This window comes from Citrus sinensis, chromosome 8 (genome assembly GCF_022201045.2).
Source record: "Citrus sinensis cultivar Valencia sweet orange chromosome 8, DVS_A1.0, whole genome shotgun sequence".
In the NCBI taxonomy this organism is placed as follows: Eukaryota; Viridiplantae; Streptophyta; class Magnoliopsida; order Sapindales; family Rutaceae; genus Citrus; species Citrus sinensis.
The window spans coordinates 8,972,851-9,033,798 of NC_068563.1; the positions used below are offsets into that span (position 1 = coordinate 8,972,851).

Genomic DNA, 60,948 nt, shown 5'->3' on the forward strand with positions numbered 1-60,948 from the left:
AATGTGCCAAAAGGGCAAGTGAAAGTAATTTTCTCCTGATCTTTTGGTGCTATGGGGATCTGATTGTATCCTGAGTAGCCATCTAAAAAGCAATAAAATTCATGACCTGCTAATCTATCAAGCATTTGATCAATAAATGGTAAAGGAAAATGGTCTTTACGTGTGACAGAATTCAACTTCCTATAATCAATGCATACACGCCATCCTGTAGTCACTCTAGTGGGTATCAATTCATTATCGGCATTGGTAACTACAGTGACTCCTGACTTTTTGGGGACAACTTGCACAGGACTGACCCATGAACTATCAGAAATTGGGTAAATGATACCTGCGTCTAATAGCTTAAGGACTTCTGTTCTAACAACTTCTTTTATATTAGGATTTAACTGACGTTGCATTTCCCTAGTAGATTTAGCATTTTCATCAAGGTGAATGTAATGCATGCAGTCTACTGGGTTTATACCTTTTATGTCAGCTATGGTCCATCCTAATGCTCCTTTGTGCTCTTTTAAAACATCCAACAACTTACCTTTTTGTTCGTCATTTAGGGATGATGAGATGATTACCGGTAGAGTACTTTCTTCTCCCAAAAATGCATATTCCAATGTGTTAGGCAATGGTTTGAGCTCAAGTTTCGGTGGTGATTCTGATGATGGGATGAGTTTCTTTTCTAATGGTGTTAGTTGTTCAACTCTTGACTTCCATTTATTAGTGTCCATGGATGGTGCTGAGTCAAGCAGGGCGTTGACCTCATCAACCGATCTGTCAATATCAAAATCAAAATCAAAGTGAGTTAAACATGTTTGTAAAGGATCATCACTAAGGTTTGAAAGAAAAGTGTTATCAATTATTGTTTCTATTAAATCCACATCAACAATTCCATCATCTGCACTGTGAGGTTGTTTGGCAATGTTGAAAATGTTTAGCTCCATAGTCATGTTGCCGAAAGACAACTGCATATTTCCAGTCCTACATTGAATGTGAGCATTCGCAGTTGCCAAGAAAGGTCGGCCTAGGATAATGGGGATGTGCTTCCTTGAATCCTGTATTGGTTGAGTGTCAATTACAATGAAATCAACAGAAAAATAAAACTTGTCTACCTGGATAAGCACGTCCTCCACAATACCACGAGGTATTTTCGTGGACCGATCTGCAAGCTGTAACACCACTGGAGTTGGGTGTAATTCTCCCAGTCCAAGTTTCATGAATACTGAATAAGGCAACAGATTTACACTAGCTCCTAAATCCAACAAAGCATTTTTAATTGTGTGGTTCCCTATACTACATGAGATAGTGGGGGAGCCTAGGTCTTTGCATTTTAAAGGAATTTTATGTTGGAGTATAGAACTAACGTTTTCTGTTAAAAATGTCTTCTTTTGAACATGCATATTTCTCTTTTTAGTACAAAGGTCTTTAAGAAACTTGGCATAAGATGGAACTTGTTTAATAGCATCTAGTAAAGGGATGTTAACACTTACCTGTTTGAAGATTTCAAGAATCTCACCTGTGGATTTTCCCTTCTTTCCTTTCGCTAACCTCTGAGGAAATTGAGCTTTAGGAACATATTCTCGTGGGTTGGTTTCTTCTTTTTCCTCCGGTGGTGAGTCCTCAGCATTTACAGGTACGATTTGATTTTCTTTTGTCACCGGCATCTCCACTTTGTTATCGACTTCTTTTCCTTTTCGCAAGGTCATGACTGCTTTGACCTCTCCATGCTGTTGTGGTGAACTGGTACTTGCTTCATGTACTCCTTTAGGATTAGGCACTGGTTGACTTGGAAATTTGCCTTTCTCAATAGTCATTGCCAAGGTCTGAACTGAAGAAGCAAGTTGTCCCACCATCTTCTCGAGGCTTGAAACTGATTGAGCTTGTGAGTTGAAGCCTGCTCTCAACTCATTTCGTAGTCCATCAATGGTGCGGTTCTGTTGCTCAATCGTGGAGTGAGTAACATTCCTGAAATTCTGGAATGCATCCTCCCATGGTCTAGGTTGAGAGTGGTTCTGGTTCTGATTGTATGGTCTAAATGGTGGCTGAGAGGCTTGAGGATTTTATGGAATTGGTGGAGCTGGAGCTGCTGGTCCATTTTGTTGGAATCCTTGAGACCATGAAAAATTGGGGTGGTCTCTCCATCCAGGGTTATATGTGTTGGAGTATGGGTTGTAGTTTGAAGGCTTTCTCATTACACCTATGGCATTGGCTTGATCTGGATATGAGTCAGGGTCATGTGGCTCTGTTGATTTAGCAGTCGATAACGATGCTATTTGTCGAGAGAGACCTTCAATTATTGTTTTGACTTCTTTAATTTCTGAACTAGATTCGCCAATGTGAACCTCATTCACTCCCTTAATTCTTCTAGTATTCCTGAGTGATCGACTCCGTTGTTGGGAATTATCTGCTTGTCGCTGGAAGAATTCCCAAATCTCTGATGCACTTTTTGACATTAGCTCTCCTCCACTTGTTGCCATTAGCCATTCTTGCACATTCGGCAATAATCCCTCCAAAAAGTATTGGCATTGGTGCCATTTCTCGTACCCATGATGTGGACACTTCAAGAGTAGCCCATTAAATCGCTCCCATGTTTCGAAAAACTGCTCGTCCTCTCTCTGGGTAAACTCTGAAATTTACCTGCGAATAGCATTGGTTTTATGTACTGGGAAATATTTATTCAAAAATTTAGTTACCATTTGTTCCCATGATGAAATGCTATTAGCAGGTAAAGTATTTAACCATGAACGAGCTCTATCTTTTAAAGAAAATGGGAATAGTCTAAGTTTAACATCATCGTCTGAAAAATTTTCATATTTAAAAGTTTGACAAATGGCATGAAAATCATTCAGATGATTATATGGATCCTCATTTTCTATGCCATAAAATGTTGGGAGACAATTTAGCACACTGGGTTTTAATTCAAAACTACTAGCAGCTACATTTGGGTATCTTATGCATGATGTGCTCTAATTAGCTAAGGGACTAAAATAATCTTTAAATGGCCTCTCCTGTGGTGCTTGTAAATCCATTTCAAATTTATTTTTAATGTGCTTTTGTGTGCGAAGTGTTTTTTCTAATTCAAGGTCTATAGGTTCAAGATTAGGTAATAATGACCTACGACCATGCATGCAAAACAAATAAAATAAAAATAAAGATGGGAATAAAACAAATAAAGATGGGAATAAAACAAATAAAAATAAAGAAAAGGAAGAAATTACGATACTAACCTTATTGCGCTATTACAACCTTACTATAAAAATACACAAAAACAAATACGTGAAATAAATCAACTAAAAATAAATTAATAAGATAAACAAACAAAAAAAATTACAAAGAAAAATAAATTGAAAATGAAATTACAGAATTTTAAAGAAGAGAAAAAGAAAAAAAAATACTAACCTTTAAATGTAGATTCACTTTTTTTTTCTTTTTTTTAATAAAAATAAAAAATACAAGAAAACAAATAAAAGAAATTATTCAAAAAAAATTAATTCTATGAATTAAAATTACTTACCTCCCCGGCAACGGTGCCAAAAACTTGTTGTGTAAATTTTAATGTACTCGCAAGCGCACGAATCTATTGTAGTATAGACTAATGGTGACGAGTGTCGATCCCACGAGAAGGTGGATTTTAATTATGTGTATAGAATTAATTTTGTAAATGGGTTGTTGGATTTATGGTGGAAATGATTTGGAATATGCTAAGACTTAAATTAAAATGGCGAGAATAAATTCTAAAATTGGAATTGCAATGGAGAGAATAAATTGAAGAGAAAATCTATTAAATTGACGTACTTGGGTATCTGGATCCGTATCAACATGCATCATGGGCTAAATATTCCTTATTAATACCAATTAAATCATGAGGGGGGAATCCACACCTCATGAAACCACGCTCTAATCAATATGGTGCTAAGGGCTTATCGTGCCAAATAATAATAACCTTGTACTAGAGGGCCGGTGAAACCAAGGCGGTACTAGACAAGATTAGTATTAGTTGTCGACGAGAAGTCAAAACATCCACAAAAACTAGAGGGGAAGAGAAAATAAATTTACCAAATAAAGCCCATGACACATGTTGAGACTTCACCTTCAACTCAAGCTTGAAAGAAAATTAGCCACTCATAATTGAACTATGGGCAAAATGGGAATTTATTAAAATACGAAGAAAATACAAGATGGAGAGGGAATTACAGAAAACAGAGTCCAAAAATGGATTCAGAGATATCAAATTAGGGGGGGGAGGCCCCCTTTTTATAGATACATTGAGTAAATCATGGTCATCGGATTAAAAACAGTTTGGACGCTCAGGATTGCGCCACGTCATCAGTCAACAGTCCACGGTTTGACCACGCGGATGAACAGTAACACGGTTTGACTCGGATGAATAGTAACGCGGTTTGGTTGAAAATAATCCTGTGTGATGCATGTACCGTACGCGAGATTTTTCATCCACTGATATGCTGCCACGTCACCATCAACAGTACATAAGAATTTTAGCCCAACAGGATCGTGACACCTCATCAGTCAATGCCACATCATCAGTCAATGCCACGTCATCGATCCGTCTATGTGAACAGTGTTGTGAACAGTAACGTAGTTAGTACCGTACACGTGAATAGTACCGTTTTTCCTTTTATGCTCCTCCTAAGGTTTTCGACCGTCCTGAGTTCAAAAGTGATGTCCGTTTTGGCGTCTGATCTCTCCTTTATTGTGAAATGACTATAATGCCCCTAAAATACATAAAATACTTAATTAAAATAAAACACATGTAATTAAATCACAAGAAGGTTAAATACATAAAAGTAAGGGTTGTTAGTAAGATTTGAAATGTAAAATGACGGTTTTCTCCTTTATAAATATGCATTTTCTAACACTCAACAGGCACCACCATCACTGATTATTGCTCGAGGGAATCCAAAGCGTGAAACAATGTTGCTTTTCAAAAATCCTATCACCACCTTGTGATCATTGGTTCTACACGAAATTGCTTCTACCCATTTCGATACATAGTCAACAACAACCAATATGTATTGATGGCCAAAAGAAGGGGGAAAGGGTCCCATGAAGTCGATACCCCATACGTCAAAAATCTCAACCGCTAAAATTGGATTTAGTGGCATCATGTTCCTTCGTGTAATGCGCCCCATTCGTTGACACCTATCACATGAAGAACAGAAAGTGTAAGCGTCTCGAAATATAGTTGGCCAATAGAAACCACATTGTAAAACTTTAGTCGCTGTTTTCTTAGCACTAAAATGGCCTCCACAAGTTTCTTCATGGCAGAATGAAAGAATATTCTGAATTTCATTTTCTGGGACACATCGTCTAACAATTTGATCAGCACAATACTTGAACAAATACGGGTCTTCCCAAAAGAAATTCTTTATCTCTGCAAAGAATTTAGCCTTGTCTTGCTTGGTCCAATGCTCTGATAGTTTACCTGTAACAAGATAATTAACTATATCAGCATACCAAGGCAATACTTCCGCACTCATTAATTGTTCATCTGGAAATGACTCATTCAATATTAATGGCTCTGTAATTATGTCAAAATGGAGACGAGAGAGATGGTCTGCCCCAACATTTTCTGTTCCTTTCTTATCTTTGAATTCCAAGTCAAATTCCTACAACAGTAACACCCAACGAATTAGTCTAGCTTTTGCATCTTTCTTTGTGAGAAGATATTTTAGAGCAGCATGATCTGTGAATATAATTATTTTACAACCAATGAGATAAGATCAAAATTTTTCCAATGCAAACACTACTGCTAGCATTTCTTTCTCAGTAGTTGAATAGTTCAACTGTGCATCATTCAATGTTATACTAGCATAGTAAATAACATGAGGAATTCGATCAACCCTTTGTCCTAATACTGCTCCTACTGCATAATCAGATGCATCACACATGAGCTCAAATGGTAAGCTCCAGTTTGGGGCCTGAATGATGGGTGATGATGTCAACAAATGCTTTAATTTTTCAAACGCAACAAGACACGAATCATCAAAGACAAAAGGTACATCCTTAGCAAGTAGATTGCATAAGGGTCTAGAAACTTTGCTAAAATCTTTAATGAAACGTCTATAAAAACCAGTATGCCCAAGGAAAGATCTTACTTCTCTGACTGTTTTAGGTGGAGGAAGATTAGAAATGGGGTCCACCTTGGCTTTGTCAACCTCAATACCTTTGCTCGAAATGATGTGACCGAGAACAATACCTTGTTTTACCATAAAATGGCACTTCTCCCAATTCAAGACCAAGTTCTTCTCGATACATCTCTGCAGAACTAGTGTTAGATGATGTAAACATTGATCAAATGAGTCTCCAAAGACAGAAAAATCATCCATACAGACTTCAAGGAATCGTTCAACCATATCAGAAAAAATGCTCAACATGCATCGTTGAAATGTAGCAGGTGCATTACATAATCCAAATGGCATTCTCCTATATGCAAATGTGCCAAAAGGGCAAGTGAAAGTAGTTTTCTCTTGATCTTTTGGTGCTATGGGAATCTGATTATATCCTGAGTAGCCATCTAGAAAGCAATAAAATTCATGGCCTGCTAATCTATCAAGCATTTGATCCATAAATGGTAAAGGAAAATGGTCTTTACGTGTGATAGAATTCAACTTCCTATAATCAATACATACACGCCATCCTGTATTTACTCTAGTGGGTATCAATTCATTAACAGCATTTGTAACTACTGTGACTCCTGACTTTTTGGGGACAACTTGTACAGGACTGACCCATGAACTATCAGAAATGGGGTAAATGATACCAGCATCTAATAGCTTAAGGACTTCTGTTCTAACAACTTCTTTCATATTAGGATTTAACCGACGTTGCATTTCCCTAGTAGATTTAGCATTTTCATCAAGGTGAATGTAATGCATGCAGTCTACTGGGTTTATACCTTTTATGTCTGCTATGGTCCATCCTAATTCCCCTTTATGCTCTTTTAAAATATCCAACAACTTACCTTTTTGTTCGTCATTTAGGGATGATGATATGATTACCGGTAGAGTACTTTCTTCTCCCAAAAATGCATATTCCAATGTGTTAGGCAATGGTTTGAGCTCAAGTTTCGGTGGTGATTCTGATGATGGGATGAGTTTCTTCTCTGATGGTGCTAGTTGTTCAACTCTTGACTTCCATTGATTGGTGTCCATAGATGGTGCTGAGTCAAGTAAGGCGTTGACCTCTTCGACCGATCTGTCAATATCAAAATCAAAACCAAAGTGAGTTAAGCATGTCTGTAAAGGATCATCACTAAGGTTTGAAATAAAAGAGTCATCAACTAATGCTTCTATTAAATCCACATCAACAATTCCATCATATGCATTGTGAGATTGTTTGGCAATGTTGAAAATGTTCAGCTCCATAGTCATGTTGCCGAAGGACAACTGCATATTTCCAGTCCTGCATTGAATGTGAGCATCCGTAGTTGCCAAGAAAGGTCGGCCTAGAATAATGGGGATGTGCTTCCTTGAATCCTGTATTGGTTGAGTGTTAATTACAATGAAATCAACAGGAAAATAAAACTTGTCTACCTGGATAAGCACGTCCTCCACAAAACCACGAGGTATTTTTATGGACCAATCTGCAAGTTGTAACACTACTGGAGCTGGGTGTAATTCTCCAAGTCCAAGTTTCACAAACACTGAATAAGGTAACAGATTTACACTAGCTCCTAAATACAACAAAGCATTCTCAATTGTGTGGTTCCCTATACTACATGAGATAGTGGGGGAGCCTGAGTCTTTGCATTTTAAAGGAATTTTATGTTGGAGTATAGAACTAACGTTTTCTGTTAAAAATGCCTTCTTTTGAACATGCATATTTCTCTTTTTAGTACAAAGGTCTTTAAGAAACTTGGCATAAGATGGAACTTGTTTAATAGCATCAAGTAAAGGGATGTTAACACTTACCTGTTTGAAGATTTCAAGAATCTCACCTGTGGATTTTCCCTTCTTGCCTTTAGCTAACCTCTGGGGGAATGGAGCTTTGGGAACGTATGCTCGTGGGTTGGTTTCTTCTTTCTCCTCCGGTGATGATTCCTCAACATTCACAGGTACAATTTGATTTTCTTTTGTTACCGGCATCTCCACTTTGTTGTCGACTTCTTTTCCTTTTCGCAAGGTCATTACTGCTTTGACTTCTCCATGCTGCTGTGGTGAACTGGTACTTGCTTCATGCACTCCTTTAGGGTTAGGCACTGGTTGACTTGGAAACTTACCTTTCTCAACGGTCATTACCAAGGTCTGAACTGAAGAAGCAAGTTGTCCCACCATCTTCTCGAGGCTTGAAATTGATTGGGCTTGTGAGTTGAAGCCTGCTCTCAATTCATTTCATAGTCCATCAATGGTGTGGTTCTGTTGCTCAATCGTAGAGTGAGTAAGATTCTTGAGATTTTGGAATGAATCCTCCCATGGTCTGGGTTGAGAGTAGTTCTGGTTCTGATTGTATGGTCTAAATGGGGGCTGAGAGGCTTGAGAAATTTGAGGAATTGGTTGCATTGGTGGAGCTGGAGCTGCTAGTCCATTCTGTTGGAGTCCTTGAGACCATGAAAAATTGGGGTGATGTCTCCATCCAGGGTTATATGTGTTGGAGTATGGGTTGTAATTTGATGGCTTTCTCATTACACCTATGGCATTGGCTTGATCTGAGTATGAGTCATGGTCATGTGGTTCTGTTGATTTAGCAGTCGATAACGATGCTATTTGTCGAGCAAGACCTTCAACCATCTCCTTGACTTCTTTGATTCCCGAAGTTGACTCGCCAATGTGAACCTCATTTACTCCCTTAATTCTTCTAGTATTCCTGAGTGATCGACTTCGTTGTTGGGAATTATCCGCTTGTCGCGGCTGGAAAAACTCCCAAATTTCTGATGCACTTTTTGACATTAGCTCTCCTCCACTTGTTGCCATTAGTCATTCTTGCACATTCGGTAGTAATCCCTCCAAAAAGTATTGGCATTGGAGCCATTTCTCGTACCCATGATGTGGACACTTCAAGAGTAGCCCATTGAATCGCTCCCACGTTTCGAAAAACTGCTCGTCCTCTCTCTGGGTAAACTCCGAGATTTCCCTGCGAATAGCGTTGGTTTTATGCATTGGGAAATATTTATTCAAAAATTTTGTTACCATTTGTTCCCATGATGAAATGCTATTGGCAGGCAATGTATTTAATCATGAACGAGCTCTATCGTTTAAAGAAAATGGGAATAATCTGAGTTTAATATCATCATCTGAAAAATTTTCATATTTAAAAGTTTGACAAATTGCATGAAAATCATTCAGATGATTATACGGGTCCTCATTTTCTAGGCCATAAAATGTGGGGAGACAATTTAGTGTTGAGTGTTAGAAAATGCATATTTATAAAGGAGAAAACCGTCATTTTACATTTTAAGTCTTACTAACAACCCTTACTTTTATGTATTTAACCTTCTTGTGATTTAATTACATGTGTTTTATTTTAATTAAGTATTTTATGTATTTTAGGGGCATTATAGTCATTTCACAATAAAGGAGAGATCAGACGGCAAAACGGACATCACTTTTGAACTCAGGATGGTCGAAAACCTTAGGAGGAGCATAAAAGGAAAAATGACACTATTCATATATACGGTACTATTCACGTGTACGGTACTAACTACGTTACTGTTCACAACACTGTTCACATAGACGGATCAATGCCGTGGCATTGACCGATGATGTGGCATTGACTGATGAGGTGTCATGATCCTGTTGGGCTAAAATTCTTATGTACTGTTGATGGTGACGTGGCAGCATATCAGTGGATGAAAAATATCGCATACGGTACATGCATCACACAGGATTATTTTCAACCAAACCGCGTTACTGTTCATCCGAGTCAAACCGTGTTACTGTTCATCCGAGTCAAACCGTATTACTGTTCATCCGCGTGGTCAAACCGTGGACTGTTGACTGATGACATGACGCAATCCTGAGCGTCCAAATTGTTTTTAATCCGATGGCCATGATTTACTCCATATATTTATAAAAAGGGGGCCTCCCCCCCCTAATTTGATAGCTCTGAATCCATTTTTGGACTCCATTTTCTGTAATTCCCTCTCCATCTTGTATTTTCTTTATATTTTAATAAATTCCCATTTTGCCCCTAGTTCAATTATGAGTGGCTAGTTTTCTTTCAAGCTTGGGTTGAAGGTGAAGTCTCAACATGTGTCATGGGCTTAATTTGGTAAATTTATTTTCTCTTCCCCTCTAGTTTTTGTGGATGTTTTGACTTCTCGTCGACAAATAATAATATTCTTGTCTAGTACCGCCTTGGTTTCACCGGCCCTCTAGTACAAGGTTATTATTATTTGGCACGATAAGCCCTTAGTACCATATTGATTAGAGCGTGGTTTCATGAGGTGTGAAATCCCCCCTCATGATTTAATTGGCATTAATACGGATTATTTAGCCCATGATGCATGTTGATACGGATCCAGATACCCAAGTACGTCAATTTAATAGATTTTCTCTTCAATTTATTCTCTCAATTGCAATTGCAATTTTAGAATTTATTCTCGCCATTTTAATTTAATTATTAGCATATTTCAAATCATTTCCACCATAAATCCAACTACCCATTTACAAAATTAATTCTATATATAATTAAAATCCACCTCCTCGTGGGATCGACACTCGTCACCATTAGTCTATACTACAATAGATTCGTGCGCTTGCGAGTACATTAAAATTTGCACAACAAGTTTTTGTGAATAATTTCTTTTATTTGTTTTCTTGTATTTTTTTTTATTATTAAAAAAAAAAGAGAAAAAAAAGTGAATCTACATTTAAAGGTTAGTATTTCTTTCCTTTTTCTCTTCTTTAAAATTCTGTAATTTAATTTTCAATTTATTTTTCTTTGTAATTTTATTTTATTTTATTAATTTAATTTTTAGTTAATTTATTTCACGTATTTGTTTTTGTGTATTTTTATAGAAAGGTTTTAATAGCGCAATAAGGTTAGTATCGTAATTTCTCCCTCTTATTTATTTTTATTTGTTTTGTTCCCATCTTTATTTTCATTTTATTTGTTTTGCATGCATGGTCGTAGGTCATTATTACCTAATCTTGAACCTATAGACCTTGATCTAGAAAAAACACTTCGCACACACAAACAAATTAAAAATAAAATGGATTTGCAACCACAGGAGAGGCCATTTAAGGACTACTTCAGTCCTTTAGCTAATTTGAGCACATCATGCATAAGATACCCAAATGTAGCTGCTAGGAGCTTTGAACTAAAACCTAGTGTGCTAAATTGTCTCCCCACATTTTATGGCCTAGAAAATGAGGACCCATATAATCATCTGAATGATTTTCATGCTATTTGTCAAACTTTTAAATACGAGAATTTTTCAGACGATGATGTTAAACTTAGATTATTCCCATTTTCTTTAAAGGATAGAGCTCGTTCATGGTTAAATACTTTACCTGCTAATAGCATCACATCATGGGAACAAATGGTAACTAAATTTTTGAATAAATATTTCCCAGTGCATAAAACCAATGCTATTCGCAGGGAAATCTCGGAGTTTACCCAGAGAGAGGACGAGCAATTTTTCGAAACATGGGAGCGATTCAATGGGCTACTCTTGAAGTGTCCACATCATGGGTACGAGAAATGGCACCAATGTCAATACTTTTTGGAGGGATTACTATCGAATGTGCAAGAATGGCTAATGGCAACAAGTGGAGGAGAGCTAATGTCAAAAAGTGCATCAGAAATTTGGGAATTCTTCCAGCGACAAGCGGATAATTCCCAACAACGGAGTCGATCACTCAGGAATACTAGAAGAATTAAGGGAGTAAATGAGGTTCAAATTGGCGAGTCAACTTCGGGAATCAAAGAAGTCAAGGAGATGGTTGAAGGTCTTGCTCGACAAATAGCATCGTTATCGACTGCTAAATCAACAGAACCACATGACCATGACTCATATTCAGATCAAGCCAATGCCATTGGTGTAATGAGAAAACCATCAAATTACAACCCATACTCCAACACATATAACCCTGGATGAAGAGACCACCCCAATTTTTCATGGTCTCAAGGATTCCAACAGAATGGACCAGCAGCTCCAGCTCCACCAATTCCTCAAAATCCTCAAGCCTCTCAGCTCCCATTTAGACCATACAATCAGAACCAGAATTACTCTCAACCCAGACCATGGGAGGATTCATTCCAAAATCTCAAGAATCTTACTCACTCTACGATTGAGCAACAGAACCGCACCATTGATGGACTACGAAATGAATTGAGAGCGGGCTTCAACTCACAAGCCCAATCAGTTTCAAGCCTCGAGAAGATGGTGGGACAACTTGCTTCTTCAGTTCAGACCTTGGTAATGACCGTTGAGAAAGGTAAGTTTCCAAGTCAACCAGTGCCTAACCCTAAAGGAGTGCATGAAGCAAGTACCAGTTCACCACAGCAGCATGGAGAAGTCAAAGCAGTAATGACCTTGCGAAAAGGAAAAGAAGTCGACAACAAAGTGGAGATGCCGGTAACAAAAGAAAATCAAATTGTACCTGTGAATGTTGAGGAATCATCACCGGAGGAGAAAGAAGAAACCAACCCACGAGAATACGTTCCGAAAGCTCCATTTCCTCAGAGGTTAGCTAAAGGAAAAAAGGGAAAATCCACAGGTGAGATTCTCTAAATCTTCAAACAGGTAAGTGTTAACATCCCTTTACTTGATGCTATTAAACAAGTTTCATCTTATGCCAAGTTTCTTAAAGACCTTTGTACTAAAAAGAGAAATATGCATGTTCAAAAGAAGGCATTTTTAACAGAAAACGTTAGTTCTATACTCCAACATAAAATTCCTTTAAAATGCAAAGACCCAGGCTCCCCCACTATCTCATGTAGTATAGGGAACCACACAATTGAGAATGCTTTGTTGGATTTAGGAGCTAGTGTAAATTTGTTGCCTTACTCTGTATTTGTGAAACTTGGATTGGGTGAATTACACCCAACTCCAGTGGTGTTACAGCTTGCAGATCGGTCCACGAAAATACCTCGTGGTATTGTGGAGGACGTGCTTATCCAGGTAGACAAGTTTTATTTTCCTGTTGATTTCATTGTAATTGACACTCAACCAATACAGGATTCAAGGAAGCACATCCCCATTATTCTAGGCCGACCTTTCTTGGCAACTGCGGATGCTCACATTCAATGCAGGACTGGAAATATGCAGTTATCCTTCGGCAACATGACTATGGAGTTGAACATCTTCAACATTGCCAAACAACCTCACAATGCAGATGATGGAATTGTTGATGTGGATTTAATAGAAACAATAGTTGATAACACTTTTCTTTCAAACCTTATTGATGATCCTTTACAAACATGTTTAACTCACTTTGGTTTTGATTTTGATATTGACAGATCGGTTGATAAGGTCAACACCCTGCTTGACTCAGCACATATATGGACACTAATAAATGGAAGTCAAGAGTTGAACAACTAACACCATCAGAGAAGAAACTCATCCCATCATCAGAATCACCACCGAAACTCGAGCTCAAACCATTACCCAACACATTGGAATATGCATTTTTGGGAGAAGAAAGTACTCTACCGGTAATCATCTCATCATCCCTAAATGACGAACAAAAAGGTAAGTTGTTGGATGTTTTAAAAGATCACAAAGGAGCATTAGGATGGACCATAGCGGACATAAAAGGTATAAACCCAGTAGACTGCATGCATTACATTCACCTTGATGAAAATGCTAAATCTACTAGGGAAATGCAACGTCGGTTAAATCTTAATATGAAAGAAGTTGTTAGAACAGAAGTCCTTAAGCTATTAGACGCAGGTATCATTTACCCAATTTCTGATAGTTCATGGGTCAGTCTTGTGCAAGTTGTCCCCAAAAAGTCAGGAGTCACAGTAGTTACCAATGCTGATAATGAATTGATACCCACTAGAGTAACTACAGGATGGCGTGTATGCATTGATTATAGAAAGTTGAATTCTGTCACACGTAAAGACCATTTTCCTTTACCATTTATTGATCAAATGCTTGATAGATTAGCAGGCCATGAATTTTATTGCTTTCTAGATGGCTACTCAGGATATAATCAGATTCCCATAACAACAAAAGATCAAGAGAAAACTACTTTCACTTGCCCTTTTGGCACATTTGCATATAGGAGAATGCCATTTGGATTATGTAATGCATCTGCTATATTTCAACGATGCATGTTGAGCATTTTTTCTGATATGGTTGAACGATTCCTTGAAGTCTTTATGGATGACTTTTCTGTCTTTGGTGACTCGTTTGATCAATGTTTACATCATCTAACACTAGTTTTGCAGAGATGTATCGAGAAGAACTTGGTATTAAATTGGGAGAAATGCCATTTTATGGTAAAACAAGGTATTGTTCTCGGTCACATCATTTCGAGGAAAGGTATTGAGGTTGACAAAGCCAAGGTGGATCTCATTTTTAATCTTCCTCCACCCAAAACAGTCAGAGAAGTAAGATCTTTCCTTGGGCATGCTGGTTTCTATAGACGTTTCATTAAAGATTTTAGCAAAGTTTCTAGACCCTTATGCAATTTACTTGCTAAGGATGTACCTTTTGTCTTTGATGATTCATGTCTTGTGGCATTTGGAAAATTAAAGCAGTTGTTGACATCATCACCCATCATTCAGCCCCCAAACTGGAGCTTACCATTTGAGCTAATGTGTGATGCATCTGATTATGTAGTAGGAGCAGTATTAGGACAAAGAGTTGATCGAATTCCTCATGTTATTTACTATGCTAGTATGACATTGAATGATGCACAGTTGAACTATTCAACTACTGAAAAAAAAATGCTAGCAGTAGTGTTTGCATTGGAGAAATTTCGATCTTATCTCATTGGTTGTAAAATAATCGTGTTCACAGATCATGCTGCTCTTAAATATCTTCTCACAAAGAAAGATGCAAAAGCTAGACTAATTCGTTGGGTGTTACTCTTGTAGGAATTTGACTTGGAATTCAAAGATAAGAAAGGGACAGAAAATGTTGTGGCAGACCACCTCTCTCGTCTCCATTTTGACACAATTACAGAGCCATTAATATTGAATGAGTCATTTCCAGATGAACAATTAATGAGTGTGGAAGTATTACCTTGGTATGCTGACATCGTGAATTATCTTGTTACAGGTCAACTTCCAGAGCATTGGACCAAGCAAGATAAGGCTAAATTCTTTGCAGAGATAAAGAATTTCTTTTAGGATGACCCATATTTGTTCAAGTATTGTTCTGATCAAATTGTTAGACGATGTGTCCCAGAAAATGAAATTCAGAATATTCTTTCATTCTGCCATGAACAAGCTTGTGGAGGCCATTTCAGTGCTAAGAAAACAGCAACTAAAGTATTATATTGTGGTTTTTATTGGCCAACTATATTTCGAGATGCTTACACTTTTTGTTCTTCATGTGATAGGTGTCAACGAATGGGGAGCATTACGCGAAGGAATATGATGCCACTAAATCCAATTTTAGTGGTTGAGATTTTTTATGTATGGGGTATCGACTTCATGGGACCCTTTCCCCCGTCTTTTGGCCATCAATACATATTGGTTGCTGTTGACTACGTATCGAAATGGGTAGAAGCAATTCCATGTAGAACCAATGATCACAAGGTGGTGATAGGATTTTTGAAAAGCAATATTGTCTCACGCTTTGGATTCCCTCGAGCAATAATCAGTGATGGTGGTGCCCACTTTTGTAACAAAGCATTCAAAGCTCTTTTGACAAAGTATTCAATCACACACAAAGTGGCGACCCCGTATCATCCGCAAACCAGTGGCCAAGTTGAGATCTCCAATCGAGAAATAAAGCACATATTAGAAAAGACGGTGAGGCCAGACAGAAAAGATTGGTCATTAAGACTTGATGATGCCTTATGGGCATATAGAACGGCTTTCAAGACCCCGATTGGGATGTCACCCTACAGGCTAGTGTATGGAAAAGCTTGCCACCTACCTGTGAAATTCGAGCATCGTGCATATTGGGCCATCAAGAAATTCAATTTTGACATGCAGCAAGCCAGCTCAGAAAGAAGATTACAGCTAGCAGAACTTGAAGAAATTCGTAATGATGCATACGAAAATGCCAAGATTTACAAGCAACGAATGAAAGTCTTCCATGATAAGCAAATTATGAGAAAATCATTCACTCCAGGTCAGAAAGTGCTTTTATTCAATTCTCGCTTGCACCTATTCCCAGGTAAGTTACGCTCTCGTTGGTCTGGCCCATTTATTGTTCATACTGTTTTTCCACATGGGGCAATTGAAATTAAGGACCCAAAGAACGGTGTCACGTTTAAAGTTAATGGTCAAATATTAAAGCCATATCTAGAATACCAACCACATGGAGAAGACACCGAAATAAATTTGAGTGACCCATCAGATTTGAATTGATTTTTTTTTCTTTTCGTTGATTTGATTTTTTTTTCTTTATATTATTCTTCTGCTAATTGAAATTATTTTTGCATAAGTGTGTTTGTTTAACTATTAAGTTTTCTTTTATCGTTTTTAATCATGAGTACCTTACTTAGACCGTTCCTCCTGAACATTCTTAAACCACTTCAACGTGTCAAAACTCATCTCAAAAGGCAGATTCAATTTTGTAAAACACATCGCATTTGGGCTCTACAACCACCAGAGTTAGTAGCCTATGTTGAGGGTTTAGAAAGCCAACTCAGAGACATTGAGAGAAGTGTTTACGAGATCCAGTTGGAGCTTGAGGTAAATTCAATAAGAGGACGATTTTAATTTTCTTTGTGTGTTTTAATTTGTTTTTCTGTTTGTGTGCTTTAGTTTGTTACCCCGGTGAAGTGGCGGATAACGGTACTCCGTGACAATCAAGTCGGTTACTTCAGTTTCCCATAATAACTGATATTCTGAGGTGAAGGTTTGGACAGAAACGAGATTCTAGCGAAACTTCACAAGCGATTCCCTTCACTTCCTCAGAATGCCCTACTTACGATCTATAAAGCTCGGTCCGAACGCATGCGATTACTCATGAGGAATAACATACCTGCTGACATCCGTTGGTTAATCGAGGCTAAAGTACGATCGGCAGGTGAGTTACCTCCAAAATTTATTGCATACATGCCTGGTTGTGGTAAAGGAAATTATGCAAGAAAACGACGAGCTCGAAGAATTTCTGTTGCTTGTCATAAGTGTGCCAGAATGAGTTGCAATAAAAACCCATGTTCTTTAGGAATGGTGTCTGATAACAGGGAAGATAAGATTCAATTCATTAGGGATGGCTTGAATAAAGAGTCATTGGATGATATCCTTTTGTCTCTTGAAACGCATCCCAGTGGATATGCGCAAGGAGCGATTCTCCAGTTATGGCCATTATTCCAGAAAGAGCATGCACGATATAGTCTCGGGAATCTGACTATAAACGACCCTGTTTGCCAGTTTATAAGAAAACTGGATAGGAAGCCTATCCTCGACCCATAGAGGGCGTTCAAGCCGTTTCTGGACGTAAAACCAGAGGAAGATGTGAGCCACAGTCGCAACTACCTGTAAATATCCTTTCACTTTACTGTTATTTTATTTCACTATTGTTTTATTGTGTGTATTATTGTCCTTAATAATTTTATTATTGTTTGCTTTTTTTCTTATTACTGTTTACTTTTTCCTTTTTACTGTTTCCTTTTTGACTCGCGAGCCACGTGCTTTACGCGTTATTTGACACTGACATGTTACCTCATACACAACTGTGACCCACTGTCACCAAGACTCTTAAATGTGATTTTTTTTTTGTCAAGCACTCACAAATTGTTTTTCGAGAAGTATCACAATGGCAGCTACTCCAAATAGACAATTCAAGAACATTTGTGTGCTTTCTGGATTTACTTATGGCAAACATAAAGAGTTCGTTGAGGCAGCCATCGATCTTGGTCGAAGTATAGCAGAGAGAAAATTACACTTGGTGTATGGAGGAGGTAACCGAGGGTTATCAAAAATGGTCTCTGAAGCAGCTTTTGTCAGAGGAAGTCAAGTGTTAGGCATCATCCCAAGAGTCCTAAAACCGTTGGGCAGTTCGTCTGACTTATCAACTGGAGAAGAGTTAGTTGTCTCAGGTATGCAAGAAAGAATAACTTAAATGCTTAATCATGCTGATGCTTTTATTTTCCTTCCAGGAGATCTTGCAACACTAGAGGCACTTATCACACTAGCATCTTGGGCCCATCTACACATTCACCAGAAACCCATCGGTTTGTTAAATGTCAATAAATTTTATGATGGCTTTATCGCATTTCTTAACCATGCAATAAAAAACTATTTTATTCCTTCTAATGTGAAAAAACTCTTTATTTGTGCTCACACTGCTAATGAGCTACTTGATATGTTACAAGCTTATAAACCGGAGCCAGACCCCTGGACCTTTGTGTTGGAGCGACCAAATAATGATGGTAACAGTAGCCGCAGTAAGAAGTACAAATTAGATTTAACTCTCCGCTTGTAAATATTGTTTTCTGTGTTGCACCACCCAGGTGATGTCTTCTAAACTCTATTTCTTTTATTTCAAACATTGAGGACAATGTTTCGTTCTGGTTGGGGGGAGGGAATAATCGACAATTGTGGAATTTTGGTTAAGTTTTTACTAATTTTTTGTTGTAGAAACTAATTGTTGCTAACTTTTTGTGTTGAAGATGACTGAATATGGAGTGTAGTGACTCTAGAAACGCATCTTCATCGTTTTAAATAAAAATTAAAAAAAAAAACTTAAAAAAAAAATTCAGACATTTTCTTTTTCTTTATTATGTGTTTATGTTTATTTTTCTTCTTTTTAATTTCTCCTCTATACATATACATTTTCCAACTTTTGAGTCGAAGATGGCTGAATATGGAGTGTAGTTCCTCTAGAAACCCATCTTCTTAAAAAAAAAAAAATCATTTTCGTTTTCTATCATTTTACGTGTAACTTTTCTAATTAGTTTTTATGCATCATTTTCACATTTCTGCATGCATATTTTCCTTTCATGTTTAGAATAGGTTGGGGGGTAGAATGTTGTTAAAAAAAAAATTTGTGATTTGTTTTAACATTGGATGACATGATTAATTTCAAATTTTAATATTTGTATTATCTTTGGTCTTAAGTGATGTTACGCTATGTTTGCTACTTTACATGTTGATGTCGGAGACAAATGTGAGTTGCTTGAAGGAATGAATATGTCATAATAAGTACCAAGTGAGTTTTTGAGCCTATTATTTTTCTTGGAGAATAACCCTTTTGCCCACTCTTTATACAGCTTAGCAGTTTATTATTTTACACTCAATCTCTAAATTGCTTTTGAGTTAACCCTTAAAAAAAATTGTAAAATAAAAAAAAAGAAAAAAAAGAAAAAAGAGTGTGTTGCTACATTTGGAGGCCCATCTAACTAGTAGATATGGAAGATTATTTAGAGCCCTAAAAGACGATGGAAAGGCCATCTTTGATCCGTTTGAGCCTTTCTAGCCATCCCTTTTATCAAATATCCATAGTTAACCCTTTTGAGCCTTTTAAAAAAAAAAAAACCTTTTTCTTTGTCAACTTATCATCTTCACCCACTCCGATTTGGAGTATTACCCAATGTCTTATAAGTTCCATCACCTATTTATGTTTGAGAAAATGTAAATAATTATGTTGTTCAGTAAAGTTATGCCAAAAATAAAAAAATAAAAACAAAAGTTGTTGTTTCAAAAGAAAAAAAATAAAAGGTGAAATCCACCTTGCAACTTTCAAAAAAAAAAAAAATTCTCTGCATTTTTCTCAAACATACACTTTGTTTTCCTTATTTTCCTTCTTTGTTAGCCATGTCCCTAGCCTACGTTACGTCCTAATAAAAGTCCTTCTTGATTTTAGGGAACTATAATTTGAAGTAGAAGCTAGTTATATGGGCTAAAAAGATGTAGTGATGCATAAAAAAAAAAAAAGATAAATAAAGTGGGTTGACTAGCATTTTTGTTTGACTTGAGTTCGTATTATTTCTAAGCTGAAGGCATATTTATTTCATCTTGGTGAGAGCATGTGATATCACTTCTTTATTATTTTCTCTCTCAATTACCATTCATTGGAGTGACTATTTTTATTGGTTTTAATTTCTTTGTGAGAGTGTCAATACTTCCAGTGAGATTTTGGGGTTTGACATGTCATTCTTGAAAGTAGCTATAACAAAGTCTACTGGGCTGATTCATGTGGATGGTTGATGTGGGTGTGATGTTGCTTTAGACTGGAGATAATGCTTATACTTTTATTTGATTGCTATCATTAATCTGATTTAATAAATATGAGTGTTTCTATTAAAAAAAAATTATTTTGAATTTGAATTTTGTTTTCGCTTTATTTGCTAGGGACTAGCAAAAAGCTGGTTGGGGGGTGTGTTGAGTGTTAGAAAATGCATATTTATAAAGGAGAAAACCGTCATTTTACATTTTAAGTCTTACTAACAACCCTTACTTTTATGTATTTAACCTTCTTGTGATTTAATTACATGTGTTTTATTTTAATTAAGTATTTTATGTATTTTAGGGGCATTATAGTCATTTCACAATAAAGGAGAGATCAGACGGCAAAACGGACATCACTTTTGAACTCAGGATGGTCGAAAACCTTAGGAGGAGCATAAAAGGAAAATGGCACTATTCATATGTACGGTACTATTCACGTGTACGGTACTAACTACGTTACTGTTCACAACACTGTTCACAACACTGTTCACATAGATGGATCGATGACGTGGCATTGACCGATGATGTGGCATTGACTGATGAGGTGTCATGATCCTGTTGGGCTAAAATTCTTATGTACTGTTGATGGTGACGTGGCAGCATATCAGTGGATGAAAAATATCGCATACGATACATGCATCACACAGGATTATTTTCAACCAAACCGCGTTACTGTTCATCCGAGTCAAACCGCGTTATTGTTCATCCGCGTGGTCAAACCGTGGACTGTTGACTGATGACGTGGCGCAATCCTGAGCGTCCAAACTGTTTTTAATCCGATGGCCATGATTTACTTCATGTATCTATAAAAAGGGGGCCTCCCCCCCCTAATTTGATAGCTCTGAATCCATTTTTGGACTCCATTTTCTGTAATTTTCTCTCCATCTTGTATTTTGTTTGTATTTTAATAAATTCCCATTTTGCCCCTAGTTCAATTATGAGTGGCTAGTTTTCTTTCAAGCTTGGGTTGAAGGTGAAGTCTCAACATGTGTCATGGGCTTAATTTGGTAAATTTATTTTCTCTTCCCCTCTAGTTTTTGTGGATGTTTTGACTTCTCGTCGACAAATAATAATATTCTTGTCTAGTACCGCCTTGGTTTCACCGGCCCTCTAGTACAAGGTTATTATTATTTGGCACGATAAGCCCTTAGCACCATATTGATTAGAGCGTGGTTTCATGAGGTGTGGAATCCCCCCTCATGATTTAATTGGCATTAATACGGATTATTTAGCCCATGATGCATGTTGATACGGATCCAGATACCCAAGTACGTCAATTTAATAGATTTTCTCTTCAATTTATTCTCTCAATTGCAATTGCAATTTTAGAATTTATTCTCGCCATTTTAATTTAATTATTAGCATATTTCAAATCATTTCCACCATAAATCCAACTACCCATTTACAAAATTAATTCAATATATAATTAAAATCCACCTCCTCGTGGGATCGACACTCGTCACCATTAGTGTATACTACAATAGATTCGTGCGCTTGCGAGTACATTAAAATTTGCACAACAAGTTTTTGGCGCCGTTGCCGGGGAGGTAAGTAATTTTAATTCATAGAATTAATTTTTGTGAATAATTTCTTTTATTTGTTTTCTTGTATTTTTTTTATTATTAAAAAAAAAGAGAAAAAAAAGTGAATCTACATTTAAAGGTTAGTATTTCTTTCCTTTTTCTCTTCTTTAAAATTCTGTAATTTAATTTTCAATTTATTTTTCTTTGTAATTTTATTTTATTTTATTAATTTAATTTTTAGTTAATTTATTTCACGTATTTGTTTTTGTTTATTTTTACTGTAACAGGAAAAATTGTTACTGCAGCCCCCCCTTTGCTCATTCCAATAACGGGTACAGACTCTATACCAAAGCATCTGACACGTGATTGTTGTCCTCTAAGTTCTGTCACCAGATACTTGCACTTGTCAATCTGAAATTCAATTGTAACCTTTATTTCAAACTAAAATTAAGTCTAAAATTATGAAAATAAATAGATTAAATGACATCGAAAATAAGGGATTCAATACTGTAAAATTAAAAATAAAAAAATGGCAAAACACGATTAACGAAAATAGTAAAGAAGAATAGCTGTCCATAAAACTAAAGGATATCAAAATTGGTTTATAGTGGCTGGTTCCTCAATGGGCTGCCTCCCATGAAGCGCTTGATTTAAGGTCCTTTAGTCTGACCTTCTGTCTTTGCTCAATAACTGGGTTCTTGAAGGAGTAACACCTCATTTGAACCTTCTGCTGCTGGATGTATGTAATGCTTAACCCTGTGCCCATTAACCTTGAATTGGTGGCCTGTTTGTTCATCCAAAAGATCAACAGCTCCATGAGGGTAAGATTTTAACAGCTTAAATGGGCCATACCATCGTGACTTGAGCTTTCCCAGAAACAATCTTAGTCTTGTATTGTGGAGGAGCACTAATTGACCAGGGGTGAACTTTCTGTGTTGAATATGCTTGTCATGCCAGTGTTTTGTTCTCTCTTTATAAATTATGGCATTTTCATACGAAAATAACCTTAATTCATCATGCTCACAAAGTTGAAGCTTCCTTTGTTCTGCTACAGCATGCATGTCCCAATTTAGTTTCTTCAGTGCCCAGTGTGCTTTATGCTCGAGCTCTAGGGCAAATGACAAGCCTTGCCATAAACAATTCGGTAGGGAGACATGCCGGGTGGAGTTTTGTATGCTATTCTGTAGGCCCATAAAGAGTCATGCAAATGTAAAGACCAATCTTTCCTGGTTGGGTTCACCACTTTTTCTAAGATCTTCTTAATTTCTCTGTTAGACACTTCAGCCTGACCATTTGATTGTGGGTGATATGCTGTTGCTACCTTGAATCTTACTCCATATTTCATCATTGCGGCAGCAAATATTTTGTTGTAAAAATGTGCACCTTCATCACTAATAATTGCTCTAGGAGTGCCAAACTTGGAGAAAACATTTTTTTAAAGAAATGTTACCACGGTTTTAGCATCATTGGTAGGTAATGTTGTAGCTTCCACCCACTTGGAGACATAATCTACAGCAACCAGGATATATAAGTTCCCAAAGGATGGGGGAAAGGGTCCCATGAAATCTATTCCCCAAACATCAAAAACTTCCACTTCCAGTATGTTGGTCAATGGCATCTCATGTCTGCTAGTTATGTTCCTTGTTCTTTGACATCTGTCACAACATTTAACAAAGTCATAAGCATCTTTAAAAATAGTGGGCCAAAAATAACCTGATTGCATAATTTTGGCAGCTGTTCTGTGACCCCCAAAATGTCCTCCGTATGCTGCAGCATGGCATGACTCCAGTATATGAGGTATTTCTTCTGCTGCAACACATCTTCTAATTACTTGATCTCAACATAGCTTATACAGATGTGGGTTATCCCACTGGTAGCTCTTAACATCATGAAGAAACTTCTTTTTCTCTTGAAATTTCAGCTCAGGTGGTAGCAACCCACTTACTAGATAATTAGCAAAGTCTGCATACCAAGGAGATTCTGACTGCTGCAGCATCTGTGCTTGCTGTACTACCAACAACTGTTCATCAGGAAAAGTTTCAGTGATGCCCTTTCTTGTCAATGTACTAGTGTCTGCTTCCAACCGTGACCAGTGGTCTGCCACTTGATTCTCAGTCCCCTTTCTATCTTTAATTTCCAGATCAAATTCTTGAAGCAATAGGATCCATCTGATTAGTCTTGGTTTGGCATCCTTCTTTGAAATTAAATATTTAATGGTTGCATGGTCTGTGTAAACAGTTACTTTAGTACCTATCAGGTAAGCTCTGAATTTGTCAAAAGCAAAAACTATTGCCAACAACTCTTTCTCTGTAGTGGTGTAATTGATCTGTGTTGGAGTGAAAGTTTTGCTTGCATAGTATATGGAATGAAAAACCTTATCCTTCCTTTGCCCTAATACTGCTCCCGCAGAATGATCACTAGCATTACACATCAATTCAAATCGTAAATTCCAATCTGGAGATATAATTACTGGAGCAGTAATGAGGGCTTTCTTTAATTCTCTAAATGCTTGAAGGCATTCTTTGTCAAAGTGAAATGGTTTGTCATGCTCCAGCAATGAACACGGAGGCTTGGCTACTTTGGAAAAATCCTTAATGAATCTTCTGTAGAATCCAGCATGACCCAGAAAACTCCTAATCCCCTTTACTGAAGTTGAGGGTGGTAGTTTATCGATTACCTCTATCTTGGCTTTATCTACCTCAATATCATCCTTGGATATCTTGTGACCCAGCACTACTCCTTCTTGCACCATGAAATGGCACTTCTCCCAATTAAGTACTAAGTTGGTCATTTCACATCTTTTAAGAACTTCTTCCAAGTTATGTAAACAGTTGCTGTATGTTTCTCCAAAAACTGAGAAATCATCCATGAAAACTTCCAAAGTCTGCTCTACCATATCAGAAAATATAGACATCATACATCTCTGAAAAGTTGCTGGAGCATTGCATAACCCAAATGGCATTCTTCTAAAGGCAAATGTTTCGTAAGGACAAGTAAATGTAGTATTCTCTTGATCCTCTAGTGCTATAGCAATCTAGTTGCAGCCTGAATATCCATCTAAGAAACAATAGTATTGTTTTCCAGCAAGTCTGTCCAGCATCTGATCTATGAATGGAAGTAGGAAATGGTCTTTCCTTGTGGCTTTGTTGAGCTTCCTGTATTCCATACACACTCTCCATCCAGTCACCGTCCTTGTAAGAATAAGTTCATTCTTCGCATTAGCCATTACTGTTATCCCTCATTTCTTTGGAACATACTGAACTAGGTTTACCCATGAACTGTCTGATATTGGGTATATAATTCCAGTATCTAACCATTTGATGATTTCCTTCTTTACCACTTCTTTCATAATAGGATTCAGCCTTCTCTGGTGGTCCACCGAATTGCTAGAATAGTCTTTTAAAATGATCTTATGCATACATATTGATGGGCTGATACCCTTAATATCTGCCATGGTCTATCCAATTGCTCTTCTGTATTTTCCTAGCAAATCCACTAGGCTTTGTTCTTGACCTGCATCCAAAGTAGACGAAATGATTACAGGGAGTGTGTTGTTTTGACCAATATAAGCATAATTTAAATGTGAAGGTAACAGTTTTAATTCAAGACTAAGGGGTGATTCAATAGATGGTAGAGTTGGTTTTACTTTCCTGTCTGAAAGATTCAGGTGTTCAATGACTTTGTTGTGCCTATTAGATTGTTGTTTATCCATCCAACCTGTTTGAATTTCTGCAACATCTTCCTCTTCAACCTCCTCAAAGGTGGTGACTTTGTTAAATACATTACTGCAGCATCTGTCCATTCTGTCTGCTACAACAAGATCTACTACACTTAAGAAATTGCAGTCTTCTAGTTCATCAAGGTTTCTCATAGCCTCTAGTACATTGAATGTGACTTGCTGATCATTCACTCTTATGGTCAGCTCTCCTTTTTGCACATCTATCAGAGTTTTTCCAGTTGCTAGAAAAGGTCTGCCAAGTATAATGGGTACCTCTTTGTCAGCTTCAAAGTCCAGCACAATGAAATCCACTGGAAAAATGAATTTTTCAACCTTCACCAGTACATCCTCTATCTTTCCTTCAGGATATGCATGAGATCTGTCAGCCAATTGTAGAGTGACAGTTGTTGGTCTGCACTCCCCCACTCCAAGTTGCTTAAACACAGATAATGGCATCAAATTAATACTAGCTCCCAGATCACAAAGTACTCTACCAGCATACTTATTCCCTATAGAGTAGGGTATTGTAAAACTCCCTAGATCTTTCAATTTTTTGGGAATTTTACTCTGAAGCATATGGCTGCTTTCCTGTGTTAGAGCAACGGTTTTAAATTCTCTCAGCCTTCTCTTTCGTGCCAAGATATCTTTTAGAAATTTCACATAATTTGGCATTTGCGCCAAAGCTTCCACAAAAGGTATGTTTATGTGCAATTGCTTTAGCACTTCCAAAAATTTGCTGAACTGCTTGTCTTGTTTTTGCTTCTGAAACCTTTGAGGGAAGGGTGGTGGATGTCTAAACTGCTGGCTAGACTCAGGAGGTACCAAACTTTGTTTGTTTAAGTTGGTGCAGGTTGTGGCTACTGGTGTTGTAACTTCTTTTTCAGCAAGATCTGGTTGAATTTCTTTTGCAGTTGCTGTAACTGGATCCCTTGCATCAGTGTCTTGATGGGGAGTCTACTGTAACAAGCCTCCCTTTTGAGTTGGTTTTTTAGCTGAATTGCATTCCATCCCATTTTTAGTTACCTCAACTGGGATATCAAATGCTTTCCAGATCTCAGACTAATCACTTTGTAGTGTTCTTTGCTCTCTCTCCTAGGATCTTCTGTGTTGCTAGGTAAGCTTCCTTGAGTTCTGCTGCTCATTGCTGTAGTTAATTGTCCCATTTGATTTTCAAGGTTTCTCAAGGACACAGCTTGACTCTGCACAATTGCTTCATTCGTTGTAATGTACTCCTTGATTAATACTTCCAATGAAGTGATTGGATCCTGACTGATATGCTTTTGCCCTTGACTTTGTTGATGAAAACCATGTGGTTGGGGCTGTGTGTTTCTACTAAGCCATTCGATGCTGGAGCATTTCAATTCTGATTGCTCCATGAGAAATTTCGGTGTTGTTTCCAGCCTGGGTTGTAAGTATTTGAATATGGGTTGTTCTGAGGTTGTTGATTGAAGTTACCCACATAATTTACTGAGGCTGAATTTCCAGGACAATTATCAAAATCATGATCTTCACCACAATAGACACAAGAAAGTTCAGTAACTTGCTTTACTATTGCTGGAGCAGCTGTCATAGCTTTTACCATGTTAGTCAATTAAGTTACTTGAGCTGATAGGGCTGTAATTGCATTAATATTGTGTACCCTTACTGATCCTCTGGCTACTGGTTGCCTAGCTGAAGGCCATTGGTAATTATTATTGGCAATTCTCTCCAAAATTTCATAAGCTTCAGTGTAGGATTTGGATAACAGAGCCCCATTTGCTGAAGCAACCACCATTAACCTTGTGCTCGGGTTTAACCCATTGTAGAAAGTTTCCAATTGAATGCAACAGGGAATACCATGATGAGGACACCTTCTGAGCAATTCCTTGAACCTTTCCCAAGCCTCGTACAAACTCTCATCTTCAATTTAATGGAAAGAGGTAATTTCATTTCGTAATTTCGCATTCTTTGTTGGTGGGAAATATTTCATTAAAAATCTATCAGCCAATTCATTCCATGTAGTAATGCAATCAGATGGTAATGAATTTAACCATGCTCTCACTCGATCCCTTAAGGAATAAGGAAAGAGCCTCAACCTTAAGGCATCTTGCGTTGCTCCAGCAATCTTGAAAGCATCACTTACTTCCAAGAACAATTTAAGATGGAGATGAGGATCTTTATTTGGCATTCCATTGAATTGCCCAATTGTTTGCAACATTTGAAACATCACTGGTTTTAACTCAAAGTTGGCAGCATCTACTTCAGGTCTGATGATGCCAGGATGGATAACTTGAGGAGTTAGTACAGCATAATCTCGTATAGCTCTGTCTCTGTCATCAGCCATGTAAATAATATTTTGTTGCCTGGCTGTCTCCTGTTAGCATGTTCATTCTGCTCTTCTTGAATGTTGGCTGGTTGTAAAGGCTCGTTAGGGTTCAAATTTCCCTCAACTTGCAAATTATTCATATCTAAAACAGTCTTTGAATTTCTTTGTTCTCTTCGCAATCACTTGATAGTCCGTTCAATCTCAGGATCGAATTGGAATATCACGATCCGTCCTTCCGCATGCACGTACTGATCTGCCAATCAATAATATGAATCAAGATTAGTTTAGTGCTATCACGATTCACTTCACACTTTAAAAATAAATAATCAATCCCCGGTAACGGCGCCAAAAACTTGTTGGTTAATTTATATAATATATTATTACCAATGCCAAAGTGCAAGTATACACAACAAGTAATAAAGTAATGAGTATTCAAGATCGTCTCCACTGGGATTGATGTTACTCAAAGTGCTAAAGCAATCACAATAATGCAACCAACTAAAGATCGAAACAAACACTTGTCAAATTATTCTTCCGTAACCAATAATTATAAGAGATAGAAGTAAACTAATACTTGTACGAAATAAACTAAGTTAATTGTGTTTAAGATCCAATTGAGAAGGTAGTAGTTGAATGATCAAACTCTCCTAATGGGGTGACTGTTGATTACCAAATTAGCACCAGTTGTTATAATAAGTGCTGCAGCACTGGGTAGAACAAATCTGCTTCCGCAGCTATCGCATGTTGGAAATCTCATACTTTTAAATCTACTAACAATGACTAGTTGCTCATAAATTTAATGTATGGGTTTATGAACTTTAATCTCTCTACCCTGCAAGGTGAACACCTATGTCCAGGATATCACAAATCTTAATTCAAGTATTGCCCTTATGGGATTTAAGATGACCTAATCCAGGAAACTCAACTTAAGATCAAGTAATACTCCAATAATGTCCGCTAAGACATGCCCTTTTGCTGCTTTATCTTAACTGAAACCATTAAATGGGTGGTCAACCAAAATAACAATTATGTTCATAAAAACTATTAGAGTATAATGCTACAACATTATCATAACAACATATAAGAACAGTCAAGAACCCATTGGATTATTTGTCACTCAACTACACTTAAATTTAGTTCATATTCTGAATGGGAAAAGTAAACATAATGATATTGATCACAGAATACATTCAATCAATCAAAGGACGAAAGATAATATGAATTAAGCACGATGAAAGTCTAAGGATCCTTCTCGATTCTTCGATGATGCCGAACAACACTCCTTAATCTTCTTCTTCTTCTCGCCTTTGTAATTGTCTTTTGATGATAATAATTCTTCGCCGCTTGCTATGTGGTGCATGCCTCCTTTATATATTGCAAATTAGGTTAAAGCCGAAACCCATGAGCGTGCATGTGTTTAAATTAAGAAACATGCAGATCGTGATTTAATTGCTGACCGCGCCTATATTTTCTCCCGCGTTACTCCCAAATTACTGCAGCACTGGTTGCTCTAACATCCTCAACAGCACTTGTATTCTTTCCGATTGTGCTTTCTTTCTTTTGTGACAATCTTCTTTCCTCTTCTTTCCCATCTACTGTCATCGCATCCTTTCATGAATTTAAAACCTACAAATTAAAACCTGTTTTTAGCATAAATTACTATTATTCAAGCTAAACTTGTTAAAACTCAACTAAAATGAATGTTTATGCAAAAGGTCACCAAAATGTAATCAAAACACATTATTTGCTCTCTAAATGACCTTTATTCAAGTCTAAAACAGATGTAATAACTCTCATTTCCTAGAGTTATCAACCCCACACCCGATTTTGACCTTGTTGAGCACCCTTATAAATTGTGAGAGAGAGAGAGAGAGAGAGAGAGAGAAAAGAGAATAGAAGAGAGAGAGGAACTGAGTCAACCCGACTCGCGAGCATGACCCGACCGAATCTCTTATTTCCAGCCACCGCTCCGGTATAGCAAGGTACCGATCGGAAGCTCTTGAACCGTTGGTCATCTCCATGCTATCATTGCCACTGGAAAACGTCCGGGAAGCCATCAATTGAACCCGCAAAAGTCGCGGCAATCGCCACCTCGATTGGCCATGATTTCGCCGGTTTCCGGTGACGCTGCCACTTGGGGTTTGTTCCCCACCATGCCCTTTGCATTTTTTGACCATCCACTGCCGTCGGGGATGTCGTTTTGCTGCCAATCGACCACTTAAGCATTCGTAGTTTCCGAGCTAGATTTTGGAGCCATCGCCACGTGTGGGAGGTTGCCACCGCCACCGTTGGACTCAACGTGGCCAAAACTTTCAGCTCTGAGCTTCCTATCGCCGTTGGTTGAATTCCGATGACTGTTGACCGGCAAGGGTATTTCGGTAATTTCGCACTCTGAGGACAATTTTGTAATTTCAGATTTATGGGTATTTTAGTAATTGTTGAAATTGAGGATAAGTTGGTAATTTATGATTTTGAGGTTAATTTGGTAAATTAAGATTTTGAGGGTATTTTGATAATTTTAAATTCAAGGGTATTTTGGTAATTTTGACATATTTGAGGGTAATTTTGTACTTTTAGAAATTATGAGTATTTTGGTGATTTATGATTTAAATTGAGATTATTTGAGGTTAAGTAGGAATGTGATTATATTGAGGAATTTGAGCATATTGGAGTTTATGATTATAATTTAATTTTATCTTATGGGAGTATTTTTATTTATTTTTAGGCCGATGATATTGATATGCATTTGTTGCTCGAGGATGTCAAGAGGTAAGTAAACTAGATTTACAAACGAATCACAATAAACAATATATATGTGTGGCATGTTTGAAAAGCCTATTTTGATATATATACGGATATGAATTGATATGTTGTGCCCATGTGTTTATGTGATGTGTTGATATGATGTGTTGTTATGTGTTATGTCTGTTTATGGACATGGGCATACGTTTGTGTGGAATTTCATTGGCATGAGCACGAAATGCATTATGTTTTCTGTAAAATGATAAAATGGATTTTAGCCAAACGGAATTTGGAGAAAGAAACTTTGTTTTACAATTTTGGGTTGGATGCTTGAATTCGTTATTGGCTTAGGGGAGAACACTCTGGATGTTATGGTTATGAGATAAGTGGGCGAGGAACGTGTTGGCGAGAAGCCCAAAGTGTATGAAAGTTATGAAAATTACTGGAGTGTCCTACTAAGTGGTAATTGAAGGAAAATAGCTCAAGTGAGTGATTTGAAATAGAATGCGAAAGTTTGAGAATGACAGAATGAGATTTCGATGATTTGTTTTACAATGTTTTCGAATACCATGGCACGTCATCAATTTCCATTGTATATATGTATACATGTATATATATATTTTGGTATATGAAAAATTGGTTTGCTTACTACGTTTCGTACTTATTATAGTTTATTGTGATTCAGTTTCTGTAAATCAAGATTGATTCATGATAAGCGACGAGGAGAACTTGAATGGAGAAAATAGATGGTTTGGCATGAATTTTAAATTCTTCCGCTACAGTTTGCGTTATATATTTGTATTTGGAGACTATAATTCTTTTATGGATTGTAAAAGGATTATTATTATTTATTATTATTATTAAGTATAGATATTCAAGCTCCATTAAGATTCGCCCTGTGGAGGTCGAGGGGGGTCGTTACAAAATTATGCCTTTAAATATGTAATTTATTTTGTTACATGATTATCTTTTATGAATTTGTTCATAAATATTATAATGGAGTTTATTTTGCAAACCTAAATCATTGTTGATTTTTGTGAATTCGACATAAATATTTGATCACATTTAGGGGCTACCACTCGAGGGCCAGAGTGTCGCGAAGTGCCACATATAGTACAAAGTGCCACATGCAAGTCGTTGCATATGGAAAATGAATTTAAATATTTCTGCTCATCGTCCGTAGTTATTCTGATTTTGATTTTGATTATATTATATGATATATATATATATATATATATATATATGTTCTGGACTAGTATTGTGTTTTCATTTTGAGTGTGCACATTATATTCATATTCTAATTTTGTTTCCAGCAACTAGGAGTATAGGTGACATTATATGACATGAACTAACCTCTTGTTTTTTGCATTTATACTATACAATTTGCTTCCATGATTGATTATGTTTTTGGATATTCTGAATTACTATGAATTTATATAATCTTGTTATAATATGCCATTTTATGAGATAGATGACTTGTAAAATATGTTTTAATAAAATGAAAGCTTGCAATATCTTTGGTACCCGATAAACCTATGAAATACTAACTAAGCAACTAAAGAGAGGGGTGAATTGAGATTCTAAAAATTAAGCTAAGTAAACCACACAACAATTTAATCTAATGTCTTCATGAAATCAAAAATAATATTTAACAATACTCAAAAATAAAAGAGTAAGGGAAGAGAGAGCAAACACAAAGATTTTTACGTGGTTCGGCAATCCCCTCCTACATCCATGCTTCCAAGCAAACCAAACTTGAGGATTTTACTATCCAAACCTCCCAAGGCTTCAAATGCTTATAATTGACTTCCAAGGTGTCAATGAACCTTTACAATAAGAGATTATCCCCAATCTCTTCACTCAAGTGTTTCCCACATTTACACACTCACAAATTTTACAATGAATTCAAGAATTGCAATAAATACTCTTCACTCAAGTGTTTCCCACACTTACACACTCACAAATTTTACAATGAATTCAAGAATTACAACAAATACTCTCTTTTAGATTGGATATACAAATAATAGCTCAATGAAAATTTAATCTATGATGATTTGCGAATTGGAAGCTCAAAATATGTTGTTTACACTTGTTTATGCTTGCAAAAGTCTCTAAAAATGAGTTTGATTTGAATTTATATAGTTTTGACACAAAAACTAACCACTATGGATTTTTTGGTGATAACCGGCTGGCCATTTTGGTGAATCTGGTTAGCCCCTTGATGTTACTGTTATATTCAAGGATTTAAATTTTTGCACATCCGGTTTGTCACTTTTCATTTTCCGATTAGTCATTTTTACTCCACAGAGCTTCTGTTTGATAACTGGTTTGCCGCTTTGGTGAATCCGGTTAGCGGCCTGCTACAGTGAAACAATAATTTTTTTAAATTATAGTTTTTCCCCAAAAATTTATAAAATTAATCTATGGCCTAGATATTTATAAAGCTTTGCAAATAGGTCCATATTTAGAATTTAAAACAATACTTGTTGATTTTATAGTTCTCAAAACTTTTCAATTTAAACCATGAGCTTGGAAACAACCAATTTCATAAAATCATTTTCTTGTTTCAAAATCATAATGTGTAATTCTTTGTTTATCCAAACCATGTGGTTTGTTATCATCACAATCAACAATATGGATACATATATGTTAGCAACCTAATGTACCGATAATGGTTTTACTTACCGAGTTGACTACTCACCCCTTGTCGTTACTTTTTGCAGATTAAGTACCTTGTTGAGAGGTGTGCTTGTCTTTGCAGCTAGAGATTAGCTTATTTTTTGTAGTCGTACTACATCAATAAATTCATATATGATTAAGACAAATCATTCAATGAATTTACTACAGTTTAAACATAAATAGAGCGCCCAACTCTATTTATCAACTGCGAACTAAATTTATTTAATCATAAGATAACTTGTATTTATGTCTTCTGTGAATCCATATGATGATCACATAAATACATATAATATAATTAAATGGACATTTTTCAATATATATTTATGCAATTGAAAATATCTCAAATATTTTATTAATCAAAAAATAAATTAATATGCTTTAAATGAGCATATAATCCCAACACAACATAACATCCATCTAATGGTTGGTACTAAATTTATAATTAATGGTTAATTGAAAGATGAAAGTTATATACTTCAACAATCACTTTGATTTCTTATTTATTTTCTCCTCTTATCTCTAGATCTTAATTTGCATTGTGCAATGCTGCAAGTTAAATCTTTCTAATAGTTGATGATGGGAAAAATTGAAAAAAATTTAAAGGGAAGGAAAGAGAAGAAAAAAGTAGATGAGAAAAGGAGTTCGGTTCATGGTAAAAATAGAGATAGAGGAAACAATGAAGAAAATGACGAAAAAGAAGAATGTTGGTGGAGACGAGATCGGATGAAAGACAAATTAAATGATATAGCAGAATGTGTTAAAATTAATGTGTTATATCATCTAACTCACTAGATCTCAGCTATTAATTAGTTTTATTCTAAATTTATGTTAATTTATTTTATACTAAATTTATGTGTATGTTAGTTATTTTAAGAAAGAAAATAAAAGGATAGGCAAAAGTACGTATCAATTTTTTAACCCCTATCTCTTTAAATTTTCAAATTATGGTCACCAAACAAATAAAATTGCTTGAAAAATCACTCAATCAGACTCTTGGAGACACATATATTAGAATATGTAGGAGTGCTCACGTATAAATATTTCTTATCATTTACCTCATCCTATCTCATATTTCCTTCGATTTTGAAACCCATGACCTTTTTGTTACTTCCATAGTAAAAGTCCAACCGAGTGAGCTATATATCCTGTCGCACTACTACAAAATACAACACAATGACCCATATGTTGTGAAGGCTTTTCTTAACAACTGTCGTTAAAAGTATTTGATGACCGATATTATATGAACCGTCCTAATATATAATAGTCATTCAATGTGAAGCTAAAATATAGTATTACTTTTAATGACGGTTTTGTATAATAACTGTATAAAATAATTAAAAATTTACAATCGCGGTTCTATTATAACGTTCATTAAATGTCAAGTTAAGATATAGTCTTATTTTTATTGACGATTCTGCATAAAAATGGTTATTGAAAGTAATCTAACATTTATAATGACGGTTCTATCATATAATGATTATTAAATATCAAGGTAAAATACATTCTTATTTTTAATGATGGTTTTGTGTAGAAACAATCATTGAAAGTAATTTAACATTTACAATGACAGTATATAGTTATTAAATATCAAGTTAAAATATAGTCTAACTTTTAATGAAGATTATATATAAAAATGGTCATTGAAAGTAATCTAATATTTTCAATGACTGTTCTATTATATTATAGTCACTAAATGTTAAGATTAAATGCCGTCTTTCTTTTAATGACGATTATATATATAAATGATTATTGAAAATTATCTAACATTTATGATGATAGTTCATTATATGACGGTCATTAAATGTAAAATATAAAAAAAATGATCTTTAACATTAATTTACAAAATGCTAAACTACACTGTTATGAAAGACAACACTTAAAAACAGTCATGTTTACAAATTATAACATTATAAATTTAAATTTAAATTAAAAAATTTTAATATGCAAAAACAGTTATATTTTGCATATAAAAAGAAAGTATGGGTGGGCAAAGTCGTTCTGTTTTTCTTAAAAAATTTTAAGAAATCAGTTTTTACCTATTAATTTTTTTGACGAAATCTATTTTTACATATTAAACTTTTTAATTTAAGTAAATCATATTTACAAGTAAAAATTTATATTAAAAAAATAAAGTGAAATCAGTTTTTTCATATAAAAAATTAAAAATTAAAAAAATATATAAATTCATCCACCTCATTACCAAATCTCCCCCGCATCCCCCCGCCCCCCGTGGAACCCCCACCAAGAAAACTCTAATCTCTCCTCTCCTCATGTTTCTCATCGCAACACTCTCACAACTCTCCGATCTCTCCCAACTGATACGCTGCCAGAGCCTAGCGGCGCCACGCAGTCCGACCCTAGCTGCGCCACACCGCCAACCCGCCACCGGTCAAACGTCGCTGGAAAACCCCTCAATCTCCAAACTTTTGCCTTCAAACTCCTCGGTAATTAACTTTTCACATCGACGGTTCCTTTCTCAGATCTAAATCAATTTCTCTTTGTAAATATATATTCTTGGTCTGGTTTGGATATTCGTTAGGTGAATATGTGGATTCAAACATGATTCTGGGACTGTACAGTTAAATGGGTTTTTGGAATTAAGTTTTTAGTGATCAAAATCTAAAAATTGTTGAGTTTTGAGCTTTCGCGGTTGATTTGTGAAGTGGGATTTTGCTTATGTTGAGTTCTTAATGCATATTGAACACATAGTTCTAATTTGAGTAATAGAAATTGTTGTATTATAGTTTTTGGTAGAAGTTACAGTAATGAAAGTTTAATTGAGGAGTCAGGTATTGTAAGTTCTTTTGGGATTTGGTTTGCTTTTTGATTCAGTCCGTTACTCCCTTTCTTGTTATAGGTTGGATTAATGGAGAGCTTTTGCTTATGAGTGTTGATGCTGAAATCGGCTCGCCCTTTGCCCGACCAGATTTTTACACCAACGTTCACGTTATCAATAATGAAGATATCAATTCTTTCTTGCTTCAACGATTGCTCCAGCCGCTGAAGTTGGAATTGTCCCTCTTTTTCTCACTAAGCCTGCGTTCACAAAAGTAGACCAGAGACGCCGGTGGTTTTGCCAGCGTAAACCCTCCGATGTCTAAGTTAGCACAAGGTGTCTACGGGAAAACGGTGCAATTAAGGTTCAAATAATTGCTTAGAATTGGCTCACTCTCGGTATTGAAAAGTGTCTGGATACAATTTGGCAGAGTTTTCCCTTCTCTCCATTTTTTTCTATCCCTTCTTCATCGATTTCTTCTTCTTTTATAGCCGCTGTCCCACGTTCCCGTTTAGCCTTCATCCCTCCTTTTTCGGGTGGTGGCAGCCCCTCATGGGACTCTAAATGCTACATTATGAGCAAACGTGGGATCTCGCATCTCCCGCAACGATTCTGGGAAAAGCGCAACTACCGTGATTCTGTGGGATCGTGTTCCCGCTTTTTCGGGGGATGGGTATCGGCTCGGTATATACCTCTGGTCGGTATACTCCCCTGGTTGGTACTCGTCTCTGGTCGGCTCATATTTGTCCCCGTGTTCTGCTCGTACCATTTGGCTGAGGTGATCCATGCCGGGGCAGAAATAGTAGCATGGCCGACCTAGTGCTTTTATTTACTTAACACCAGTCCCCCAGTTTTTGGTCTTGCGAGTGAAATGAGTTAAGAGTAGAAACTAATAGTCAAATCTTACCAACCCAGGGGCTTCTCATCTAGTCTTCTATTTACCGGGACGGACCTGAGGTACCATTTTTCTTCTGGAGAGGTTCCGACCTGAGCATGGGCCTTAATGAGCATGTCCATTGCATATCTGGGTTTGCATCTAGCCTGGCCTCTTGTAATGGTTAGTGACGTGGCATCTCCAGACTCTTCGTATTTGAAATTTGAAACGACGGGCTATTCGTCCTCGATATACGGTAAGTGAGCTGGCATCCCCATCACTTAAATGCTTTCATTTCCTTCTTTTCATTTCAAATCCCTAGACTTACATCATCATTGTTTTGTTATTCGTCTCTCCGTCGTTAACCTACCCCCTCTTTGAACTTTACTCACACTTTCCGCGTCCGGAGCATCTACTTGCTGGGTTTTTCCTCAGTCACGGCAGCGCTATCAGGGCCAGTTCATTCCAGGTATTGCTTTTAATCTCTTCTCTAGTTGTTGTTGATTGGGTTCTGTGTTGCCCCCTTTTGTATCCGTATACTCGAGTTTTCTTTGTTTTCTTTTGGGATTCCGATATGTCAAATCGGAAAAGGAAGTTAATTGTTGATGAGAGTGATGAAGAAACAGGGGATTCAGACCTTAATGTGTCAATACCCACCGATTTCTTAGGTCCCTCCAGTAGTGTAGGTCCTTCTCATGGCAGGGATACCCTTGAATACCCACACCCCCTGACCATTTCGCCTTCCCTTGAATTAGAGCTTATGGGGAATAGAGGTAGACCCGCATCCGGCTTTGGTGAGGATCACAGTTATGGTGGGGTTGGGGTCCCTGAAGAAGTGGGTGATGGCGAGGGAAGCAGTTCCGAGCCGAGTGAACCCTTTAGGAAAAGGAACCTTGGTCACATGGTGGAGGCGGATTCTTACCGTATTGATTTCATAGCTTGTGCCACTACCCCCACTGATCTGTTCAAGCTTAGGAACCTCTACAACATTCCCGAGGAGGTTCTCCTTGTAGTTCCTGGGAAAGGTGATGTACCTAGTCGGCCTCCGAAGGGGTACGTGACGATGCACTTGGAGAGTTTCAGACTAGGAGCTCGGCTGCCCCTTCAACGTTATTTTGCCAAGATATTGGGCGGTATGCACCTGGCCCCAGGTCAGCTACACCCAAACGGGTGGAGGGTTATCTCAGCTATGTTTGTGATGTGGGAGAGGTGCGGATCGGAGGAGCCTTCCCTTGTTGAAGTGAAGCATCTGTACCAGCTGCGGAGCAGCCCAAAGGAGGTGGGCTGGTACTACTTCATGTCCAGTTCTGTAAAGAGGAAACCGATCACTGGGTTTCCTTCTTCATGTAAGAATTGGAAGAACAAATTCTTCTTTGCTGGAGGAAACTGGTGTCCAGCAGTCCGGTCGCTTGGTGGGGATATTTACCTTCCAACGCATTTTGTCACCCTAGGTCGTTCATTTTTGCCTATATTCTTAATCAAAATTGCCACTTATTGGGTTTTTTAACCTTGTTTGTTTTTTCAGAATCTTGGGGTTTGGTTAAGGACCTTGAAGACCGACTCTTGCTCCAGGTTGAAACTGCTCTGGTGAACGCGTCTACCTGCCAAGACCTGCCGTCACCAACAAACTTGGTCGGTTCGGGCTTAGTGGACATTGCTGCCGGGATAGATAACAAGATCCTCAGTGCAATGAGTAGAAAGCGTGGTCGGGCTCCGAGCAGCTCCAGCAACCCTCCTCCTCCTCCGAAGAAAGTCAGTGTTGGCCCTTCTAAGGCTTCTGTTCCTGCTCTGCCCCCACCTCCACCTCGTAAGAGTGTCGGGGAGAAAACTACTGACAAGAGTTCTGAGGTCAGCACACGCTCTGGGGACCGATCCTCCCCTCTTCCGGCTCGTGATCAGGGTGACTACCTGACCCCGTATCAGAGGGACTATGGGAAGTCACTGGGACCGAAGATGGTCTAGGACATTGAGAGCATGAATCTCAATGAATTAGCTGGTTCTGTCCAAAGGGTCTCCTTCAAGTTGGCCACCATAGTATCTTGTTACAAGAATAGGATCACGCGCCAAGAGAGGAAGCTCCAAGCTGAGAACCAGGACTTGAAGAAGAGGGTTGAGTCTGCTGATCGCTCGAAGGAGAAGCTGGCCGAGCTAAATAGACAGATTACGGAGCTAGAGGAGAAAGTTGCGGTTGTTGAGTCCACTTCCTCCAAACTTGAGGGTGAGTTAGGTGACCTGAAGTCTGATCTTCAGGCTACTTAAAGTGAAAGAGATACTCTGAGGACCGCCCTTGAGGGAGAAATCAAATCCCTGAGTGAGCAGCTGGCTGAGGAGAAAGGCAAATTCACTGATGTGGACGATCGGCTGGATGCCGAGTATGACTCTGGGGTTGCTTTCTCCTATAAGTGCATCATTTCTGTGCTTAAGGAAGAATATCCCGAGCTGGACATAAGCAAGCTGGAGGCTGGAGTGCAGCGGTATATGGCAGAGATCGGCCAGGCAGATAAGGAGCAGGGTGAGCAGGATCAGGTGGAGGCTCCTTTAGATAGAGTGCAAGAGTGGGAAGCTAGGGGACGTGCTTTTGAAGTGGGACAAGGGTCCGTGCCTCCTCCTCCCGGCATTGCTGATCTTCCACCTCCAGAGATAGTTGATCCTTCACCTGCTAAAGCCATTGACCCTCCTAATCCTTATGTCTATTTTTGTATAGACTCTAGATTTTCATTCGTTTTGTAAACATTTAAATGCTTATAAATTTTTAGATGTTCTTTACTGGCTTTCTTGTCTGGTTTTTGCTCATGGATTGTTTCTGCAAATTAATTTGACAATTTATCTGATTTTGCCTGCTGGTTCTTTAGTGGACCGAGCAGGAATAGGCATCCGCTTGCCTTAGTAAAATTTTTGCAAAATTACCTGTTGGTCGTTCGCTGACCGATCAGGAGCAGGCACTTACTTGCCTTAGTAGAATTTTCGTAAAATTGGCTGCTAGTCTTTCGTTGACCGAGTATAAGCAGGCACTTATTTGCCTTTGTAAAAATTTATAGAAATTGCCTGCTGGTCTTTGTTGACCGAGCAGGAACAAGCACTTGTTTGCCTTTGTGGAAATTTCGTAAAATCGCCTGCTGGTCTTTCGTGGGCCGAGCAGGACCAGGCACACACTTGCCTTGGTAAGAATTTCGTAAATTTAGCTGCTGGTCTTTCGTTGACCGAGCAGGAGCAGGCACTTACTTGTCTTAGTAGAATTTTCGTAAATTTAGCTGCTGGTCTTTCGTTGACCGAGCAGAAGCGGGCACTTACTTGCCTTAGTAGAAGTTTCATAAATTTAGCTGCTGGTCTTTTGTTGACCGAGCAGAAGCAGGCACTTACTTGCCTTGGTAGAATTTTCGTAAATTTAGCTGCTGGTCTTTCGTTGACCGAGCAGAAGCAGGCACTTACTTGCCTTAGTAGAATTTTCATAGAATTAGCTGCTGGTCTTTCGTTGACCGAGTAGAAGCAGGCACTTACTTGCCTTAGTAGAATTTTTTGTAGAATTAGCTGCTGGTCTTTCGTTGACCGAGTAGAAGCAGGCACTTACTTGCCTTAGTGAAATTTCTTGAAATTGCCTGCTGGTCTTCGTTGACCGAGCGGGAATTAGACACTTGTTTGCCTCTGTAGAATTTCAAAAAATTAGTTGCTGGTCTTTCGTTGACCGAGCAGAAGTAGGCACTTACTTGCCTTAGTAGAATTCTTTAATGGGCTTGTTAGCAGGGGGATTTCATGCTGAATTCATCTTTATTGAAATTTGAATGCGTTACAGAAATACAGAATATATGCATGTGCAACAAGCCATCATGCATTTAACAGATATAACTTATCAAAATGAAGATTTAGTAGAGCACTTTGCTTACTGGAAATACTTCTTCAAGTGCTCGGCGTTCCACGACCTCTTCACGTCTCGTCCATCTAGGTAGGCTAACTTATAAGCTCCTGGTCCAATCGCTCGTATCACCCGATACGGGCCTTCCCATTTTGGGCCAAGAGCACCATGGTTGGGATCTTTAGTGTTTTGATTCACCTTCCTCAGTACCCAATCCTCTGCTCGGAATTGCCTCATGCGTACGTTCTTGTTGTAATAACGCATGACCCTTTACTGACACTAGGCCACTTTTTACGAAGCCCCTTCTCTTTTCTCTTCCAGCAGGTCCAGGCTCAAGCAGATCTATTCCCCATTTTGCTCCTCATTGAAGTATTCCGTCCGGTGTGTTCCTATTCCAATTTTTGCTGGGACTACCGCCTCATGACCAAAAGCTAAAGCAAACGGGGTTTTCCCTGTAGCAGTTTTGTGAGTTGTCCGGTAAGCCCACAATACCCCTGGTAGCTCGTCAACCCAAGCTCCCTTCTTCTCTCACAGTCTAGTCTTCAGGAGTTTCTTTATCACTTTGTTGGTTGCTTCCACTTGCCCATTTGCCTGGGGGTGTGCGGGGGTGCAGAACTTCAGGTCCACCCCCAAGTTCCGGCAAAATTCTCTGAAATTGTTGTTGTCAAATTGCCTCCCATTGTCTGTAATGATGACATAGGGGATCCCGTATCTGCAGATGATATTCTTCTAAATAAAATCCGTCGTCTTTCTCTCCGTAATTTGGCTGAGGACTCCCACCTCTACCCACTTGGTGAAGTAGTCTATTGCCACAATCGCATGTGTTGCCACTCCTCGGCCCTTAGGTAATGGACCGATCAGGTCGATTCCCCATTGGGCAAAAGGCCATGGGGATGTCATTGTGGTAAGCTTTTCTGGGGGTTGTGCAAGAACCTCAGAGAAGCTTTGTCATGTTTTACAGTTCTTTGCCATCTTTTTTGCATCCTGGTGCATGGTTGGCCAAAAGTATCCTTACCGAAGTGCCTTGAAGGCTAAAGTTCTTGCTCCCGAGTGATTGCCACATATTCCTTCATGAATCTCCCTTAGTACATAATCTGCCTCCTCATCATCCAAACATCGCAAAAGGGGCAAAGTGAATCCTCGGCGGTAGAGCACCTCATCGAGTAGTGTGTACCTCGCTGCTCGGCATTTTAACTTTCTTGCTTGCCTTTTGTCCTCCGGTAAAATGCCATCGCGGATGTATGCAAGAATCGGGTCCATCCAGGATTCTTCAGTGCTTACTCTCATTACCTCTACTTCCTCCCCTATACTCGGCAAGGTTCTCACCTCTAGTGGAACTGACTTAGGTAATTTGGGATCTACAGTTGCAGCCATCCTAGCCAACATGTCAGCTCGGTAATTTTCATTCTAGGATATCTGCTTCACCTCTACCTCATTGAAGAGTTCAACCATTTGCTTCGCCTTCTTCAAATAAAGCCCCAATTTCTCTTCCCTTACTTGGAATTGATCGCTGAGCTGGTTACATACTAGCTGGGAATCTGCTCGGATTTTTACTCTTTCTGCCCATAGTGCATGTGCAAGACCGAGCCCAGTAATGAAGGCCTCATATTCAGCTTGGTTGTTCGTAAGCTGGAACTCGAACTTTACAGCATAGGATACCTCGACACCTTCTGGGCTTTGTATTATAACTCCTGCCCCGGATCCCTGTTCACTACGTGACCCATCAACCATTACCAGCCATACCCCATTTGGATCCTCTTGTTCTGCTGGTTGTTCCTCTTGGACCTCTTCCCCTGGTTCAACACAGTCAACCATAAAATCAGCCAGGGCTTGGGCCTTGATTGCTCCTCGGGGCCAGTAGGATAGGTCGAATTCGCTCAGCTCCACGGACCATTTCACTAACCGCCTTGATGCATCTGGTTTTTGAAGCATTTGTTGAAGAGGCTGGTCAGTCATCACAATTATCAGGTGGGCCTTAAAATATGATCGCAGTTTTCGTGCTGCCGTTATTAAAGCCAGTACCCATTTTTCCATCAATGGGTACCTAGTTTCTGCGTCTACCAGGGCTTTACTAGTGTAATACACGGGGTGTTGCTTCCCTTCATCTTCTCGGACTAATACTGAGCTGGTAGCCCATTTTGAGATTGCCAAGTACAAAAACAGCTGGTCACCTTCTCTCGAAGTTGATAGTAACGGGGCATGGGCCAGATACTCCTTCAGCTGCCCAAACGTCTCCTCACATTCTGATGTCCATTCCATCTTCTTCCCTTTCTTTATGGTTTGGAAGAAAGGGTGGCATTTATCCGTGGCCCGCGAGATGAATCGGTTCAATGCTACCAATTTTCTGGTAAGGCTCTGCACCTCCTTAACTGTTCGTTGGGATCTCATTTCTATTACCGCCCATATTTTTTTCGGGTTGGCCTCGATCCCTCGGTGGCTCACCAGGAATCCCAAAAATTTGCCCGAGCTGACCCCAAATGTACATTTCTCCGGGTTTAGCTTCATTTTATACTTCCTCAGCAATTCAAAGGTTTCTTTCAAGTGTTTCATGTGATCCCTCGGTTCTTTGGACTTTGTGATCATATCGTCCACATATACCTCTATAGTATGACCGATCAAGGGCTTGAAGATCTTGTTCACTAACCTTTGATAGGTAGCTCCTGCATTTTTCAGGCCAAAAGGCATCACCCTGTAGCAAAACAAACCCATGTTAGTTATAAAGGTGGTGTTTTCCTCATCCCGTTCGTCCATGGGTATCTGGTTGTATCCCGAAAAGGCATCCATGAAGCTGAGCAGACTGTGACCCGCTGTTGAGTCCACCAATTGATCTATCTTTGGTCAGGGAAAACTGTCCTTCGTGCATGCCTTATTAAGATCTGTGAAATCCACACACATTCTTCATTTTCCGTTGGCCTTCTTTACCAGTACTACATTGGAAATCCACTCCGGGTATTTGGCCTCCCTTATATATCCTACTTTCAACAGCTTCTCCACCTCGGCGTTTATGGCCTCGTACCTTTGCTGGTTAAAGCATCTCCTCTTCTGCTTCACCGGCCTCGCCCCCTTCTTGATTGCCAATTTGTGGCAAGCTACCCTGTGATCAATTCCTGGCATGTCCTCGTGAAACCAGGCGAATATATCTGCATGTGACTGTAGGCACTTTACCAGCTCGCCTTTTACTGCCCCGACCAATCCTGATCCGATCCTAACCACTCTGCTTGGGTTGTTTTTACTTACCACAATCTCTTCTAGCTTCTCAATAGGTTCTTGGCGACCCTTTTTAGAATCTCCTCGGTTATCAAGAGAAGTAACCTGTAGTGTCTCCTTGGCTGCTGTAGCATGACAGCTCCTTGCCATCCTCTGGTCGCCTTTTACTACACCAACCACTCCATTTACTCTGTACTTCAGTGCCAAGTAATGCGTGGATATAACGCATTGGCTTATCCTCATGAATGGTCTCCCCAGTATCATCTGGTAAGGGCTTCTTTCCTCTACCACGACAAAGTCCAGCATCATCGTTATTTCAAACGGCATTGTCCCCACAGTAATCGGGAGTTCGATGATCCCCATGGGAGTTAACCGCCCCCCTCCAAATCCCTTTAAGGATGTATTTGTCCGTTCCAATTTCAAGTCTGCAATTCCCATATCATCTAGGGCCGATTTAAACAGGATGTCAACCGAGCTGCCATGTCTACCAGTATTCGTCGCAATTCTGTACCAGCCACCATTGCCTTAATCATCAGTGCATCCTCATGAGGATATAAAATACCCTCTTCATCGTCATCTGTCCACATAATGGGAACTTGCCGCACTTTTGCCTTCTTGGCTGCTGGCAAATTGGAAAGCACTTCTTTGCTGGTCATGGCGTATCTCCCATAGTTCTTATGTGCCCTATTCGAATCCCCAACCAAGGTTGGCCCTCCTGCTATCACACGGATAGTCGGCTGCTCAAGTTCCAGGCCCCTCTCACCTCCTTCATCCTGCGTGTACTGTGATTCAATGACGGGGGACACCCCATCTACATATTCATCCAAATAACGGTTTCTCACCAAATCCTCCACCTGAATCTTAAAAGTCACGACATTGGCTGATAGTGTGACCGTGAGTGTCGTGAAATTTGCAGAATCTGCTCTTATCCCGTCGGTGAGCAGGTTTTGTTATAGGGGCTGGAGGGTACAACAGGCCTCGTCCCTCGATTCTCTCATACAACTCCTCCATAGGGACTTTTAACGGGGTGTATTGTCTGTACGCTGAGCTCTGGTCAATCAGCTGGACTGCTCAGCTATCATGAATATCGTCCCGAGCGGATATTGAAGGTAGCTGACCTGATCGTCCCGTTTTGGGGTTAGCTGTATGTAGTGCTCTGGGAGCGTTGTGATAACGATGGTTAGCCAACTGCCGTAATTCTCGTTGCCGCTCCAGGAATGGGGGGCGCGGGGGCTGATCCCAATTGTGTTGGACCTGTGGCAGTCTCTGAGCCATGGGGTAAGGGCGAGACCGAGCTGATACTGCACCCATCATTAAGGACTCCCCAACTCGCTTTCCCGACCTGCTCCCACTTGGGGTTCTCCTTTCCTTTCGTCTCAGCTCCTCCAGCTGTTCACTCTTTATCCTTGCCGATTTTTCTTCTTCGATTTCAATGTCTCTCTTTGCTTGCTCATACCCCGCTGAATAATTCTGCACCAGGGGGCTTCTCAGGTTATACCATAGCCGGCCTATCCTCACACCCTCCTTTAATCCCCTCAACGCCTGCGGGTGATTGAAAGCTCCCAAATCAAGCACGGCTCAGTGGTATCGCTTTACAAAATCTCGAAGGGGTTCTTGTTCCTCCTGCTTCATCCCCATTAGTTCCATCATATCATCCTCTGGAGCCACTGCTCCTCGGAACTGTTCGGCCAGCTCTCGGCACATCTGCTCGTACCCTTTGATACTTCCTCGTGACAGCTTGCAGTACCATTCTCGGGCTCGTCCCTCCAGTGTCAATGGGAACACCCTACACCTCTGAGCTGGTGTTAACCCCTGAACACCCGTCATGTCGTTAAAACGTTCAATATGCACCAGTGGATCACTTCTCCCGGAGTATTTGAGGTCGGGGAAGTGGAAATCTCTTGGGATTACAATACCCATGATCTCAGTTGATAGTAGAGATTCTTCATCTAGCATTATCCTCCAGCTCGGGGGCTTCCTCTTGCCCTGTATCTCCTCTATCACTTGCGCTAATCTGCGCACCTCTCCTTCTAATTCTACAGCACGGTCAGGATCACGCGCAGCTATCTGATCTCGCTCCTGCTCGGCATTCTGCAACCGCTGTTTGAGCTCTCCTTCATCAACATTGCTTCTGTGGGGATGCACCACATTAGGTTGGTCTGCCGGCGGAGGGATTTCCTCGACTCTACGTCTCCGGAGGCTGGGTTCTGCTCCAATATCATCTCTCCCCGCGGGGGTTTCACAATCCCTTCTCCGCTCATCCCACAGCTCATACAGTATGGTCGCGAGAGTCTCCATTTGTTTCTCCATCCGCTCCAATCGATCTTGCATCATCCTCTACCGGGCTTCATTTGTAATTTCCCGAAGAGTGATTGTCTCCACAGCCAGTGGCGGACCCAAGAAATAAATTCAGAAGGGGCTTAATATAAATTGATTAAAAAAAATTCGACAAGATAATAAAAACCAACTAAAAAATAATAAGTAAAATATTCAATTTTATTGACATAATCATTTTTAAAACTTCTTCAACTATTCTCGACGTGTTTTCATATTTTGAAAACGTCGAATAATATCTTCATTGTCAATACAAGCAAATACATCTTTTTCTATGGATACAACTAAGTTATCATTCAGCCATTGATCACCCATCCGGTTTCGAAGTCGATTTTTCACAAAATTCATGGCTGAAAATACTCTTTCTACAGTGGCAGTAGCTACAGGTAGAATTAAAGCTAATGTAACCAATTGGTAAACTAACGGGTACACCTTGTCCTTTTTAGTCTTAACCATTGTCCTTGCAAGTTCACCAATCCCTTTCAATTCTGAAAATTCTGACTAGATCGTAAATCCATAATGTATACATCAAGTTGCATCTCAAGTGCTATAAGATCTATTGCAGAAAAATCTTTAGGATAAAATTCAGCAAGTTGCAGTAATTTTTCCTTGTCAAAAGCTGCAAACAAATCATTTGGACATAGACAAGCCAAACAAATAAGCAACTCAGTATTTGACTCATTGAAACGATTATTTAGCTCTTGAAGTTGCATGTCTAAGACAACATAAAATAACTCAACTCAATACCGATGTAAATTTGTGATCTCTCGAGCTTTATGGCGTGATCGCCCTGGAATTAAAAACAAATCATCCATATCTAAAACATTGATATCATGCTTGCTACAGAAAGTAGAAACTTGAACAAATAAAGAATCCCATCCACTATCTCTCAACTTCTGAAGGTTATGCTTATAAACTTCAACCAATGTTACAGCATTCAAAATATCTTGATCTTTCCTTTGTAGTGCTCGTGACAATTCATTTGCATAGCCAAGAATATTTTTCATTAAGAATAAACAAAATACGAAATCAAATGATTGCATCAACTTCAATAGCGTATTAGCTTGAAATCTTTGTTCAGAATTTCCTTCAACTTCAATTACCTCAAGCACATCAACCACAGATGGAAATATAGAAATTATGCTCATTAACGTACCATAATGAGAAGACCAGCGTGTATCAGCAGGACGCTTTAAAGTAATCTCCTGATTCAAACCTTGTCCACTTGAAAGCTCGCCTTTACCTAATGTTTCAATAACTGCAAGAGCATGTTTCTCATGTAGAATGTCACGACATTTAGCTGACACGCCAACAACATTAACTAGCATTGAAACTAAATTAAATAAAGAATTAACTTCCTCATGCTTTTTTTCACGGAATAAGAGCCAACTGAAGTTGATGAGCAAAACAGTGAACATAATAAGCAGATTCATTCTCCTCTAAAATGAGCGTTTTCAAACCATTAAACTCACCCTGCATATTACTTGCCCCACCATAACCTTGCCCACGTAACATTGACAAACTCAATCCAAACCTTGAAAACATATTATCAAGAGATTCTTTAAGTGAGGCAGCTGTAGTACTAGAAACATGTTCAATGCCTGCAAAACGTTCAACCACATATCCATTCTTATCCACATAACGTAATACAACAGCCATTTGCTCTTTTGTAGATATATCACGAGACTCATCAATTAGAACAGAAAATAATGCACCATCCATCTCTCTAATAATAGCATTAGTAGTTTCAGTTGCAACACAACTTACAATGTCTTTTTGGATCTTTGGAGATGTCATTTGCAGATTTAGAGGAGTATTTTTTAAAGTAACAGCATTAATATCTTCATTATGATCAGCAAGGAAGTGTAAAAGCTCAAGAAAATTCCCTCTGTTGCTTGAACCATCAGACTCATCATGCCCACGAAATGCTAGCCCTTGATTTAAAAGAAATCGAATACAATCAACAACAGCATTCAAGCGAGTTTCATATTCACTTTGAGTTTTCTTGGATTGTCTTTCAAAAATGTTGCAATATGTTGTTTCTGATTCATCAACCTTTCACATTTCTGCCTAGCTCGATTATGGGCACTATTGACACCTCCTTCATGAATCTTTAATTTTTCTTTTTTTTTTCCAATTTTTAAATCCTTTCCCAGTAAAAGTATCACTGCCTACTTGATCACCATTATCTTCTTTGAAAAGATAACAAAAAAGACAATATGTAGACTCTTCTTTTATACTATATTTCAGCCAAGAACCAAATTCTTTGAACCAATCCGAAACAAATCGTCGTTGTTGATTTCCAAATTTCTCAAATTTAAAATTGTGCCCCTTATGTTGAAAAGGACCCCTTTGTAAGTATGTTCTTCGAACTTGATCTCGAATATTACAATTATAACTATCAATACAAGGTCGTAAGCCAGGGTCAGCAGGCAAATTTTGTAAATTGACTTCATATGAACCATGACTAGTTCCTTCTAAAGGAGATGGGCGCTGTGGTTTCTTTTTAAAAAAATTTTCCATATCTGTTTCAAATCAAATAAAACTATTAATTATTAGATTAAATTTCACAATAAGGCTAAATCCTAACAAAATAACGAACAAGAATAATTAATTTAATACAAATTTGATATTATAAAAACATTATTTGACAACATACTCAATGGGGGAAAGATACATGATTGTAAATTTTACTTTTTCAATTGCTCATTTATTTGCATTAACAAAGTGATTGCTTTTAATTATAATTTATATAATAAATTATACACCACTTTCATCATTTCACAGAGCACCCACTATCCCACCACTTTCCCTTTCAATTTTAATATTAAAGAATTGCTCACTTTTCACAAACCAACTTTTACTTTTGGAATTTTGTATATAGCTATCAGAATAAGAATTGATGAACGAAGTTAGAGAGATGCAGCACATTCATTCGGCCAGAATCATTAGTCAAACTTCAAAACAACATTCAAGCACAATACATGTTTCAATCTATGGGCTATGGCTGATCTACCAAGGGACGAAATCATGAAAGGATCAGCGATCGCGGTGACAAATAACAACGAGTTGGTGGCAGACTAGCAGCAAGAATGGAAACGTTCGTCAGTGGCGGTGGCCAGTCTTTGTGATTTGGTGATTCACAGTTTCATGATTTTGGGGTTTGTTTTTTTATTCCATTAATTTTTTTATTATTAATATAAAATGATGAGTTTTGTAAGTTAGTTTTAAATTAGAATTTGATTAAATTAAAAAGTTTTTATTATTTAAATGGATTTAATTTCAAAGCCCAAAATACTTTATTTTTGTTGAGAAAAGTTATTGGACTTAATAATTAGAAGGGGCTTTACGGGCTAAATTTAAAAAATTTTTAAGGCTCAGGGGGGGGCTTAAACCCCTCCTGGGCCTTAATTGGGTCCGCCCATGTCCACAGCCTCGTTATCCTCCCTCAAAGCATTATTCCTTGGCACATCCATGTTTAATCGTTCGCTGCTTCTCCGGTAATTACTAATTCGGTGGTAGCTTTTTATTCAGCTCCCCATAGACGGCGCCAAAATGTTGATGCTGAAATCGGCTCGCCCTTTGCCCAACTAGATTTTTACACCAACGTTCACGTTATCAATAATGAAGATATCAATTCTTTCTTGCTTCAACGATTGCTCCAGCCGCTAAAGTTGGAATTGTCCCTCTTTTTCTCACTAAGCATGTGTTCACAAAAGTGGATCAGAGACGTCGGTGGTTTTGCCAGCGTAAACCCTCCGATGTCTAAGTTAGCACAAGGTGTCTACGGGAAAACCGTGCAATTAAGGTTCAAATAATTGCTTAGAATTGGCTCACTCTCGGTATTGAAAAGTGTCTGGATACAATTTGGCAGAGTTTTCCCTTCTCTCCATTTTTTTCTATCTCTTCTTCATCGATTTCTTCTTCTTTTATAGCCGCTGTTCCACGTTCCCGTTTAGCCTTCATCCCTCCTTTTTCGGGTGGTGGCAGCCCCTCATGGGACTCTAACTGCTACATTATGGGCAAACATGGGATCTCGCGTCTCCCGCAACGGTTTTGGGAAAAGCGCAACTACCGTGATTCTGTGGAATTGTGTTCCCGCTTTTTCGGGGGATGGGTATCGGCTCGGTATATACCTCTGGTCGGTATACTCCCCTGGTTGGTACTCGTCTCTGGTCGGCTCATATTTGTTCCCGTGTTCTGCTCGTACCATTTGGTTGAGGTGATCCAAGCCGGGGCGGAAATAGTAGCATGGCCGACCTAGTGCTTTTATTTACTTAACAATGAGAATTGTGTTTGTAAGGTTCATGAGAATTGTTTATGTGATGATAGCTGTGTGATTGATAAGAGATTGTGTGTTTTGGATTTTATCTCATGGATTTAGAGTTGGATTGTGTTTGGAATTCGAATAATGTGTTCATGCACATATGATATTTGATGAAATTCCCATAAGATTAATTCAATTATTTATGTTTTTTAGTCTGAATTAGGTAGAGCAAAAATTTTATTATGAGTTGATTTCTTGAGTTACTAGCTCAACTAGGTAAAGCAAAGAAGTTGTCTTTGTGCACTTTAACTCTTCCTCCTCCATTTAAAATAAAACGATTATTGAAGCTTTTGGAAGTGATTTGTTCGTTTTGTTTGTGCTCTTATTGAGATGATTTACTTTTGGTTAAGTATGCTTTTTCAATTTAAATTGCAGTATTTTGCTGCCACATAACAGCAGAACAGGCTGTTTTATTGTTGTTCAGCTGCTGTTATGCAGCAAAACAGCACCTGGAAGTTCTAGGTGCTGTTTTCACTGTTGTTAATTCAGAAACACAGCACCTGAAAGAGTCCAGGTGCTGTTTAATTGTTGGTGTGCAGCAAAAAAAGCACCTGGAACTGCTTTTTTGCGGTAAAAAACTTTCAGGTGCTGTTTAACTGCTGTCATCCAGTAAAAAGAGTATCTGGAAGTTTTCAAATACTGTTTAGCTGCTGTTTATGTAGGAAAAACGCACCTAGACGTTTCCTTAGGACATATTTAAAGAATTGTTAATATTTTTCTAAGAGCATAATACAATTATATTTTTGTTTTCAATTCATATGCGGGTTGTGAAGATAAAAAAATTTTGGCGCTGGCTGTGAAGATCAAGAATTTTTGGCAAAGTATTGAAGGCAAATTGAAGATACAGTACTAGATTTTTTTTTCTTTTTCTAATTTTTTATTATTAGAAAATATACAAGCATGACACATGCATACTTATCATTTTGTATACATTTTTAGGTAATCGGATTTTCATATATGTTAAAGGTTTTGGGTAAAGCTATCTTTTGTATATGAGACATTTAAATGAAATTAATAAGAAATTGCAATGGAACCATAGGCTTGAATTGGTTCTTGAATTGCAACTTATTGTTTATAATATTTTTTTGGTAATTAATGACAAAAAAATAACTGTTATTATGTAAACACTATTGTAAAAAATATACATTTAATGACGGTTATAAACAAAAATTCTTATAATTTTTTTTAAAGAAGTGTAATAAATGAGCATTATTTAAATAACGTCATTAAAGGAATCCTTTTAATGACCTTTTTAAGAAAAAAAAATCATTGAAAGATCTCTTTAAAGATACCTTTAATGACACTTTAATGATAATTTTTGTAAAAAAACGTCATTAAAATTTATGTAAATACTACAAATAATGACTGTGTAATAAATAACCGTAATTATAAATACACATCTAATTACGAACCGCCATGAAAAGTGTATCTCTTTCAACCGTAATTTAATTCAAAATTTGATTGGAACGTTGATCAGGATAGAGAATAAATAAGCATAAATATTATAGCATCAATGTCATATCATCCAATCCATTAGTTTTCAACGATTATTTTATTTTAATCTAAATTTATAAGTGTTAGTTATTTAAAAAAAAAAAGGTAGAGGAGGAGGCAATAAAGCAAAAATCAAATCTTGAACCCTTATCTCCCCAACATTCAAATCATAACAAGTAATTAAAAAAACTACTTAAAAATCACTCAAGAAGACTTTAGGGGGCACCTATTTTAAAAAATGCAAGTGTGCTCATATAAATATATTACTTATCCCATACCATATTCAAAATTCAAATTCATATTCAATAATAATAAACTAATAATAGTAAGAGAATGTATATTAATTTTAAGTTTCACTTTATAGTATTAGAATTTCTTTTAATTCTCAACAACAACAATAATAATAAATTTTTCTTAAGGGTTAACATAATTGTTAACTTAGACTTATATAGAGTCATAAATCATAGTTCACAATAATATCAATGCATATTTATAAAATCATGATATTAATTATTTATTTAATAAATTATAAAAATAAATCAATTATAGTATTTTTTTAACTAAGAATTAAATGAATTTAAAAAACTCGCACTAATAAAATATATTAAAATATTCAATTTCAAGTTATTTGTAAAATCATAAAATTTTAAGTTTACTTTCATTATAAAAGAGAAACGTTCTTATTGCAGTATTTTTCACGTGTTGTGCATTAACTCATCTTTAATTATGTCGTACTTTTAAGGTCTACGTTCCTAAAATTCTAAGCCTGGCCTAACTCTTGTGCGTGTCGTGCAGTGCTGCGTGCTTCACCTAAAGGTGCTTGTGTTGTATCGTGCTAGGCAGGGCTTCGAATTGTATTAGATATGTAACCCAATTACATACAAAAAATATGTCACACATTAAAACTCTGTGATAAATAATGCTAGGAAGTTTTGGTTCCCACCCAAATTCTCTACAAAATATGTCAAATAAGCATATAAACAAAATAAAGGTGGAGAATAATATCAATCACATAACATAGATTTTACGTGGAACACTTCACAATCAAAGAAAAAATGCAGCCATCAAGAATGACTATATAATATCCATCACGTGTAAAATTGTTATAATTAAACTACATTCTCCTCATGGTTTTTTTTTCTTAGATCATACCAATTACATACAAAGAATTTCTCAATCATACAACAATATTCCACAATCTCACAAATTCTTTCTTCAATTTTTTAACTAAATTGAGAGACTTCATGTTTTGTGCATGTTAGGGTTGGCAATGGGACGAGATGGGATGGGATTTACCAATCCCAGTCCCATCCCGTATATGCAAGTGAGATGAAAAAATATCTCACTCCCGTCCTTATATATTTTTTTTTTTGGACAAAAATATGTCCCAATATCGTCCTAAAAGAGATGGGATCCTTGGATCCCATCCCATTTAGAAAAATTATCATTCTTGGTCGGCAATGAAACAGGATTGGACAGGATTTGTCAATCCCAGACCCGTCCCATATATACAAGTGGGATAAAAAAATGTCTCACTCCCGTCCCTATATTTTTATATGGGACAAAAATATGTCTCAATCCCATCCCAAATTGGATGGGATCCTCCGTCAAGAAAAATTGTCATCCCTAGTGCATGTTAAGACTTGTCTTAAATATTGTTATTGGTCACTTATCCATCAACTTCCGGGCCAAGCCATTTATCTAATACAATTCAGAGTCATAGTCTCGAGTTAATAATGATATTATTGTGAACTATGATCTATGACTCTATATAAATTCAAGTTAACAATTAAGTTAACCCTTAAGAAAAATTTATTTTTATTATTGTTGTTAAATATTAAAAGAAATTCTAATACTATAAGGTCAAACTTAATAATTAATATTACATTCTCTTACTATTATTAGTTTATTATTATTTAATATGGACTTGAATTTCGAATTTTGAATTCTATTAAATTTGAATAAAGGCATATAAACCTAAAAATTATATAAACTTGAAAAAAGTACGCCAACAATTTGGCATGCACTTTTAAATTTTTTTTTTTTAAAAAAAGAAGCTTATTGGGCTTTTTTTCTTAGGCACGGCACGACACGACACGTGTGGGCATGATACAAGTAGGCATGGCACATGTGCCGGATAGGGGCTAAGCAAAAATAATTAAGCATGGCACAAAACACATAGTGGGTATAATACGACACAACTTGGTACGAAACATATAGTGAGCACGGCACGAGCATGCATAGGCTGAGTGGGCTCAACAATATTTATAGTATGCGTCTTGATGGCAGAGTGGAGCGTTTCTTCTAAGATAAGCTTTTCTATGGTAGAGTTTGGGTTTGGAAGTGGGTTCTGATGGAGCAAGGAAGCCCGAGTGGGCTCAAAACTATTATTTAAGGCGTAAGTAACTAAATCAGCCTTTGTCGATCTCCATGGGCTATAAATTCAACACTAGTTTCCCAATAAGTTCAAAAAGAGCCAATTGATCACATATAAATTGCATTTTTGAATGGAAATAAAAAAGTACTTTATCTAGGTTGATGCATTTGATGCAGACTATATAACAATTTGTACTGGTGCAGAAATTAGTAGCTGTATATCGATGAGCAAGAAAATCCCACAAAGACTTAGCTATATCAAATCATCCAAATTTTAAGTTGATAGTTGGTACCGATATGTTTCGAAACCAAATAATTATCTGATAGTTTTGGCTATCCCAATCATCTAGACTTAAAGGAATTTAGATCTATCACAAATAGATGTAGGTAATTAAAAACTAAAAATTAATTACTTAATTAATTTTCTGAAAGTACTGTTCACAGTTACTGTTCACAGTTACTGTTCACACACATAAAAAATATTAATTTTTTAAAAACAAAACAAAATACAGAAAATAAATGACACAGAGATTTTTACGTGGTTCGGATTAATCAATCCTACATCCACGAGGCCACACCTAGATGACAAGGAATTCACTAAGTTGAGATGTTACAAACTATGGATTTTTTATTTTTCCTGTTAGTCACATTTTATGTTAAAAAAAAACCAGCCATATGTCTCCCCTCTCCCCCCCCCCAAAGCCTTAAACGGCCTTAATAGCCTCTCCGGCCACCGGTGATGGCTGGTAGCCATCACCGGTCTACACCCTAGGGTTGGTAGAAAAGCCCGGGCCGGCCCAGGCCCGCGGGCTTTAAGCCCGGCTCGCGGCTTGAAATTATGGATAAGGGCTTATAATTGACAAAACCCATAATATATGGGCTCAGTCAAGGGCCTGAATGAAAAGCTCGGGCTTTATAATAAATAATATATATATATATATTTTTTAAAAAAACTGTATAATATATTAATATATCATAAAATTGAAATAAAAAAAAACTAAAACAAAACAATTAAAAATCCCTCCCCGTGACCGTGAGTCTGTAAGTGTAAGTGTGGAACATAGCAAAACAATTTATAATATTGACAGAATCCCTAAATCGTATATCCCTCATTCCCTCACTTCTCACTCACCTCTCAGTTCTCACTCACTATCAGTCTGTCACGGCGTCACCGTGCCGGCGTCTCACTGTTCTCGTCGTCGGCAGCCAGTAGCAGCGAGCATCTCTAGATTCCAGCAGCGTCCAGCTAGCATCAGCCATCAGCGAGCCACCGTCCAATAGCAGCAGCATCAGCCACCGCCCAACCACCCACCGTCCAGCCACCCAGCAAGGCAGCAACAACATCTCCTGCGTGTCCAGCAGCGCCTCCCACCCACCAGCACAGCCGCGCGATTATCTAATTTTTACAGAAAGTTCGTAAGGTTTTTGTGTTCTTATTTCAAATTTTTACTTCTTCAGATCTTGCTATGTATGAAAGAAGTTGTTCAATGTGGTTAAACTTTGATTTGTGCTTAAATCATATATGTTTAGCGAAGCAATAACATGTGCACTAGTTTTCGGGGAAACAAAATAAATGAGCCATTACTTAATTAACTTAGCATATTCCTTTCTCAAGTCACCAGTGGAGAGTGGAGACTGGAGGCTGTATCAAAGCTGCTTCATAAATGTAGACAGAAAGAAGAGATATTCTAATTCGATATCTTACAAGTTTGTATTGAATATAGTACCTAATTTATTGGAAATGGTGGTGTTATAATTTTTCACTCTTTTTTTTATTTTTGTTCTGTCAAAGTTTTAAGTTACTGAAATGGAATGATTTGGATCAACACATATCTTTACATGCTTGATTTTATTTAATTTTTTTTGAAAATTCGTAAAAGCCCAGGCCCGCCCCGCCCAAAGCCTGCCCAGTTTGGATGGGCTTTAAGAGGGCCTGGACTTTTTAAACATTATATGGGCCTGGTCCTGGGCTTGGCAAAGCCCGGCCCAGGCCCTTAAATTGCCAACCCTACTACACCCTGTCCGCCGAAGAACGAATTATCAGGAGTATGAACCCTCCTAAGAAATCATTTTGACGACCCCCAAAATTCACTAATAAACCACCGTCAGACGTCCAATTGCCATCCCCGTGAATCAAACGAAACCACTCTCATACAGACCCTCCATCTCAAATCCAACCCCATGCAAACCAACCACTAACGTCCAATGCCGCTATCCTCTCGAAACTTCAGCAACCTTCACTCACATCTAATACCGTAAGTGAACAAAAAGAAATGGCAATCAATGGTGACACCAATGACCATGAATGTTGCCGTGAGATAGCGAAATCTCCCCTCCATTCACTTGAAGAAGGGGAAGAAAGCATTGCTCGAGACAAGCCAATTCTCATCTTGCTAATCGACGATAATGGCAGACATCCACCACCAGTTCATCTCCTCACTTCCAGAAATGAACCTCCTTTTCTTAGGAGATCCCAAAGGCAAACTCGATCGAAATACAAGAGTCAAACGCTAGCCCAATCCCAACAGCCCCCAACTTCCACAAACACACTGCCATTGTCATCCCTTCAACAACCATCTCCAACCGCCATCGCCACCCATTCAACAGCCAACTCCAAGCTTTCATCTCAAGCCAACCAGCCACCATCCTCCAGCCCACAACCAACACAAGCCACACACCATTCGGGAGAGCACCATGCTGTCACACCATGTTTGGTGAATGGATTTTCAACTCAAGCCAACCAGCCACCATCCTCCAGCCCACAACCAACACAAGCCACACACCATTCGGGAGAGCACCATGCTGTCACACCATGTTTGGTGAATGGATTTTCAACTCAAGCCAACCAGCCACCAGCCTCCAGCCTGCAACCAATGCAAGCTACTAGACCATTTGGGAGATCATCTTGCTGTCACAACCACTATACACCATCAAAACTAGCCTGTACTCCATGGCCATTTGCCTCAAGATTCGGTTCAAGCTACAACCACCAACCAGCCACAATCACCACCTACACAAACAACTCCCACATGACAAAAAACTACATGTAAATCACAAGCAAGCACTCGAAACAGTGCTCACGGCCAGCTGTAGCTGTCAATCGAAAGCTAGCTGCAGCTGTCAACCGAAAGCCAGCTGCATACAACCACCACCGAAGCCAGCCAAAGTCAGCAAACATCCAACCAACACCAACTCAAAAGTCTGCACGCGTGTGGTAATTCCCATGCCAATGGAACACTTTCAGCAACACAAGAATTGTGTTCCCCATGTATGTCTCCCACTAGCACTTCCCATGCCCCACTAGCTTTTCCCACTAGTCAAACCCAAGCCCAATCCATTTCCAAAATAAATCCCAACACCCGGCCCTCCCGAATGCCCTCCACACTTTTATTAAATAACATCTAAAATGATCAGTTAACCCAAAATACCACTCAGCCTACGTCTGCACCCTCCTATACCTCGATTTTGAAATTCGTCCCCAATCTGAATCAAAATAAACCCACTAAATAATCTTTGGTGGATATTATGAATGGCCCATCCAACTCGGCGATTCTGATCAAGACCGTCACTTCGTTCGAGGGAGAGCCTAACGTACAATTTTCCACTGCAGAAATTCAAGTAATGACCATTCCTTTCAAGCTGACATTGGTAGGTAAATTTTCCTATAATATACCCAGTATGGAATTAATTCGTAAATTTTTTAATACTTTAAGATTGAAGGGAACTTTCAAGGTGTCCCTTTTAGATAATCGACATGTGTTAATTCAATTGGATGTTGAGGAGGAGTACTCCCGCCTATGGGTTAGGAAAACATGGTACATCAATGGGAGTGCCATGAGAATTTTTAAATGGACCACCGATTTTTTATGTTTCTAGGAGTCCCCAATAGTCCCAGTTTGGATTTCATTTCCTTACTTGCCTGTCCACTTCATGCACTATAAGGAAGCATTATTTTCTATTACATCAGCTATTGGTAAGCCATTGCGAATTGACCAAGTTATTGCCTCTTTAGCTCACCCTTCTGTAGCTAGGGTATTAGTGGAGTATGATGTCACTCAACCTCCATTGCCACATATACGAATCGAAGTAGGAGATTATGAATTTTGGCAGAGTATAATTTTTGAAAAAATCCCACTCTACTGTGCTACCTGCAAGCACCTTGACCATACCATTGAGACGTGTTATGTGGCCAATTCGGGACACCGTCCCCAGTGACCCAGTGACCCAGTGGGAATTGGCAGACCAGAATAAATAATAAGAAGTTAGAAGTTTTGCCCACTGATACTCTTCAACCCTTGGATACTTCATGACCTGAGTCGTCCATCACTAAGCAGATTGCAGATGCGGGGTCTCTGATTGTACATACGAAGAACTGAGCTAATGCTACAAACTCTACCTCCATTCAGGAGCTGATTGGCTAGGATGTCACGACTCATGATTCTAGGATCCGAGAACCAGGTGAGTATAATACACATCTTCATCGAGCATCCAACACATATTTTAGGCTTTACAATTGTTATACTGATAATGATGATAGTTCTGATGATCAATTGGCAAATAATGACCATTTTTGTCTGCTCCTGAGAATTCTAAGAGAATTGACTCTAGCCCTAATTTAACGTTGTCGGTCATTCAAAAAAGGGCATTAAATTACTTGCTGACCGCAAGTATTGTAAGAGATATTATCACCGTTTGCATTAGTCTTTTTCTTCTTATGTTAGGCTATGGCTAAATCATTTCGTTTACTGTTATATTTATTTCTCTTGATTGGAGGTTTTGGTTTATGTCCCCCTCCTCATGTATTTTCATTATCTGTTCTAAATAATAGGTAGGGGTCCTACCTAACCCCCCACCATAGAGTGGTATTGACTTAAAAAAAAAAACCTATGGATTTACCAAACTTAAGACTCTCACTTACAGTTTATCACCATATAGTTTATCAACCTTAGACTGAATCTACTTCTCTTGAATAATTACTACCCCTCTTGATCCACGATCATCAAGGCACTTCGCAAAGTGATCAATAACAATTCTTCAATTTTTCAACGTCTAGTGATCGAAGATCCACATAGACTCTCCACAGAGATGAAAAGAAGATAAGAAAATAAATCAACACAACATGGTGCGCCAAATCTGGATTCTCTAGGAATGAAGCCAAATTTTGCTTCTCTGCTTTATGCTATGTGTTGTGCGATCAAAACTTCAATTGTGAAAATACCTCTCTTTATATAGAAACTAGAGTTTCACCAAAATAGCAAGTCTTGAAAGACTTGGATTCTTTCCAAATAAGAGTTTCTTTCCTCTTATAATTCCTATGAATCTGAATAGGAATAAATCTGATCTTTTTGTCTTGCTTGTCTCCCAAGAAATATCTAGAGCATTTACTGACTTCCTGTTTGAACCAACTTCTTGCTCTTAAATAGATCTCATGTGCCAATTATAGAATCCCGCCATTAATTGACTTGCTAAATTAGACATCTAATTAAATTAGGACACAAATATTCCTAATAAATTGGAATCTCACTAAATTAGGGAATTAATAAATTAATCCCTATTACAAGATATGCAATAAATAAACTTACAATTTAACTAGACTTGCCATAAAATGCCAAGTCTATAAATAATGACCTTAACAAAGACAATTAACAAATTTCTCATCATCTTCATTGTCAATAGGTTTTACAATATAGCAACAAAACACCAAAGTTTTCATCCCTTAAGAAACTAAGCATAGCCTGTGCCCATAAAACATAATTGTGCCCATCTAATATGGCTTGAATCGGCTGTGGGACATCTAATTATTCCATAATAACAACCAATGAAAGGAAAAAGAGACAAGAAATAAAAAGAAAGCAAACCAGAGAGACACAAATCAACCTCTCTCTAATACCAAGTGAGAGAATCAATAGAAAATCTATATTTCACTGTTCTTGTATGTACAACGCAGGGCCTTTATATAAGGGTTACCAGGAGCTTTCATAGGAATAGGAAAGAAATAATACAATTATAGGAAAGAGATTATATAAATAATAAATATAATTATACACACATATATTGAGGATTCTAGAATCGTGATCTTGGGAATTCACAAAAATCATTTCACAACGACACAGTGGTGGAAAGGTGCAAAATAATATAACTTCAAGCGGAGTTCAGTTTAAAAAAAATTAAGAATTGTGTATGTTTTTAAAAAATACGAAAAAAACAAGTGGCCGGTGGATAATTTGTCTTTTACATTTGAGGGTAAAAAAGTTAGTTATACAATATTCTGTTAGTTTTCTTAACGGTCTCCAAACGGAAGTGGGAAAGTGAAAAGAAATGTAACTTCAGGTGGATTCCAGTAAAAAAAAATTTATGTATTTTTTTTAAAATTGAAAAAACAGGTGGACGGTGGATAATTTTCCATAAAATAAAGGCGGAGAACAGCATTACTTAGACAACACAAATTTTATATGGAAACTTTCTCTATTAAAGAAAAAAATATGGCCAA

General features: G+C 38.0%; 4 protein-coding genes, 2 non-coding genes and 1 pseudogene across 6 annotated transcripts; 2 read left to right on the forward strand and 5 right to left on the reverse strand.

The window, feature by feature from the left end:
* Window positions 1-11,539: 11,539 nt before the first annotated feature.
* On the reverse strand, window positions 11,540-11,643 carry LOC127899553 (small nucleolar RNA R71). Its single transcript, XR_008051431.1, has one exon. It is a non-coding gene; the product is annotated as a small nucleolar RNA R71 (small nucleolar RNA).
* Window positions 11,644-25,233: 13,590 nt separating this feature from the next.
* LOC127899281 (uncharacterized) lies at window positions 25,234-27,076 on the reverse strand. The gene is made up of 2 exons (XM_052432627.1): window positions 26,950-27,076; window positions 25,234-26,003 (listed from the first exon to the last, which is right to left on the reverse strand). Exons 1-2 carry the CDS (start codon window positions 27,074-27,076, stop codon window positions 25,234-25,236), a joined length of 897 nt encoding a protein of 298 aa, XP_052288587.1.
* Window positions 27,077-27,326: 250 nt separating this feature from the next.
* On the forward strand, window positions 27,327-27,433 carry LOC112496349 (small nucleolar RNA R71). The gene has a single exon (XR_003062887.2). It is a non-coding gene; the product is annotated as a small nucleolar RNA R71 (small nucleolar RNA).
* Window positions 27,434-37,444: 10,011 nt separating this feature from the next.
* On the forward strand, window positions 37,445-39,600 carry LOC107175636 (uncharacterized; annotated as a pseudogene).
* A 4,770-nt stretch (window positions 39,601-44,370) lies between these two features.
* Window positions 44,371-46,261, reverse strand: LOC107176271 (uncharacterized). The gene is made up of 3 exons (XM_052432628.1): window positions 45,524-46,261; window positions 45,046-45,469; window positions 44,371-44,807 (listed from the first exon to the last, which is right to left on the reverse strand). The coding sequence occupies exons 1-3, from the start codon at window positions 46,259-46,261 to the stop codon at window positions 44,371-44,373; spliced, it is 1,599 nt and encodes a 532-aa protein (XP_052288588.1).
* A 740-nt stretch (window positions 46,262-47,001) lies between these two features.
* Window positions 47,002-47,589, reverse strand: LOC127899282 (uncharacterized). The gene has a single exon (XM_052432629.1). It carries the CDS (start codon window positions 47,587-47,589, stop codon window positions 47,002-47,004), a length of 588 nt encoding a protein of 195 aa, XP_052288589.1.
* Window positions 47,590-47,632: 43 nt separating this feature from the next.
* On the reverse strand, window positions 47,633-50,474 carry LOC127899283 (uncharacterized). Its single transcript, XM_052432630.1, has 2 exons — window positions 50,398-50,474; window positions 47,633-48,275 (listed from the first exon to the last, which is right to left on the reverse strand). Exons 1-2 carry the CDS (start codon window positions 50,472-50,474, stop codon window positions 47,633-47,635), a joined length of 720 nt encoding a protein of 239 aa, XP_052288590.1.
* Window positions 50,475-60,948: the final 10,474 nt, after the last annotated feature.

Bases quoted from the DNA above. Each gene is read 5' to 3' on its own strand.
- LOC127899281 (XM_052432627.1), bottom strand. From the start codon at position 27,076: ATGGTAAAAGCTATGACAGCTGCTCCAGCAATAGTAAAGCAAGTTACT. The intron at 26,004-26,949 runs GTAACTTCAATC...CCTACTCTATAG, and splicing joins AGCCTCAGTAAATTATGTGG to GGAATAAGTATGCTGGTAGA.
- LOC107176271 (XM_052432628.1), bottom strand. From the start codon at position 46,261: ATGATGCAAGATCGATTGGAGCGGATGGAGAAACAAATGGAGACTCTC. The intron at 45,470-45,523 runs GTAAAGCGATAC...AATCACCCGCAG, and splicing joins AAGAACCCCTTCGAGATTTT to GCGTTGAGGGGATTAAAGGA. The intron at 44,808-45,045 runs GTCAGCTACCTT...TCACACTATCAG, and splicing joins CCCCAAAACGGGACGATCAG to CCAATGTCGTGACTTTTAAG.
- LOC127899282 (XM_052432629.1), bottom strand. From the start codon at position 47,589: ATGCTAGTTAATGTTGTTGGCGTGTCAGCTAAATGTCGTGACATTCTA.
- LOC127899283 (XM_052432630.1), bottom strand. From the start codon at position 50,474: ATGGTACGAGCAGAACACGGGAACAAATATGAGCCGACCAGAGACGAG. The intron at 48,276-50,397 runs GTATATACCGAG...CATTTTTGAAAG, and splicing joins GGGGAGTATACCGACCAGAG to ACAATCCAAGAAAACTCAAA.